Genomic DNA, 72,089 nt, shown 5'->3' with positions numbered 1-72,089 from the left:
GGCATCCCGCTGGACATCAAAATCAGAATTCAAAAGAATTTGTCCAGGAAAAAGTTAGGGAAACAAAAAACATCCTCAACGAAAGGGGAAAATTCGCGTGTCTATAAATTCAAGATCGTGTTATCAGACACCAAGAATAAAAGGTAAGTGACTGCCATGTCCAAACACCTCATCAATTCCTCAATCGTACGTGTTAAACTGCTCTTGAAGGATGAACGCTCGCATCAATTTAACTGAACTTAGGTTGGAGAACATCACGAAGGGGGTGGGCACGAATAAATTTTGAGCCTAAAAATCCTTTCTTCTAAAAAAAGCGTGAACCTGGCCACATTACAACCTTTAAAAGTCCTAATTGAGGCGGGGTTGATTCAAAAGCATACTGTAACGAGAATACGGTAAACTGACTCCTAGGATTTTTGCTATGACACTTGAGTTGGTATCACATCACCTTTCACAAAAATCGGTGTTTTGACATCCTTTCAAAAATTTCCTCTTTAAAATTTCAAGATAAACATGAACCTTGCATTAAACTTATACTTCTCATACTAAACATTCTTTACATATGAACAAGTACTTGACACCAGGAAAGGTTCCATCATGAGCTGCAGATGAAAAGTCTAATACTCTCAAGGGACAAGTTGCCTTCAGAACTCCGTTGAGTTCGAGCGAAAATATCTCAAATACTGATCACCCTCAGGGGCACAAAAATAGTTGAATACCCTTTTGAGCAAGAATTCATATATCTGGGGCAATTAGGTCAAGACTCGAAGACTCTCTCAGAAGTATTGATCAGTCAGGGGCATCGTTCCTAAACTCGTGATACTGGGGCAGGTTGCTTGTGATAGCACGAAACTCAGAAAGTCCTCCAGACAGACAGAGTCGCTTCAAAAGCACGTCAAAAGCATAAATGTTTCCTACGAATGACTCATTTGGTTAAAACGCCAATATTTACAAGGGGCATGACATGTTATTGTCCAATTCATCTAGGGCAGTCAAGTCGAGATTCAAATAATCTCTCAAAGGCGCTGAACAGTCAGGGATTTATTTTCCCCGCCAAACACTGCTACAATTTGTTGTCTTCATTAACAACATTTTGCATTCATACATCATACACCTCATGGCATATGCATAACACTTTCATTCATTTAAAAAAAATATGCAATACATACATCATGACATTGCATAAAACCAACTTTGTCTTTCAGGTCGACCAATCGGTCAGGAAAATATCATCAACAAATCAATCACTATCAAATATACAGTCTGGAAGCTTGAACCCCAGATTCCTAAAAAATCCACTCCGGAAGCTTGAACCCCGGATGTTCTGAAATCTACGCCAGATATATTCCGGAAGCCTGAACCCCGGATGATCTGATTTCTACACGAGAAACATTCCGGAAGCCTGAACCCCAGATGTTTTTAATCTACGCCAAATATATTCCGGAAGCCTGAACCCCGAATGATCTGAATTCTACGCTAGAAACATTTCAGAAGCCTGAATCTCGGATGTTCTAAATTCTACGCCAGAAACATTCTGGAAGCTTGAACCCCGGATGTTCTGAAATCTACGCCAGATATGTTCCGGAAGCCTGAACCCCGGATGTTCTAAATTCTACGCCAGCAACATTCTGGAAACCTGAACCCCGGATGTTCTGAAAGCTACGTCGGATATGTTTCGAAAGCCTGAACCCCGGATGATCTGAATTCTACGCTAGAAACGTTCCAGAAAGCCTGAACCCGGATGTTCTAAATTCGTTGTCAGATACGTTCCGGAAGCCTGAACCCCAGATGGTCTAATAATCTCAATCATATGCACACCCTGGGAAGCATGACCCCCGGACTTCTGACAAGCATTCCTCTCAGATATAATCAAGCCAAAAATTCATTCGGACGAGTCTTTACCTTCCAAATCTCATTAAACAACTAATCAACTCTACAAGCAAGCATTATCTATCGGATATGGTCTATTGTATAGCTCGTTCTGGTATTCTCCGTCAAATATGGTCTAGTGGGCTGTCGCTACCGCGAAAATTAACAGAGTCGCCACTAACATATTTATCCTGAAAAGGAAGGGAATGCCAGCAAACCACAAAACAAAACAACGGTCTCACGACCAGAGAAAAAGGGTAAGGGAGTCGGTTACGCGAGGGGAAGGTGCTAGCACCCCTCGCGCCCATCGTACTCTATGGTATCCACGCCTGTGTCTAAATCTATGGGTGTAACAAATCTACGCTAATCTGGACTAAAATGAATGCAGAATGTAGGGAAAATAAAGGATTGTGCTCGCACGGGCCCTACCCCGCTGCCTACGTATCTGTTTTGCAGAATCAGAGCTACCGTAGCTCAGCTAACTAGTTTCTGTTTGTTTTGTGTTTTTTAGGTGAACGAGTTACATTCGCACTCCGCTGCTCGACCTTTGGAGACTTATGCTTGGGAATGGAGCGGAAATAACAAGCTCTTAAGAAAAGAAAATCAAAGAGTGTGGTTTGTGTTTTAAAAGATGCATGAGGAAAACCTAAGCTAAGGGGGGGAAAGCTTGCTACCTAATGTTATCATACAAAGGGTACAAGTCTAAGCTAAGTTATTAACCTACGAGGGAAAAAGGGAAGCACACAAGAATATCACACAAACGAGCGTCCGCTCGTAAAGCAAACAAAACCAACGGTACTGACCGAGTGGTAGAAAAGCGGTCCCGCCATAGCCAAGGGGAGCAACTCAACCCAAGTCAACCAAGCATTAGACCTCGTGAAAATGATCGGGCCATAGACAAGAGGAGCTGATCCCTCTCAGCAACCAAGCCGTCACGGATCGGAAAGGAAAACGGTGCGTGCGTACACCGAGCATCAACGTCGAGCAACGCGAGCTATAGGAAATGCGGGGGTCCGGCTGCATGAACCCTTTTCCTGACATACTCGATAACAAGATCTTGTGCAGGTTTAGAAGCGAGCAACGCGTAGCGTGCGCATGCGGAACAGACTTGATGAGACTAGGCGGGGGTTGATTGCTAACCCTTTCCGCGTGCCTTCCAAGAGGACTTAACGGAGTGCCATATAGGACTTATTACACCGTGACTCCCTGCCGCAAAGCACAAATGTAAACACACCAACAAAAACAGAGCCTCTTTCGAGGGCTTAGCCAGATGCATGTCTAAATCCTACTTCTCATGTTATAGGATGATGCAGAAAGCGGTAAAAGGGACAAGGGGACGATACCGAACGGATAGCAAATCCGCAATGAGCTAGCAAGCGTAAGCAGAGAAGTCCGGAATACTTCGTGTAAGCCAACATCAAGCAAAGTCGGAATGAATCATCGTGAAAATCAATCACAAGCGACATGTGGTACGCGTCGAGCATAACCACGCAAGCAACCTGCAAGAGAAACACAAGCCAGATAATACAGGAATATACATCTCAATGAATGAGAGATCAGATGAATCGATCGGAAATACATTCGTGTCCCACAAATAAAGTGGAACACGATGCAAATCAAGTCGCATCAGAAGCGAATTCGTGTCTCACAAATAAAGTGGAACACGAAGCAATCAAATCACAATCGAACCCTCTCAAAGTACCTCGCACATCTCAACAAACAAATCAGTAATAACAAGGAGACACGCACCCGCCGTAGAAAATAATAGAAATTAAATTCTAAGTAAATCCTAACAAAAGTCTAACAAGATTAAATTATTTTTTATGGCATTTTTCTCAAAGAATTTAGAACTACACTATGAAACAAAACACTTAAGTTCTAACAAGAAAATAATACATGTTTTTTATTATCTCTTTTTTTTAATAAAAAAAACTAACAAAAGTATTATTCTATGTCATTTTTATCATACCCAAAATAAGAACAAAAAACTAATTCTAAACATGCAAAATGGTGAATCAAGGGGGTTTATTGCTGGAATCAGTGGTGTAAAGAGTGATTCAGGCGCACAGGCCCGGTCAGAATGAGGCCCAAGGTTTTTTTTGTTCAGAATTTTGTGGCCAGAAACGTGTGATGCTGGGCTTATAGGGGTGTGTGAAGTAATCCGTGTGAACAAGGCCCAAGGTATTGTCTTTGATCCAGATTTCAAGGTTCTCATTTCAAAATCAATTAACCAAACCTTATGCCGTTTTAATTAATCAAATCAAACTATATCCCTTAATCCCACTTACATCCAATTAATCAGATTTAACTCACACTTAAACCTCAATTATCCATCAGATATCAATTAACACTTAATCAAAGTAGAAATTAAACACAAAGAGGATTAGGTTTTACGTGCATTTGGAACAGATGAGATCTCCTCTTCAATCTCAATGCGGAGGTCAAAGTTCCACCTCCCCGTGGTCGGCAACGGCGCGGTGCTAGAACTTTCTCCGGCGAACCTCCGTCTTATTTCTCATCTTTGACTCAAACTCTCGGTGCATCATCGCGACGGTGCTCTCTCCTGTTTCAAAAGGACCTCGCGGAGGCGCTCTCAACAAACTCTCTTCTCCGGTCTCGATTTCTCAAAATCTCTCTGATTCGCTTCTCTCGTTCAATACGCAAATCATTAAAACTGTGGCGTGATGAATGATGATGATGTCATGAGCGAAGTTGCAGATGCGTTCCGCGGTGAAGAGAAGCTTTGGTCTGTGTTGATGATCCGATGTGATTTTGTGGAAGCATAATGAAGGTGATTGATGAATATTATGGAGTGTTCTCAGATTCAAGGTTGATGAACAGAGAAAGATGAAGATGATGAAGAGCAATGAAGATCCGATTACGTTTTTGGTTCTGATTTTCTCTTCTCTTTTCTGCGAGTTCTCCCTGATTTTTTTTGTGATGATTCGATTCTTGCTGATTTTCTGTTACAGGTCTTGGTTATGGGAGAAGGATGAAAGTTCATGAAGGTTAGAATTGTGTGAAGTTTTTTTTTGCTGAGTTTTTGTGAATTAAAGGAAGAAGATCAAGATAGAAAGATGAAGATTAAGAGTTTATGAAGAGGTTGAAGGTGAGATGAAGGTTCAGAGGAAATTTGAAGAAGTTTTGTTATGGTTTTTGTTGAATTTCTGTTATGTGAATCTTGAACTGTTATCAATCTTTTTTGTTGTCGATTTTCTCTCATCTTTTCTGTTACATTTTCTGCAGAATCAAGATTGAATGATTTTGAGGAGAGTTGAAGAAGATGAAGATAGTGTGATTTTGTGACGAATGGAGAGAATCCTGATGATTGAAGGATGAAGGTTTGAAGAAGAGTTTGTTTTCTGAATTTTGGTGGTGATTGAAGATTTTCGGTTCTCATGAAGCTTCTTGGACCGGTTTTGGATTGGAACTGGTTTTTCTTATGTGCCGCCCCTTTGTATGCAGGTCGGTGCCTTTGTTTATGGGCAAGGTACAGCTCCATTTTGAAGTGGCTTGGTTGCAAGTTGATGGGCATGGACATGAAATTTGAAGATGAAGTTTAGGCATGGGCTTAGGATATGATTTTTTTGTGTAACTTTTTCTTGTAATAGGCTGGATTCTTGTAATGAATGGATTTTTGGACTATTTTGTAATGAAACTTTGGTAAAATTATGTCTTTGAAATTTAAATGAATGATATATGTCTTTTATGCTTGTAACTTGAATTCTAAGAAATCGTTCATATGCGCCGAATCTTGCCATCATGAACAAAGGTACGCACTTGAACAATTTGAACTCATAGCATCGAGTAATTACCAATAAATCCACATCTTCACCTTAATGAAAATATGTCTTCAATTTAAACCAAAAGTGACTTGAACTTCAATCAATCGATCAATTCGAAAGAACAATGATGTCTCAACTGTAATGAATCTTCAGGTCATATATCATGCCTTGACAAAATGTTTTCCTCAATAAAGGACTTTAACATAACCATAAGGCTTTGAGAACTCCTTTGATGAAGATAAGAATTGAAGCACATAAGAACAACTCATAATGAAATCCAATGAATCTCAATTGAATTAACGATCGCACACATCATGCATAAGAAACTCTTTATAATTGTCTTCGGTTTTCGAACGACGAAATAAACGTCTTCCATAACTTATAGCACAGAGAAAGAGGGCGAATTTTGGGGTGCAACATGGACGACTCGTTTTGACATGCTCCTTCAGATATAGTCTAATGTATGACTCGTTCTGACACTCTCCATCGGATATGGTATAATGTATGGCTCGTTCTGGTATTCTTCGTCAGATATGGTCTAGTGGACGACTCGTTCTGACATGCTCCTTCTGATATAGTCTAATGTATGACTCGTTCTGACACACTCCATCAGAAATGGTCTAACGTATGACACGTTCTGACACCTTCCTTCAGATATGATCGAGTGAATGACTCGTTCTGACATTCTATCTTCAGATATGGTCTAATGTACGACTTGTTCTGACACACTCCTTCAAACACGGTCAACATTCAGATCTAATTCAGCCACCTCGGACGGTGTGAAGACGATCAACCTCCAGACGTAATCCAACCACCTCAGACGGTGCAAATACGATCGACTCTCATATCTAATTCAGCCACCTCGGACGATGCGAAGACGATCAACCTCCAGACGTAATCAATCCACCTCGGACGGTGCGGATACAATCGACTCTCATATCTAATTCAGTTCAGCCACCTCGGACGGTGCAAAGACAATTAACCTCCAGACGTAATCCAGCCACCTCGGACGGTGCGGATACGGTCAACATTCAGGTCTAATCCAGCCACCTCGGACGGTGCGGAGATGATCAACCTCCAGACGTAATCCAGCCACCTCGGACGGTGCAGATACGGTCGACTTTCAGATCTAATCCAGCCACCTCAGACGGTGCGGAGACGATCAACTTCCAAACGTAATCCAACCACCTTAGACGGTGCAGATATAGTCAAAAAACAAGGCATGTAATAATTTCCTATATTCGTTTGGTTAAGTAATCCCCCATCCCGAAGCCATGTAATAGCGTAGGACCTTTACATTCGGCACTTTAATTTTCTGTACATATTTAACTCCTAGTTTAATAGGATTGTATGACAAGATAATGACCGAACGCTAGCTCACTAACTCAAGATAACATATTCGAATCCAACTCACTTGCACGCATTCACCTCTAGGGTACGCCCCTCTTGGTTGCCTTCGATTATAAGGTTGTGTCCCTCTAAATGTAGATGTACCCATTAGCAAAGGTCCCTCAGTACAAAATCGTCACTAAGTCCCTCGATGACCGGCGACTGTTGCCACGAAAAAGTGACGATCGTCCCTTCGAAATTGCTAAGGGTACCTCGACTTGTTGCCTTCAACGACCATACGATGACCCTTCGATGACCCGCACGTCCAATATAAACAAGGACTACCTACTTCTATATAGTATGGATAGTGCTAGAAACTTTAAAAAGCATAGAAAAAGACCAACTATTAGGGTAGTACTCTTAGAATGCTTGCTCAAATACAAAACTATTTTCACACTCCTTTCAAAAAACAAAGGCTACGCTTTTAAGCTAAAGTCCTTTTATTCAAAAAACTCTTTTCAAACAAACGAAAACAAACATGAGCTAAGCAAACTAAGAGCCCGTAGACAACTACGGATGAAAATGGTGCTTACACCTTCCATTTTCATAACTTATCCCCCGAGCCCGTTTTCTTTTTAAAGGTCTTTTTCTGTACTTTTTATCTTTCCTAAAATTGGACAAAATAAAAGTCGTTGGCGGCTCTTGCTCACCGCAACATTGGTTGCTTACAAAAATAAAAGTCAGTTCTCCCACCGAGTTACAACATCATTTGACGAGGGTGAAGATCTCTCTTCCTTTATCTTTTCTTATTTTTAGTTTTCTATATTTTTTTCTTCCACATTTGATTCTGAGATAGGTTTAAAAATATATATATTTGGTGAAATGAACAAAGGATTCTTTTTTTTTCTTTTTTTTCTGGATTTATGTTTAGATGATCTCCTTGATGAATTTTGAAATTAAACAAAGTGGCATTACATTTTTTATTTGTTGTTGGATTCATGTGAGTAACTGAGTTTATTATGTTCTTATTCAAGATTAATCTTATTTTTTCTTTAATGATCAATGTTGTACAATAAAACATGTGTTCTTTTGCTTTTGACTATTGAGTTCATATGAATCCAATGAATAGGCTTGAGGCTGTTGAAGTTAAAAGCCATTTTGGGATAACTAAAAATGTTCAAACTATATTACCTTTGACTGGTGCTTTGGTGATGGTTTTGTATAAAGGACATGCCATAGAAAGCTTAAAGAGTGCTCCATTTCATATTGGAAGGAAAATGGCTCATAATAATTGGATTAAAATATCAATTATAAATGTTTGACCTTATGGACAAATAGAGATGCACTCAAATTTTGGTGCTAATGCTTTTTCTAATAGACACACTCCAGGTGAATTCTTTAATCAACTTCAAATTCCATTTAGTGAGCCTCTTCTTTTTATAATCATTAATTATTATTTAAGCTGAGATATTGTTTTGATTGTGAAATTATTTTTATGTTTTATTTGTGTGCAGTCAATTGAGGAAGCTACCCCTTGTAAGATTGACTTGATTTATTCTTATATTTTAACTTTATGAATAACAAATAGGTAGGCCAAAACATGCTATGAACTTTATTTCATCGATGTACCAACATACCCAACACTATTTGTATGATGGTTTACTTTTATCTCACATTTTTTAAGAAACTCATATTTTATCAACTGTTTTGTCCTAGGCAAAGGTCGGGCAAGGACTTTTCAACAACTCATACTTCACCAAGTTTTGTAAAAAATGCTTTCATCCTAAATGTTTTCATATTATGCTATATTCACTAAACTTGAATATGCTTGCTTATTTTAAAAATTAAAAACTTTTCTGCTATAAACTTTTCTGCTACCTTTCAATGTGCATGTTAGCATAAGTCTTTTTTATTATACAATACTAAAACTAAGATTTTAGATGATCTTGACATATTAAAGATGTAAAGTAGCACTAATTTTCTAAAAGAAATTTTTTTCATGATAGGGTTTTGTACCACTACTCTAAGATATGGAAACTTTTTTTTTTTAAATGGGAATAAACAATGGATGAGATGGTGATGGTGATGGTTCTTCCTCTAAAAAAGATTTCAACACAAACAACCTACAACATGGTATAGTTTAGGGTGAAGGTGGTGACAGGGGAGGTGGGATCAAAACATAAATTGAAAATGATTTGAAAGTGGAAAACGAAGAGCAATTTTTCAGAGTTCAAATGTGATATGAATAGGGTGTTTTTGGCTCTCAAAGCTTGTGAAATGAAGTTGGGATCATCCTTTATTTATAGGGAAGTAAATGGAATGCTCAAACGTGTGTGAATGAAGCAAAATGATCCAATTCGTGTGAGCTTGCAATCTGAGAAAGTGTGACCTCAAGTCCACCAAAACTCCACTAATTCTTGCGTTTTATGAGTCATTTAACTTCAGGACATGTCACTAAGTTTAGATGGAAAACACGCTTCAATTTGATCAATTAAAAAAGTTTAGTGAATCTCAAAATTCTAACCAAAAGGAGAAATCAGCTTCTAAGGAAAAAACAGTGATCAATTGAAATTGGCACAAAAAACTGTCTTAAGACTTAGAAAAAATTTACAAATGCCTTAAAATTACATGTAATGTCTCCAAACTTTTCATGGGCTTCCAAGCATTTTTAGCCTTTAACCCTTAAAGAAAACTTGTAAAGGACATAAAATAGAGTTTATAGAAAAAATAACCACATGAAAATGTTGAAAATTGAATGAGTTGTGATCTTTTAAAGTTGAACAAAAGTCACTTGAATCCACAAAATGACTTATAATGTTTACACATCTTTGATGATTTTCCAAACATAATTAGCTCTTGAAATGTAAAGAGAAGTTGTAGAGGATGTCAAGGAGAGTAGTTTTCTTCCAGAGAAGTATTCAAAAATGTTGAAAGATGAAAGAGTTACACCCTTTTGACCATATACTTGAAATATTGGCTTTTTAGGTCAAAGTATAATCAACTTGCAATCTTTTGATGTTTTCTTGCAATTAAAGCCAAGTTGATGAACATATGAGCTTCAAATGATTAAATATTTATTGTGCTTTAAGGAACCATGCAAAGAATTGAGATAACGTATTGAACAGGTAATGGAAATAATCATGTCAACCTTAGAAGTTTCTTGAGAAACAAGCCACCAAACTTTGAAAGATCTTTGATCAAAATGATATTGAATTATGCTTGAGAACTTCTGCTTTGATATTAGAGGCCATGCTTTGATGAAGTAGCCCTTGAGACTCAATGATCAACCATAATTTTTAGTTGAGGGGCCAAAACCCTAGTTGAGGCATAATGATTGATGGTCTTGATTCAAACTCGTCCTTGTAAAGGAAACAAAAGAAACACAAACATATTTTTGGTATTTTGATTAGAGGTTAATGAAATATAAAATCTATAAGCATAAAATCAAAAGATAAACAAAGAGGTGTTTGGTGATCCTTGTATAGGTGAGCTCAAATATGAGAGAGCCAAGAGAGGACCAAGCATGTGATCTTGATCCTAGTGCAAATATGTAAATGAGGTTGGATATTAGGGGTAAACGTAAGGGTATGATAGATGCCCCTATTTAAGTTTATTCTATTCAAAGATATGAAGATTGAAATCTTTGTATCGACAAGATTGAAGAGATTTAAATATAGAATACTATTTTTGTCCCTAAGATACCGCAAAATGCATATGACATGAATGCAAATGATTAGACTTCACATGGAAAATAGATATGGGATATAAACTGCTGCTGGAGAAAAGAAACTCAATAGGGGGAAAATAAGGAAAGATTCGGCTAGGTATGTAACATTCCACACTTGTTGGAGACAAATAGTAAAGATGAAATTCACCAAAAAAATCATTGGAGAATCAACATCCTGCCGGGGATAAAAGGTGATAAGCTTCCCAAAACGGGTCTCGGCTTCTTCTTTAACCAAGTATTTCACTCAGAAAGGGAATACCAAACAAACTCCTTAAAAGGTTGCTACTTGTTGGAAGATATGATTAATAACTATGTCGTGGATACTCAACAGATATACGTACAAGTTAGTCTGTGCAACAGGCTTCTCAAATACATAGACAACCACCTATTGGGGACAAAAGATTTCTCAACAAATTTCTCTAACGGGAACATACCAGAGAGATGCCATTTGAAGGAAGAGGGGTTTCATAGTAAACTTCTCTGACAGAGACATATTAGAGAGATGCCATTTTTTACAAAATTAACCCGGGTTGAATTAATAATAAGCTTCCACTTAGGGTTAAGCTTCTTCTTTAATCAAGTCTTTCACTTGAAAAATAATACCATAAAAGCTTCTTAAAAGGTTGCTACATGCTAGGGATAACAATTTTCTCAACAAACTTCTCTAACGGGAGCATACCAAAGATATGCCATTTAAAAGAAAACTTGATGGAGTCGCAACACATTTCTCAAACACATAGAACATCTTGTTCAAATAACAAGTTTTGGGTTTCACTTGATTGCTTAAGAATCAAGGAGTTCACAAAAAGCTTCTCTATTGAAGATAAACTTGGAGAGATGGCGACTTGATGACAAAATAAAACTTGGGGATATTCAAGCTTCTCAAATAAATAAAGTTCCACTTAACGTTACATAAAAATGTTGAAATAACAGACAAACTTCGCAAATAAAGAGATAGCCATTTGTCATCAAAGTCTTCCAAGGGAATGTTGGAATAACAATGTATGGGAAAAAACTTCTTCATCTTTTGATGGGGAAATCAATAACATATTTCTGCTAAGGGAAACATCATTCTCAAAAAGTTCAGGGACCAAAAATCAATCCATAAATGAAATGGACAGAAACAGTCAAACAAGACTTGACTCATGGAGGGATAAACTCGGTTGAGGATTAATTCCATCCAAATAATATGTTGGGAATAAAAACTGAAGTAAATTTCTCCCATGAGGAATAAACTGAAATAGAAAGGACACACGCTTTCTGTTTAAGGTAGACAACCTACTGGAAAGAGGATACACATCATGTGGGGATTAACCATGATAAATAGTGGATCATAAACTTTGGAATATGCAAATGAGCATGAATTTATTCCGCTAAGCATGGTATATGAATGATATGTGCAAGTATATGAATTCATGTATACTCACTGTCATACCCCAAAATTTGCCCATGCTATTTTTCATACACAAAACCAAATCAAAAGACAAAGCTCCAAAACACAGTCTCCCACACAGAAGTTCTAAACTAGGGTTTGAATAATTCAGAGGAAAATCATTGAATCAATGGCTCAAGGTGGTTCCATAGGGTCACTAACATCCCAAAGTATCTCCATATAAAGTTTCAAGTCAAACAGAGCAAATTTAGTCCCTCAAATCCTGATTAGGTCAACAGTCGACTCCCAAGGGCAAAACAGTCATTATACGGTCAAAACTCAAGATATTTGGTCAACAACATTCTCATAGCCCTAAAATCATCATTTGATCAAGGGTTGATCATGATGATGCAAGGAAAGAACAGAGAAGTCAAAAGTCAAAAGTTACTATTTTAGGCATGAACTGAAAAAATCAACCAAACTTTGAAAATTCACCAAATATTCATACTTCATCAGAAAAATTCCCACCAAAGCTCATTTTGAAGGGAATTCATTCCTCTATCCAATGGTCCAAGAATCAAAGCTCATAGGTCAATAATCTAAGAGATATGGCTTCATACATTATAGGTCCTTCTCAAAAGTCAACAAAAAGACACTTTTTTCAAAAGAACATAAAATGAACATGGAAAATGATTTTGATATGAGACCAAAGACACTGGTTAGAGGACTCTCTGAGGTTTCTAAAAAGTCCTAGAACACCTCCATACCTCAAAAATTGAGGGAGATACATCTTGTCAAAGTTGGACTATTTTGGAGGGAAAAGTGTGGAGGAATTTTGAATTTCTTGCTAATGGGCCTATATTGTTAAGATCCAAACTTGTTCCTCATGACATTGAGAGTCCATAAACCTATGGCCACGAAATTGTGTGATCTATTTGATTTATTATTAATTTTTATTCATTTAAAAAATGATTAAAATTAAGTAATTCAATAGAAAATCAAAGATTTGGTTTATAGAATCAATTTGGGTCAATTCAATTGTCAATAATATCCCAAAACCAATATAATTTCGTGCATATTAAAATTGGGAAGAGATTGATTCAATTAAGGCAAAATTAGAAAGATTTCATGGCATATTTCCAATCCAATTTTCTCCACATTCAATCAAAGATTCAATAAGGATTTGATCATATTTTGTTAACCTAATCCTCCTCTATATATTCTGAACAAGGCCATAGCACAAGGGTTCACGAATTGGCAGCCATAAAACCTCAAACCCGAGTCAAGAGAATTGGAGAAAATTCAAACTTCAATTCTTTGTTACAAAGAGATTCAGGGAATTTGATTGATCCCAATTCATTCTCTGAACATCCCTGAACGTTTCCCAATTGCTTTCGAGTCCTAAGGCACCAAGAATCTTCTCCAATCGCTCAAGGTTTGTCTAACTTTAATCTGAACCGATTCCATAAATTCAAGCATCAATACTCAAAATTAATAGCATATTCATGTTTATAATGTTATAATTGTTGTTTCTGGAAAGTTTGGTGTGTGGTGATGCGTTTACAAACAGATCACCATTGTTAGGGTTTCGGCCTCGAATTAGGGTTCTCCGTTCTAGGTAAAATTAGGTTACGAGGTGGTCATGGTTGAGTTCGCATGAACCAGACGATCGTGTTGGTGGGGGTGCGCCATATTTTTGTTGTGTTTTGGTCGTGTTCGCTGTTTTGTGCAGGTGTTAAAAACGGAACTTTTTATAGCGCATGGGCAATATGCGCTGTAAAAGGCGCATTGCAGAAATTCTTTGAAGAAGACGATGAGGTGGCGGGGAGTCATTGGCCCATTCGAATCTGAAAAGTGCGCGCCCTTGGGAAGAGATCTATGGATCCAGCGCATTATGAAACACGCGATGCTGTGGTCCCTCACGTTTCCAGCCATCCGATCATCATCATCCTCAATCCAACGCACAGGAGGATGCTGGCATACCATAGTCTTCATGCGCGCGGCCACACCCAATCGTACCAGCTAAGTTTTTTTTCCTATTTTTAATTTTAATTTTTTTCTTCTTTTATTTACCCAAATTCTTTTTATTTATATATATAGTTTTTACTTTCTTTTACAAATTTCTATTAATAAAACTTTTTCTTTACATAATAATATTTATATCATTTATAATATTTATTTTATTTAGCTTATTTAATTTATTTATCTATTTATACATATTTATATTTATGGTGTGTTTTATTATATTTATTTATATCAATTTTATTTTCTTAATTATATATTATATTTATATATTTATTTCAATTATATCTATACACTTATTTCAATTATATTTTTATAATTATATTTATTTTCTTTTTATTCAACTATTTATTTAATTACGTTTTATTTATCATAATCCATAAAAAATTCATAAAAATTATTTTTGCGCCCAATTTTAATTCTCAACTCGATTTAATTAATTAGGTCGCGAGACCAATAATTAATTAAATCGTTTACATTATCTTATTCAATTTACGCCCCTTGATTAGGGTTTGTGTCGAACATTCTAATACACTAAAATATTTTCTTTCTTTTGTGCCTTGCCTTTTCAGGGTTATCAACATGGTTCACTCCGATAACACGCCCGATCAAAATACAAAAGCTAAGTATTTTATTTATTCGATGTCTATTCTGTTTCCTTTTTAATTTTAGGGTTTGTCCTTATATTTCTGAACTGTGCATACATTCACTCCCTCTCTTTCTGCCTTGTCTTTTCAGGGTTACCCCCGAGGTTCCCTCCGACTCTAACCAACCATATCAGATCAAACCCAAATCGAAGCTAAGTATCATTTATCATTCATTATTAATTTATTTATCTTTTATTTTATTAAGGTTAACCCCGTTTGCCTCCGAACCGATAATGCACTCACCCCTCTGTTTATTCTGTCTTTTCCAATTTTCAGGGTTTGTCAACTGCCAAAGCTACGAGTATTGGTAACCCTAAACCCTATTTACAAATTATTACTTGTGTTAAACCTTTTGCCTTTTATTTTGATATCCCGCTGGTTTCAATTCCCCTCTCCTCCGCTGGTTACAATTTCCCTTCCCCATTATTATTGTTATATTATTGTGTGGTTAGTAATTATAGGGAGTGCAACTTATTAATTGAATTAGCATCACGTAATTTTATAAGATAACATAACTGAACATAATCACATGATTGTTGCACACACGCACCCTTTTGGGGTAACCTCTCTGTTGCCTTGTTGCCTGTTGCCTTGTGTTTTTTGCAGAATAAGCCATGTCCCTCGAATACGAGGATACCTCAGCCATGCTGCCTCGGTAAATAAAGGTCATACGACCCTAATGATGCTGCCTTCGATACACTATATGACCTCGACCCTCGGAAGTTGCCTACGGAAAAAGGCTGAGGTATCTTCTGGCTGCCTACGAAATGGCTTATTCTGATCCTTGCCTTAGACTACCTGCCCTTCTATGGCATGGGACAGTCTTATGGCAAAGGATGCTTCGATGACCCTTCAACCTCCAAACGAAAGGCTTCCTGCCCTCTTATGGCAAGGATAGACCCTTTCATTCTGAAAGGCAAAAAGAGACCTATCATCTGAGTTTAAGGTAATTGCCCCTAATTGCCTTGCAATGCTCAAACCTTTTTATTATATTCTTTCTCATAATTTTTCAAAAGGGCAACGCTTATTCACAAGCTAAAGTCCCTATCTCTTTCATCTACATTTTCTAAACAAACGAGCAAGCAAAGCAATTAAGAGCCCATGGAAAACCATGGATGCAAAGGGTGCCTTACACCTTCCCTTTGCATAAATTACCCCCCGAACTTAGATTTCTTAAAAGGTTTTTTTCTGTTTCTTTTTGCCTTTCCGAATCTGTTTGGATAAAATAAAAGTCGGTGGCGACTCATGCTTAACCGCAATATTTTTCGATTATAAAAAGTCAGTTCACCGTATTACAGAACTGGCGACTCTGCTGGGGATTAATTTTCGATAAAAGAGGGGTTACCTTAAAAGTTTAGGATTCATTTAAATGTTTTCTATTGTTTGCTTTGTTTGATTTAATTTTGCAGGGCTGTTTTGGGTATTCTGTTGTGTGAAAGATCCTAACCCGGATCTGAGTACCTTAGGTATATGGCATGAGATCAAGGAGACTGCACAGCGTATACTGATGTGGTTGATCTGATGGTCATCGTTAGTGTGACACATTTGTTTGTCCTGGTGTTCCTTGGGATCCGACTTGAGGAAACACTTGGCTGCTGCGTGGTGTCGTTAAGCACTAATTTGCCCTAGAACCCTAGTTGAACTTGGCCTTGGCCTATTAGAAAGTAGCGAGGTGGCCGGCTTTGGTTCCGACTGAAGTTGGTTGATACTCGATGCTACACTCATATGGACTGGACTTTCAGGACCTTCTCGGTTGGTGATTCGATTGCCGAACTGAGATAAGCGCCTTCGAGAAAGGTCAATGATATGAGCTCCCTAGAACCCGATCTTTATATAGGACAGGATGAACCAACTCAACTTCAGTGGGGAGGGTACTTACCTACAAACTTCATGCATGCCTTTAAACCTAAGGACACTTGTGTGACTTGTTTGTGTTTGCTACTAACCTTTGTTTCCTTGCAGGTTTTGTTGAAGGACTTGTTTGCCCTTACTATCTTACGCTTTGCCTGATGCATTGCATTCGCATCATAAGCATAACATGATTTAACTAACCCTTTCAAGGATCTTAGGAATTTAGGGCGCACAATTTCAGGTGCTCTTATCAAGGACTGAACTCTTATCAAGGGGCAAGAGGATTTATTTTCCTCTGGCCACATACCTTCCAATTCAAAGACACAGTACCAATCGAGGGGCAAGAGGATTTATTTTCCTCTAGCCATGCATTTTCAAATTCAAAAAGTATCCCGAATCAGAGGCGATGACCCACCCGATATGGTGAGCTTGATTCTCAAAGAAGGACGTTCGAAGACAAAATTTAGAATCCTTCAAACAAAGACGTGACCAACTCATTTTCTAATGCTGCTAACTAGATTCCTAAAGATCCTTGAAAACATTTCATTTGCATTCATAACATCGCATAACAGGTTTCCTATGATGGATTTCTCATCCTTCCTCGCTGTTTATTTCAGCATCATGAATCTCGAACAATCAGTTAAGGATCTCCAAGCTCAAAACACTGAGTTCCAAGCCTTGATTTTGAATTTGTCCAAGGGGCAAGATGAGCTGAAATCCCTTCTGACTAAGAAGGAAAAGAAGACCAAGAAACCTAAAGGTGTTCTCAATATGGGAAGAAGGTTCAAAGGCCCTCTCAAAAAGGTTGAAGAAGCTGAAGCTCCCAAAGAGGGTAAGAAGACTCGAGGGAAAAAGCTTAGACCAATCTTGCAACTCAGGGATGCTGAAACCTCTGAAGACAGTGATGAGGATGAGCAAGATGATGCTAGTATCAAAACCGATGCAAAAAGTAACCACGACTCTGCCGAACTCTCTGAAGAAGAAGAAGACTATGACCATGAAGGCGAACACCCCGATGACAAATACAAGATGTTAGAAGAGCGTCTGAGAAGTGTGGAAATTCAGAAGGTACCTGGGCTGGATTTTGAAGAGCTTGGACTTGTGCCTGGGGTCGTTATTCCTCCAAAATTCAAAACTCCCGCCTTTGCTAAGTATGATGGAGTCTCTTGTCCTAAACTACACTTGAGGTCTTATGTAAGGAAGATTCAACCTCACACTGCTGATAAGAGGCTCTGGATCCATTTCTTTCAAGAAAGCTTATCTGGAACTCAACTCGAATGGTACTATCAATTGGAGGGTACCAACATCCGTACTTGGGAAGATTTGGTTGTTGCTTTCTATAAGCAATATCAATACAATTCTGATCTTGCGCCAACTCGCATGCAACTACAAAGCATGTCTATGGGACCCGAGGAAAGTTTCAAGGAGTATGCTCAAAAATGGAGAGATCTAGCTGGAAGAGTCAAACCCTCCTTAGCTGACAGAGAATTGGTCGATATGTTTATGAGTACACTGACTGGTCCTTTCTATAGTCATTTGCTGGGTAGTTCATCATCTGGATTCACTGAACTCATACTGATTGGGGAACGTGTCGAGAGTGGCATTCGAAGTGGTAAGATTCAAGTGGCTACATCCTCAAGTACTACAAAGAAACATTTCAATGGGAGGTCAGATTCCAATGCTGTGTATGGGCAGAAAAGGATAAACCACGATCAATCTATTGGGGCAATTCTGAGCTCCACACCGGCACCTCAACAAGGCCGTCAAAACAAACAAGACACACCAAGACGTCAATTCACCAAGATCAATATGTCGTTAGCTCAAGCTTTACAACATCTGCTAAAGGCAAATTTGGTTACCCTGAGGGATCCTCCTAAGAATCCTAACACCTCTGCTTCCAGCTATAAGCCCAATGCGAGGTGCGCATACCACTCTAATAGTCCTGGACATGACACAGAGAATTGTTGGCCGTTGAAGAACAAGATCCAAGATATGATCGACGCTGGCGAAATTGAGTTCGACACCCCTGCAACTCCTAATGTGATCACTGCTCCCATGCCTAATCACAACAAGATTGTTAATGCTATGGATGGCTAGAAGGATGAACTTTTTAGATCATTAGATTTACTTTCATTTGCAATTTCTATTCTGTTTGTTTAAACATTCGAATTATGATAGACATTATCTGTTTTAATAATTATCATCAGTGCATTGCATATGATTGTCTTGAGTACATTATTTCGTTATCACTCATTTTGAATTGCGTATGTTTTATGTTTACTCAACTCCTGCTAAAGTTGTATACCTTTTGAGGGAGGATGACGAAAATGATACCGCAACCCCATACAGTATGCTTTTGAGCGGACTATGCTGATGATGTACAGGCATTGTTTCAATTCCTAAACAGTGGAGATATAAGGAGGATAATCCCTCGTCAACCCCTTTGAGCCTAAGAAGTAGAAGTTTCTTTCTTGTACTAATTAAAACCCTTGATCATAACCTGGGGCAGGGTAGTTCTCAGTTAATTTGGCTGTGCATTCTATTTTAAGAGAATCATTCAGTACACCTTTCAACAAAGGTTTCAATCACAAGCGTTCGTCCGCACACATCAAAGAAGTGTTGGAGATGTCAGTCAAAAGCCAATGACAGTTCATCAATCACCAAACAAGGCAGTCAATATCTTTCAAAAAAGAAAAAAATGAAAAAACATATATACAAAGAAAAGCCTGCTAAGTCAAAAATCAAAAGATGACTTAGGCAAAAAATCAAGGCGTCCCGCTGACTGTAAGCTCAAAAGAGACAGTTCAGGCAAAAGTTAGGGATATCAAAAAGATGAAAAAGAGAAGTCAATAAATTCCTGAACAACTCAAAGTTATGACTACCAAAAGGAAGAAGTGACTGCCATCTCAAAAGTTCTCTCTGCTTGTGAACCATCATCATTATCAAAGGTGCAAATCCAAAAGTCTCTTGGAACCTGAGTGCGTAAGTTGAATTAACCGAGCTTAGGACTGAAGATCATCACGAAGAGGGGTGGGGATAAATAAACTTTGAGCCTTTATCCTTTGTTTCTTAAACCGTGAACCAAGCCACGTTACAACCCTTGAAAGTCCTAATTGAAGCATGGTTAGTTCGAAAGCATACTGTCACCAAAAAAAAAAAGGTATCCTGACTCCTTAAGGTTTACCAAAAACGAGGAGTCGGTATTTCATTCTTACAAACATTATTACAAATATCTTTTTTTTTACAAGTGTCGTGTTTTTGCATCTCATGTTTTAAAGGTTTTTCAAAAATTCAAGACAAACGTATGCATTGCATCTCATGAATTCATTATTAAACATATTCTGCTACATAATTTCAAATGTTAGCATCAGAAAGAACTTGCACAGGGTACAACTAATAACTGAAAGTTATCCCGACAGACAAGATTACTCCAAGAAGCAACGTCTCCTACGTATACAAGGGGCATGGCACGTTTGCTCAATCAATCAGGGGCAATCAAGTCAAGATTCCAAGAATCTCTCAAATGCCAAACAATCAAAAGCATGTATCCCAAGTGGATTTCAAACTATTTCCCGATCAATCTGGGGCAATCAAGTCAAGATTCCGAGAATCTCTCAAGGATGCCAAAATAATCAGGGGCATGCATCCAAGTAAATCTGAACCTATTTCCAATCAACATGGGGCATTGTCATGGGCCTATGATTACGAGGGGCATGACGCCCATAGTTCATATCTCGTAAAGTCCTCGCGAGGCGAGTCTTTCCACAGTTCCTACTAACTGGGGCAAATCTATGCAAGTCCAGTTTGACCTCTTGATCAACATTCAGTGGCATGTCCTAATTAAAATCCAGGAATGGTAGGTACTATAATACTGGGGGCAACATTCAAGACATCTGCGTCTTCCCACAAAGCTGATTTTGCAAGATCATATCCCCACAGAGTAATCACTAAGAAGATACCTTCAAATACTCTCGTCCCGACAAAGACATGGCTCCCCAACAGAGCTCACATCTTCAACACTACCGGTCATCCAACATGTTGCTCTTCTCCAACATGGTTTATTAATATCTCTAAATCAGGGTCCATCTAATTACTGATCATCCCCAAGCAGAAATCATAAATCCCCAGTTGAGCATCTTCAAGACGAAACCAGATATCAAAACTACAACGAAATAGAGACTTAGTTTCCCATTCAAGACTACATCATAAAGCATAGATCATATTCACATTCATACCTTGCATACATTACCTCATAAAAATCCATACATAACATACGAAGCTTCTCATTTATTTTGAGAGATTCATTATGTAATCCATGCATCATGACATTGCATAAATTTAATCTTACCTTTTTCAGAATACAGGTACCGACAAATGAACGAAATCTCCAACTTTCCAAGATCTAATTCAGCTACTACGAATGGTACTGACACGATCAACGCTCGAAGATCTAATTCATTTACCACGAACGGTAATGACACGATCACTTTCAAAGTCTAATTCAGCTACTACGAACAGTACTGACACGACAAAAGATCTAATTCGGTTACTACGAACGGTACTGACACGGTCAACTCTCAGAGATCTAATTCTATCATCACGAACGGTGTAGACACGGTCACTGACCTTCTCAGTCTAATTCAGCTACTACGAACGGTACTGACACGACAGAAGATCTAATTCAGATACTACGAACGGTACTGACACGATCAAATTTCAGAGGTCTAAGTCTATCATCACGAACGGTGTGGACACGATCACTGGCCTTCCCAGTCTAATTCAGTCACTACGAACGGTGCTGACACGACAAGAGAATCTAATTCTATCATCACGAACGATGAAGACACGATTATCTCCTCAGATCTAATTCTATCATCACGAACGATGAAGACACGATCATCTTTCCAAGATCTAATTCAAGTATCACGAACGATACTGACACGATCAATTCCCAAGGATCTAATTCATCTACCACGAACGGTAATGACACGGTCAACGCGCAAACAACATCTTCTCAAAATTCAACTACCAGATGGCATCCACAAGCCCATCTCCGACAAAAGTCCCTACTTCAAATAGGGCAAATTTCTTGGTATTCTTATGTTCAATCATCTTCCACCTTCAGATACCGACTGGCGCGCAAACCACTCTACATCTTCAGGTTTAAGATAATTGAACAGGGGCAGCTGTCATACCCCAAAATTTGCCCATGCTATTTTTCATACACAAAACCAAATCAAAAGACAAAGCTCCAAAACACAGTCTCCCACACAGAAGTTCTAAACTAGGGTTTGAATAATTCAGAGGAAAATCATTGAATCAATGGCTCAAGGTGGTTCCATAGGGTCACTAACATCCCAAAGTATCTCCATATAAAGTTTCAAGTCAAACAGAGCAAATTTAGTCCCTCAAATCCTGATTAGGTCAACAGTCGACTCCCAAGGGCAAAACAGTCATTATACGGTCAAAACTCAAGATATTTGGTCAACAACATTCTCATAGCCCTAAAATCATCATTTGATCAAGGGTTGATCATGATGATGCAAGGAAAGAACAGAGAAGTCAAAAGTCAAAAGTTACTATTTTAGGCATGAACTGAAAAAATCAACCAAACTTTGAAAATTCACCAAATATTCATACTTCATCAGAAAAATTCCCACCAAAGCTCATTTTGAAGGGAATTCATTCCTCTATCCAATGGTCCAAGAATCAAAGCTCATAGGTCAATAATCTAAGAGATATGGCTTCATACATTATAGGTCCTTCTCAAAAGTCAACAAAAAGACACTTTTTTCAAAAGAACATAAAATGAACATGGAAAATGATTTTGATATGAGACCAAAGACACTGGTTAGAGGACTCTCTGAGGTTTCTAAAAAGTCCTAGAACACCTCCATACCTCAAAAATTGAGGGAGATACATCTTGTCAAAGTTGGACTATTTTGGAGGGAAAAGTGTGGAGGAATTTTGAATTTCTTGCTAATGGGCCTATATTGTTAAGATCCAAACTTGTTCCTCATGACATTGAGAGTCCATAAACCTATGGCCACGAAATTGTGTGATCTATTTGATTTATTATTAATTTTTATTCATTTAAAAAATGATTAAAATTAAGTAATTCAATAGAAAATCAAAGATTTGGTTTATAGAATCAATTTGGGTCAATTCAATTGTCAATAATATCCCAAAACCAATATAATTTCGTGCATATTAAAATTGGGAAGAGATTGATTCAATTAAGGCAAAATTAGAAAGATTTCATGGCATATTTCCAATCCAATTTTCTCCACATTCAATCAAAGATTCAATAAGGATTTGATCATATTTTGTTAACCTAATCCTCCTCTATATATTCTGAACAAGGCCATAGCACAAGGGTTCACGAATTGGCAGCCATAAAACCTCAAACCCGAGTCAAGAGAATTGGAGAAAATTCAAACTTCAATTCTTTGTTACAAAGAGATTCAGGGAATTTGATTGATCCCAATTCATTCTCTGAACATCCCTGAACGTTTCCCAATTGCTTTCGAGTCCTAAGGCACCAAGAATCTTCTCCAATCGCTCAAGGTTTGTCTAACTTTAATCTGAACCGATTCCATAAATTCAAGCATCAATACTCAAAATTAATAGCATATTCATGTTTATAATGTTATAATTGTTGTTTCTGGAAAGTTTGGTGTGTGGTGATGCGTTTACAAACAGATCACCATTGTTAGGGTTTCGGCCTCGAATTAGGGTTCTCCGTTCTAGGTAAAATTAGGTTACGAGGTGGTCATGGTTGAGTTCGCATGAACCAGACGATCGTGTTGGTGGGGGTGCGCCATATTTTTGTTGTGTTTTGGTCGTGTTCGCTGTTTTGTGCAGGTGTTAAAAACGGAACTTTTTATAGCGCATGGGCAATATGCGCTGTAAAAGGCGCATTGCAGAAATTCTTTGAAGAAGACGATGAGGTGGCGGGGAGTCATTGGCCCATTCGAATCTGAAAAGTGCGCGCCCTTGGGAAGAGATCTATGGATCCAGCGCATTATGAAACACGCGATGCTGTGGTCCCTCACGTTTCCAGCCATCCGATCATCATCATCCTCAATCCAACGCACAGGAGGATGCTGGCATACCATAGTCTTCATGCGCGCGGCCACACCCAATCGTACCAGCTAAGTTTTTTTTCCTATTTTTAATTTTAATTTTTTTCTTCTTTTATTTACCCAAATTCTTTTTATTTATATATATAGTTTTTACTTTCTTTTACAAATTTCTATTAATAAAACTTTTTCTTTACATAATAATATTTATATCATTTATAATATTTATTTTATTTAGCTTATTTAATTTATTTATCTATTTATACATATTTATATTTATGGTGTGTTTTATTATATTTATTTATATCAATTTTATTTTCTTAATTATATATTATATTTATATATTTATTTCAATTATATCTATACACTTATTTCAATTATATTTTTATAATTATATTTATTTTCTTTTTATTCAACTATTTATTTAATTACGTTTTATTTATCATAATCCATAAAAAATTCATAAAAATTATTTTTGCGCCCAATTTTAATTCTCAACTTGATTTAATTAATTAGGTCGCGAGACCAATAATTAATTAAATCGTTTACATTATCTTATTCAATTTACGCCCCTTGATTAGGGTTTGTGTCGAACATTCTAATACACTAAAATATTTTCTTTCTTTTGTGCCTTGCCTTTTCAGGGTTATCAACATGGTTCACTCCGATAACACGCCCGATCAAAATACAAAAGCTAAGTATTTTATTTATTCGATGTCTATTCTGTTTCCTTTTTAATTTTAGGGTTTGTCCTTATATTTCTGAACTGTGCATACATTCACTCCCTCTCTTTCTGCCTTGTCTTTTCAGGGTTACCCCCGAGGTTCCCTCCGACTCTAACCAACCATATCAGATCAAACCCAAATCGAAGCTAAGTATCATTTATCATTCATTATTAATTTATTTATCTTTTATTTTATTAAGGTTAACCTCGTTTGCCTCCGAACCGATAATGCACTCACCCCTCTGTTTATTCTGTCTTTTCCAATTTTCAGGGTTTGTCAACTGCCAAAGCTACGAGTATTGGTAACCCTAAACCCTATTTACAAATTATTACTTGTGTTAAACCTTTTGCCTTTTATTTTGATATCCCGCTGGTTTCAATTCCCCTCTCCTCCGCTGGTTACAATTTCCCTTCCCCATTATTATTGTTATATTATTGTGTGGTTAGTAATTATAGGGAGTGCAACTTATTAATTGAATTAGCATCACGTAATTTTATAAGATAACATAACTGAACATAATCACATGATTGTTGCACACACGCACCCTTTTGGGGTAACCTCTCTGTTGCCTTGTTGCCTGTTGCCTTGTGTTTTTTGCAGAATAAGCCATGTCCCTCGAATACGAGGATACCTCAGCCATGCTGCCTCGGTAAATAAAGGTCATACGACCCTAATGATGCTGCCTTCGATACACTATATGACCTCGACCCTCGGAAGTTGCCTACGGAAAAAGGCTGAGGTATCTTCTGGCTGCCTACGAAATGGCTTATTCTGATCCTTGCCTTAGACTACCTGCCCTTCTATGGCATGGGACAGTCTTATGGCAAAGGATGCTTCGATGACCCTTCAACCTCCAAACGAAAGGCTTCCTGCCCTCTTATGGCAAGGATAGACCCTTTCATTCTGAAAGGCAAAAAGAGACCTATCATCTGAGTTTAAGGTAATTGCCCCTAATTGCCTTGCAATGCTCAAACCTTTTTATTATATTCTTTCTCATAATTTTTCAAAAGGGCAACGCTTATTCACAAGCTAAAGTCCCTATCTCTTTCATCTACATTTTCTAAACAAACGAGCAAGCAAAGCAATTAAGAGCCCATGGAAAACCATGGATGCAAAGGGTGCCTTACACCTTCCCTTTGCATAAATTATCCCCCGAACTTAGATTTCTTAAAAGGTTTTTTTCTGTTTCTTTTTGCCTTTCCGAATCTGTTTGGATAAAATAAAAGTCGGTGGCGACTCATGCTTAACCGCAATATTTTTCGATTATAAAAAGTCAGTTCACCGTATTACACTCACACAAAAAACACACAAACTAACTTTAGATGACTTCACTGGGGATACCACGGATCATCAGTACAAAAGGATACTCGGCCAATTCTCAACAATATGGAAAACCTGCTGTAGATAAATAGAGGTCTTTGGAAAAACAAAGTTCTTAGCAAGATTCAAATCTCTGAGGAGTGAAGAAGATAGTGTATGAGAGATAATCAGAGATGAACCTTCTAAACAAATCCACTAAAGGGATAACATGAACTCCGCTTTGGGAAAAGAGGAAAGATCTATTGGGAAAGCACCATAGAATTTTCAAACTTTTTTGGGGAGAAAGAATCACATAAGCTCTCCTATGGAAAATCTTACTCCTATGGGATATGAGGATTTACTTTGGGGAAAAAAAGGAGATATGCTAGGGATACACAAAGTAGACTCTTTGGGGAAATATCAACCTCTATGAGGGGAAATGCTTATATCAACTATGTTTGGGGGACGGAGAGATATGGATCTTGAGTCCGTTGTGGCATTGAGAGATAAATCTGCTGAGGATCGACATCTGGTCTCGTAGAGATAAGTGTAATATCGTGTTTTCCCTCTTACTATTTTCATCTGAAGTATAGAAAAAGACCGTAGAAAAAATCAGTCATTTTAATATTTTTCATTTTTAATTCATTATTTCATTCTCTATCCCAGAAGAATTATATATATATATATATATATATATATATATATATATATATATATATATATACAGACACACACACATAGCATTATTTGTCCAGTGACATTTGCATTCATTCAGAAAAATTATAAAAAAATATAATAGCATGTTATTTAGCCATTTACATTTGCATTCTATTTTAAATTTAAATAAAAATTATGTAGAAGTTCACTTTGCGTATTTTGTTCGATTTTACGATGTAATAGTGTTCGGTCGGGTTATAGGTTGTGGAGAAGGGAGCTTTCTAGACCGGAGACCGGCGGTGTAATTATTATTTGGAGTAGTCTCTGGAATGTTAAGGCACCACCAAGGACTAAACATTTGCTTTGGAGAATTTGTCAAGATTGTCTACCAACGAGAGTGAGGTTGCGTCAACATCATGCTTCCTGTCTGATTACTTTCCCATTTTGTGAGCATAATTTGGAAGATTCGTGGCATGTTTTCTTTGGTTGTACGGTTAGAAATTGGTGTTGGCATGCCTCAGGTGTGTCCCATATTATTGACCCCTGTATTTCAAACTTTTCATGATGTTACATCTTTTCTTCTTGACATTTGTAGTAGGGGGATAGGATGACCGTGGGAAGAGTTGTGGTTATGATTGAAATTATGTGGAAAAATCGTAATAATTTGATTTGAAATTATGAGAGTGAAGTGTACTCTAAACTGGTTTTGAATGATTTTTGTAGTTGGAATAAGTGGTTCACGACGCAAAGAAGCGATGCTCAATTGAATAATTTCCCGCCGAATCTGACGTGACATCTGCCGGTGGAAGGAAGGGTAAAATGTAATATTGATGTAGGTTTTAATACTACTAGGGGTACTACCAACCGGGGATGGTGTATGAGAGATTACACGGGGAGTTTTATATGTTTGCTGGTGCAGCTTGGGATTTTTGTCACTATACAAATCTTGAGGCGGAAGCTTTGGCTCTTAAAGAGGCTATTCGGAAAGCCATAGATTTACAATTGGAGAGTGTCATTTTGAGAGTGATTCCTAAAGAATGATTCAAGCTATTCTTACTGATTAGAAGGGTTGCTCGGAATTTAGTTTTATCATTTCTTCTATTCATAATTTGTTGCTTAATTTTCCCAACTTCGGAGTGCCGCATATTTTATTTCATCAAGCCATGAGATGAGAAAGTGAATGGGACCACATTCATGCTATTTCACACGTATAGCAAAAACAACATTCCAATTTCATCCAAATTTCAAACAAAAACCAAATTCAAATTCATCACAAATTCAATTCAAAACCTTCATTGATCATCATCAGCAACTTCAAGCCACGTCAACATCATCATCGAGTTTAACACTATCTCTGCACCTTCGGCTAATCAAAAAATGCATTACGCCAATTTATGATCTGCGACCTGCAACAAACTCAGAAAAATGCAACAAGCCGAATTTGCAACTTACGGCCGATCCATCCGCAACTCATTCGATTCGACTCTGCAAAACAACGTTCCTCTTCACCAAATACAACACAACAACTTCATCAGCGAACCATCAACTTAGCAACTTAGATCTGTACCAACACAACAGTCACACACATAGTAGAATTCTGAATCCAGAAAAGTAGAGGTTGACCGGTTTCGATTTGTTAATAGTATCATTTCTCCTTGCAGTTTTGTCGATTATTCATACCATTTTATTCACTATTTTCATTTACCTTTTGTTATGTTGTTGCGAATCGCTCAAAGTAGTCATCTTTTATTCCTCTTGTTTGGTTAGATTGCGGTTTCGTTTTGGATTTAAGAGTGAGTTGAGTTTCGATATTGAGGGAGAATGAGAATTGGCTATTGTGTTTGAGTAGGTAGGTAGAAGTAAGATAACTGAGAGAAGAACTTGAATAACAAAGTAAGATGGAAGGAAATCGTGGAAGAAGGGGCTGAGAGGGAGAGTTGAAAAATCATGGAACAAAGGAAGCGTGGATAGTGAAGAAAGGTGAATGGGACAGACCCTTTCTTTCTTAGGGTTTTTGAAAAATTTTTATCCACCCCATACCTTCTTAGTAACCGCAGCGAAATTCCAAAAACGCCTCTATATTTCGGAAGTGCATCTCCAAAATCATATTTTTCTGTAGAAAAAAAAGGTGATTTTGGATGTGCACTTCTGAAAATATCTTATTTAACAAAAAAAGTGTCTTCGAAAATGCATTTCCGAAAACACTATTTTGGATATGTACTTTTGAAATATTTGGAGGATCAAGATGAAGCCTTCTCCTTGTAGGAAGCAAAGGCTTAGCCACAGATGAAACCATGGTTGAAGATTGAGGAATATATCTATCAATAGAATGAACTCTCAGACTCTGGTGATGATCATTATGCTTGTAAGATGTAGATGAAGTTCTAAACTTTTCCATCAGATCCTGGCTTTTCACTCTCCACCTCCATTTCTCGCCCGAATCTCACCAGAGAAAGAATCTTCTAGCAAATGGGTCACTGAATTGGGTGAAAAGTTTTTCAGAGATGCAGTTCTGAAAACACCCAAAAATGGGTGTTTTCGAAAATGCATCTCCGAATTCTGAGAAAATATGAAGAAAAAAAGGTGATTTCGTAGATGCATCTCCGGAGTCAGAAGTATTATGGGTTTTCAGCAGAGATTTTCACCCTATGGGGGTCTATGAAGCTCAGTCTATTTACGCTACACCCTACTGCAGCAATATACTCCCCAAAACCTATGAGGCAAGCAAATGTTTAACGCCTTAAACCTATGAGGCACCCCCCCTTTTCTATTTTTATAATTAATCCCATTTTATTGTTTTTGTTTCTAGCCTAATATTTGTTTTATTTTTAAATGATAAAAAGCCTAAAAAATATATATATAGACTATTTTTTTAAAATAGTTTCATTTTAATGTTTTTTTTAACTTTAGGGTTTTATGTTGATTTTTGATCAATACTTGTTCATAACTTTGTACCATCTCTCATACATAATTTTATTCATCATTACTAACATTTTGTGTTGATTTTGAGGTACCACCTTGAGGCTTTGGATTCTAATGGATACTAGCAAGTTATACCTAATCTTGTAAATTTATAGTTTTATCTCCGCTTTAAAATTCCCTTTGAATTTTGCAATATTGTAGTAAGTGTTTCATTCTCATTCGCCAAAAATGTATTCCACTCCCCATTATGATGTAATAATTTTACTACTTTATTTTATTATTTCTCCTTTATTTTGTTGTTAAGCATTGCATGCATTAAACCTTTTTGAAGAACTAATACTCAGTTGCAAGCTATTTTTCTACCATAAGTCGATCGCTCCTAAGCATCACAATCAATCTCACTTGCACACACATAGCTTGATCCTGGAATTTCTTACAGTGAGACCTACTCGATTAATTGTTCCAATTGATCGTTTAGAAGAATAGTTATTTTGCTAGTATACTTACACTTTTAATTCAATCCTTTCATGTTTAATTTTTTATGCTTGTTTGTATGCTTATTTGTATGGACTTTTATGGATTTATATCACTTTCATCCCCATTTAAAAAGTTGTTTGCCACATTCACGAAGCCTTGTAATAATTTTACCGCTTTCTTTATCTTTAGCTTTCTTATTTGCTTGTTTGTATGAATAAATTGTGAACCTCTGCATTCCTGGTCCATATACCAATCCCTAGACCACTCTTTATAAGTTGATTATCTTGTGCATCGCCATCGAACATGCCAATGCATTCTTGGTCAATGAAAGAGTTGGAACTTATTGGACAATCTAGAAACTTAAGGTTGTATGTGACCTAATGTCGTAGAATGGACGGTTGAAGATATCAAAGGTGAACAATAATTGTCTGGTAGATGTTAAAGAGAGTCAGAAGCTAGATGTTAAACTTGTAGATCTGATGGTTGATGGAAATCAAAGTGAAGGCAATGACTTTAAGGAAGAATCTCATATTAGAGTGGTGCAACTGAAGCTTGATATAGCGTAGTTTGTTATGCGGGTATGACTTATGAGAGTCAAGGATTAAACCTTAGAAGCTGAAGGATAACACAAACTATTTGACATTCCATAAGGGAAGTGATAGGTGAAAGGTTTACATTTTATTCCCTTTACTACCATACCAATATATGTATTGAATTACATGTTCGATTGGTGAATCGTAGCATTGTGGTACTAATGTTGTGTGTCCATGTTGTAGGTATTATGGTTATGTTGATGTTATGACAATGGTGTTATTGGGTGATGAAATGATAGAGACAATGTTCATGTCGTGGAACTCTGAGTTCTTAGACTATGTGGACGCCTTATTTCCTATAGGTGGGGTTCGAGCACGAGTAGCTCATTCCTATGAAGGGAAGTTAGAGAAGTGTTAATTGTGGTGATGGTAACTATCTCGTTGTGTTTCGGTTCAAAAGCGAACGAGATCCTAAGGTGATAGATCATGTATCTTAGAGTGGTGGGACGAGGAGAGGAATGAACTTGTGCGTTCATAACTCGGTAGCATTGTACCTTGTTGGATTACATTGGTTAAAAATGTGGACTGTTGATTAGTGGTATTCGGGATGTTCTCAAAACATGACGTGAGAGTTGGAAAGAAGGATGTGAGAGGCGTATTTGGAATTGTCGTATCAGGTGAATTTTCGAGGACGAAAATATTCAAAATAGGGGAGAATTGTAACACCCCATTTTCAATTTAAGTTATTTTGAATTAAAATTATGCGATGCGGTGTTTTTGGTGTATTTTGTAAACATAAGGATGTATCGTTGTGCCTTAGCGAGAGGTGAGTACCTTAGAATCTTATAATAGTTAAGGTTAAGGGTGTATGGCTAATTTCCTAGTAGAAAGGTGCATTGAGAGTATATTATATTATTATTATTATAAATAATTATTATTATGATGGTAATTAAATTTATAATTAAATTATAATTTAATTAGAAAGGACAAAGTTAGAATATGTATTTAGGGTTCCAAGGGGTTATGTGATCATAAGAGGAAAATTAGAAGGGGCGACGTGACATTCTGTAAACGAAAGAAGAGAAGCAAAGAACGAGAAAGGGAGAAAAGGAAGTGATCGTATTCGGAGCAAGAACATAATTCGTGGTAGAGGTTTAGAATCTTCAACCTAAGGTAAGGATGGGGTTCCAACTCTCTAATATGTGGTATAATGATGGGTATGTTAAGGATTAGGATTGCAATGCTTATATGTTCATTGTTTCATAATGTCATACCCCAAAATCTGCCCATACTATCTCTCCAACCCAAGTTCAAATCAAGATACAAAGCTCCAAGACACACCCTCCTAAACAAGGCTCAGCAATTAGGGTTTTGTTGTTCTGAAGGAAAATCAATGAACCAATGGCTCCAAGGCATCCCATATGGCCTATGATACTCCACACTATCTCCATAACAAAATTCAGGGCTCAATACAAAAGATTGGTCACTCAATTGCTCAGAAAGTCAACAGTCGACTAGTTTGACCTAAAAGTCAACTGTGGTCAAAGTACAGTCAAAACTCCTGATTTTTTGTCAACATCCTCATATTGAAGTACCATTCACAATTTGATCAAGAATTGATCATGGTTCACCAAGGAAAGATCAGAAATCAACAATTCCAAAAGTTTCTAAATTAGGGTTTTCATAGGAGAAAGTCAACTGAACTTTGACCAGCCATAACTCCTACATGGAACATCAGAAATTTTTCATCCAAATCTCATTTAGAAGGAAATTGAATTCTCTACAATTTTATCTCTCACATTCCAAGTCTAAAAATGCTTCATTTGAGAGATATGGACCAAAACATTATAGGTCCTTTTCAAAAGTCAACCAAAAGTCATTTTTTTCAAAAGAACACACAAGGAGCATGGAAAATCATTTTGACATGAGACCAAAAACACTGGTTAGAGGACTCTTCAAGGTTTCTAAAAAGTCCTAGAACTACTCCATACCTCAAAAATTGAAGGAGATATGCCATGTTAAATTTGGACAAATTTGAGAGGGAAAATGTGAAATAAAAGGCCTCAAATTGATTTCTTTTACAAAGGAGCCCAAGTTTTTATGGCCCAATCTTGCTACACAAGTCATCTAGAAGCTTCAATCTCAAAGCCACGAAAATATTATGAATATTTGATTTTATTTGAATTTTTTATTCATTTAAATCATATATTTAATCAATATTTGAAGAAAATTGAAAAGATTGGATTTCTTTTTAATTTCAATCATAATCAATCATCAATAATATCTCATAATCCATATAATTTCGTGCATAAGAAGATTGGCAAGAGATTGGATCAATTTGACTATATTTAGAAACTTTCAAAATCATATTTCAATTAAATTTCCATTGATTGATTTAGCAAGATTTTTTCTGTTTCTATCAACCCTAATCCATCCAATATAAGTACCAAACACATTCAGATGCAAGGGTTCACGTTTTTGCAGTGGAAGAACCCCTAATCCGAGCATTCAAGAATCAAAAAAATTTCAAAGGTCAATTTGAAGTTTGAGGTGAATTCAAAGCTTTGTGAGCCTCTCAAACGATTCCCAGGGGTGTAGTGAAGCTTTCTCTACCGTCACTCTCAAGCCAAACGTTCAGAATCGGTTCCAATTTGCTCACGGTTTGCCTTTCTTTCTTTTTATCAATTTGCATCATACAAGCATTATTAACAAGATTCGATTGCATATTTGTGTTTGTCTTGATGTTATGATTGATTCTGGAGACTTAATTGTATTTTTGTGCCGTCATGAGTAAGATACCACGTTAGGGTTTCATGCTTTAAAATTGGGGTTTCATGTTTAAGACAAAATTAGGAGAAACCAATGTTGTTTTTGAGCTTATGGCGCTTGGACGATCGTGTCCATAAGGTCGCGAAAGATTTTCGTGTTGTTTTGTGGCTTTTGTGTTTTCACAGGTGTAATAGAGGCGAGCTTTTACAGCTAACATGGAAAAAGCGCTGTAAAAGCGCTTTCTGAAATTTTCCAAGGAAGAAGACGATGACGCGTCCTCCCCTGATTGGCCAGCGTGCGCGCGTTTTGGATTTTAAAATCCAGCCGGATCTGTTGCTTCTCACGCGTGTACATATCATGCTCCTTCGCTCTCTTAGCCCTCAGATGCGCTCCAGATCTAATCCAAGGCTTCTGAACACGCTGGCGTACCATGCTCCCTCACGCGCGAGCCACACTGGATCAGAGCTAAGTTTTTCCAAATTTTTTTATTTATAATTATGCAATTCTTTTGTTTTGTTTATTTATTTTATATATATGTATTATACAAAATTTCTTTTTTCTTCTAAAAAACTTTAAATAAATTTTTTATCAAAATAATTATTTTGTTTTAAAGTCTCAATTGTTTCGATTTTATTTTAATTACTTAAAAAAAATAGTTAAAAATTGTTTAAATTGTTTTTTTAATGAATTTTGACATTTAAAATTTTTTATTTTTTAATCAATTTAATTAATTAGGTCAGAGACCAATAATTAATTAAATCCGATTTTTATTCAATTTTCACTCGATTTAATATTTGCAAGAATTAACTGTACACTAAAAATATTTCTGTGTATTTTCTTTTTAGGGTTATTATCAGATATTTCCCGATCACGTGCCACGCCTTTTACGAAGCTAAGTCCTGACTTTTATTTTCTTTCATTTTATCATTTAAATCTTTATTTGCATTATAAAATGATTATTAGGGTAAAAACCTCGAAAGTCAATGGACTCTTTTGCACTCACGTCTTTATTTATTTTTGCCCATTTTTCAGGGTTAACCTCGAGGCTACCTCCGACTACCAACCATATCAGATCAAAGCTAAGTCTTTTTCATATTTATTTAATTTCTTTTTGCCATTTTTTTAAATTAGGGTTAACGTTATTTGGCAAATGAACTGTCCATACACTCACCCCTTTATTTTTGTTTTCTCTTTTCCCGATGATTCAGGGTTAGCCAACCGCCAAAGCTCAATAGTCGGTAACCCTAAATCTTAACCTTGTTTATTTATTCTGCTTTAGTTATTACTTGAGTCAGATCCACTGGTTTCTTTTTCCCTCCCCCATATTATTTGTAACTGCTCCGAGGTTGTATTGCTTGGCCTTAAAGGCACTTAATCTGCATATTATATTATTGTGTGGTTAGTAATCTTAGGGAGTGCAAGCCTTGAACTGAATTAGCATCACTAATTATAAAATTAAATTTCTGAATTAATAACATGATTGTTGCACCCACGCACACTTTTTTGGTAACCTCTCTTGTTGTCTGTTGCCTGTTGCCTGTTGCCTTGTTGCCTTATGTTTTTTGCAGAATAGTCATGTCCCTTGAATACAAGGATACCTCAGCCATGTTGTCTCGACTAATGCAAAGATCATAAGCCCCTAATGATGCTGCCTTCGATACACTAATTATGATCTCGTCTCTCGGAAGTTGCCTACGAAGGGCTGAGGTATCCTCTGGTTGCCTAAACGAAAGGCTATTCTTATCCTTCCCTTAGACTACCTGCCTCTCTATGGCATGGGACAGTCTTATAGAGAACGATAATGTGACGACCCTTCAACCTCCAAATCAAAGGACTTCCTTGCCCTCCCATGGCAGGGATTGCCCTGAAAGGCTAAAAGAACTTTCCTACAAATATTAAGGTAATTGCCCCTAATTGCCTTGCTCTGGCTAAAATCTTTTTCTACATTTTTTTCATAAACCTTCAATATGGCTACGCTCATTTGCGAGCTAAAGTCCGTATTCTCTTCTTCTACATTTCTTTCAAAAGAGCAAAGCAATTAAGAGCCCATGGAAAACCATGGATGCAAAGGGTGCCTTACACCTTCCCTTTGCATAAATTACCCCCCGAACTCAGTTTTATTTAAAAGGTTTTTCCTATTCTTTTAGCCTTTCTAATAATTTGGATAAAATAAAAGTCGGTGGCGACTCTTGCTCTCCGCACATTTCGATATAAAGTCAGTTCACCGTATTACACATAATCTTTGATTGTAGTGTGAATGGATGAAATTGATGAATTATTGTTATGTTGGTGGATAATTTGATGAATCGAGGACATGAGATGATTTGGAATATTGTGTAATGTGTATGAATTATTTGGGAAATTGAAAGTATTGATTTTGGTTGCAAATTGGTGAAATTGATGTTATAGGATGGTTGAATATGTTGTCTAATGTGTGGGAATTATTTTTGAAAAGTGAGAACTTGTTTGTATACAATTTTTAGGAGTTTTGGGGTTGAGAATGATTGGGTTCGTAACTTGAAAATAGCATAAAAATTGCTTTTGGGGAGTGGAAATCGATTACCCCTTTTTGGGAAATCAATTTCCAATGCGAAAACTGCGAAAACTGACCTCTGGAATTGAGGAAATCGATTTCCAGTATTGGGTAATCGATTTCCTGAAGCTAGCAGTTTTTTTTATAAAGTAAAATTTATAACTTTTTACTCGAGTGTCTGTCGACGCACTGTTTGAATCTGTGGAAAGTTAACACATTGTAATTTCTTGTAAAAATAGTTTCAAGTTTTTGGAATCCAAATTAGTTGGGATGTAATGAGGTTTTGTGGTGTCAGTCTATGATGTCAGCGTCGGTGTTTGACGAAAAACTTTTAAAATTCATAACTTTTGATGGCAGTAAATGATTATTTTGGTCGGAGGCTTAAGCCTTGTTTGTTAGTGTTGTATGAAGTATGATGTATATTGATGTGATTAAATATGATGGTGTTGTACGAAATATGTATGAATGAATTGCATAATGTATTGCATGATAATAATGTTGTTGTTTGCCTGGAATGGCGTAACGTTGAGGGCTTATGCCATGCAGTTGCATGACTATGTTGTTGCATGTTTGTGTTGCATGTATTCATTTTTTAGGGTTATGCCCTGTTGTTGGACTGGATTGGCGTTATGTTGAGGGCTTATACCCTGTTGTTGTCCTATTTGGCATTATGGAAAGGGTTTATACCTTGTTGGTACCACATGCGTTGAGTCGGTATTAGTCTCATTGCATAACATTGAATAATTGATATGATTATTGAGTTGTATAATTAATAAGTGTCAAATTGTAGTTATTTTTGTTTATAGTTTTGCGGAACTTATCGTCTCTTTTTTCTCAACTTATGCGTGAATCCGTATGTTTTCGTTATATTTATACATATTACATATTCTTTGCATTTTTTATTCATTTACGTACCGTTTGATAGTATTATATTCATTTTTTAGGTATTGGTGCTTATTTGGAGCATAAACAATAAAGTGTCGAAGACACCGCTTCAAACGTGCAATTTTGAACAATTCATCGGTGGATAAGGCTCAAAACAAATATGAGAAAAATCATCAATTTCATTGATATTTATTCATTTTTAGATAGAGCACTGAATAAGTTTTCCAACATTTCGAACCGGACGCAAATCGGAATTACTCTCAAGTTATGCCTAAAATAAGATTTAATTTTTTGTTATGTGGCCTAAGTGCGTATTTTGGCGCTAAGCGCGGTCTAGGCGGTTTAGAAAGTGTTAAATATGAAAAAATCAAATTTCTTTTAGGTTTATGTTTTGGGGTATTTGTTCCCAACTCATCAACTTTCATTTTTTTGTCTAGAGAGCTTTAGAAAAAACCATTTGTGGCTTGTAATCGCTTGTATCAGACATTGCGAGAGATTTGGTTTTCCCTTCTTTTCTTCTCTTTACTTTCCATTTATGTTGGGGTTTTTTTGTAAGTATACTTTGTTTTCTCTCAACTACCATACTTTGTAAGTATACTTTTCTCCTCTAGCCATATTTAATATATGCTGGTGTTTTCTCTCAACTACCACGTTTATTTGGGGAGTTTTCATACATGATTTTTTATGTTGAATGCGTCTAGAGAGAAAGAAAGATTGCAAGGTTAGAAATTCATAACCATTATCAGATCTAAAGCACTTGAGGGTGGTGTTAAATTGGTTTTCTAATGAGGCAACAAAGTGAATTATGCTTTGTTTAGTTTCCAATTTTGTTTTAAGGAATATCACCAATGTAAACCTAGAGTAATCATTTACAAGGGTAGGAAAATATTTGTGCCCCATAATAGATTCAGTGGCAAAAGGCCCCCAGAAGTCAGCATGTAAAAGATCAAAAGGGGAATGAATGCATGTATTGTGATTTTAAAAAGGTTGTTTCTTTTGTTTTGCATAATGACAAGAATTACACGGGTTCATGTTGTTTTTACAAGGAATGAGAGGAAATCTTTTAGCAATTATTTATAAACTAGAATGAGAAGCATGTCCTAGTCTTAGGTACCAAGTTTCAAAAGAATTAGAAACAACATAATTACAAGTAGAAATTACAGCATGAATGTCAAGGATGTTGAGACCCCTTTGCAAGCTAGTTGTACCAATCAGTTTTCTTCGAATGGTTCTGCAAAATATGACACGTGTTTGAGGAAAAAATAAGATGAAAATCATTGCTAATAGTCAACTTAAGGACAGAGATAAGATTGACATGGAAAGTGGAAATGTGTAGAACATTTAACAAGGTTAAAATGAGGAAATATCAACATTTCCATCTATATAGACATTCATAAGAGAGTCATCAGTTAAAGTAAGTGAAACAGGGCTAATGGTTTGGTAAGAAGTGAAAGAATCAAGACAGAAAGTAATGTGCTCAGTAGCACTTGTGTCTAATATCCATAGATTTGAGTTCTTACTAATATGTGAGGAAGAATGGGAGTTTAAGGCCAAGGGAGAGGTGAATATGGAGTTGGCAGTAGGGCTGGATTTTGATTATTGGAGTAAGGCACAAATACTTTGAAGCTCTTCTCGAGTGAAGCCAAAAGAGGAACAAGGTGAATCTTCCACAGAAGGAACAGCTGAAGCATTGTTGACTTGTGATTGTGAAGCACCATTGGCAGCCGGTGAACTTCACCCTCTCTACTTGAAACCGGGTGGATAACCATGCTTCAAGAAGTATGTTTCCACAATGTGGTTGATCCTTCCACAATGAGTACAAACGCGAGTATCTCCTTTAGAATGTTGAGTCCATTTCCCTTTCTGAGACAGATAACCTTTGCCATTAGAAGGACCTTGAACATGTAATGTAGAGACTGCAGATTCAGTAGGAGAAGCAAGGTTCAATTCTCGTTCTTGTTGAATAACCAGTGAAAACACCTTATTAATGTTAGGTAGAGGATTCATCATCATTATCTGAGATTTGGAGTGGCGAACCACTCATTTAGGCCTTTCAGGAACCTAATCACATAGTCATGTTCATGGTATATCCTGGAAGAATCGACAGCACCACAACAGGGAATGGGACAATAATTTTCCAGTTCATCCCAAAGCATTTTCAGTTATGTAAAGTATTCAGAGACATCAAGAGTACATTGGCGAAAGCGATACAGTTCTTCTTAAATGTCTAAAATGTAGAAAACATCGCTCTGCAAAAATCTAATTTTAAGATTCTTCTGAACGCTAGCTGATGTGTCGATCTAGAGAATTGATGTTGCAATTGAATCAAAGATTGCACATTGAATCCCATATAAAACCATCATCTTGCGGTGAATGCATTGAGCGAATAACAGATCAGAAATAAAAGGTTTGGGAAAAGAGCCATCTACGAACTTCTTTTTTTTTTTTGAAAATCAACGCAAGATGCATAGATCGTGACCAGGTATGGTAATTCTTGTTGTCCAAGAGTGAAGCAACAAGAATCAATGTGGGACTTTCATTTGGATGGAGATAGTAAGGATTTGTAGAATTTGTTGCAAAATCTGAGTAGCTATGGTGATCCATGGGAAGAGTAGAGAGAACACTGAGAAAGAGGATTCAAGATCTAAACGAAGAAGAAGAAAAGAGCACAAGGAAGAAGGTTTCAAAATCTTGAATCAAGGAAGAGAGGCTTGGTCACCAGAGCTATACCATGATAATATCGCAACAATTAGGGATATTGAAGTAAATGCTTTTCATCATTAATCAGTAAAGCGTCTACTTGCAGAGTCTTACACATATTGATACTTAGAGAGGAATTGGAGTTGATACCTTAAACAAATTCCCAAGTTAGGTCTTGTGGAGAAAACTTAATTGGGAGGGGGAGACTCCTCTAAAGTGATCAGCTAAGTTCCACAATAGATATTAGAAATCGACATTGCACCTATAAGATGGTTAAAAAAAATTATTTTTCTTTCAATTTTTTTATGATTCTTTTCCGTATTTATGCAACTTGTTTCATAGACAAACAGAAATATCAGTACAAGAAGATGAAAAAAAACCCACGTTATAGCACATTATAACCTAATTGTTATCTGGAGTACTATTTTTACTATTTAGGAACAAAAATGTAACATCTTTGGGTGTCATGTGATATAGAGCCTTACAATAGGCATCTAAGCAATGATGACAGTGGAAACCAAGCAACCGCCACATCTCGATTATTTTGGGAAATGTGACATCACAAAAAGATCATTGAATAAACAACTCCCAATCACTTGAGATCCATCTCTCTGGCCAAATCATTCGCAGTATTCTCTTCATCTTTCACACTATCTTCATCAGTTGGCTGAGAACAAATATCTAACGCCTGCAAGAACCAGATTCAACAAGTAGAAGTTTTATAGCAACCACAGTATATATATATATATATATATATATATATATATATATATATATATATATATATATAAATGCAGTGATACTTATATCTGCATACATTTAATGGATATGCATCTGTACACTTATGTTATGAAATTCACCTTCACGCTTGGTTCAACTACTGCAGTATCGGAGGCCCTCAACTGCTCTCTAGTTCTTTTCAGGTCCTCCTGGCATGGTAAGCCGGTAATAAGAATTGTATAATTTTCCATATCATGAATTTATTTGTAAATTAATACAATAATTTTCAACAGAGGCATAGAGTATATTAGCAATTTGAGGATTCACAAAACAATGCAATTCATAGAGGAATTACTCATCAGTTGCTGCCAGAGCCTCTATAATTGTGTCTCCGGACTCTAAATGCTGAAACACTCCTCAAATTATTAGTATACACGGGAATCTCAGCCCTTAGTTGAAATTTTCACCCATCTTCGTGACCGTTCCTTGATAGGCAGCAACCCACTAAATACAATTTTATCAATGTAATTGAAATAATCACTAACTCTACATGTGAAACTTATAATGTCAACCGATGATCAAAGATTTATATATTAGAGCATTTGGAGACAGACTAAAAAGTGACTTAAATGTATTAATTCCATAGATGTTGGAACACCCAGTCCCTATCACTACTACTCTCCTAGTCTCTACAGTTACCAGGTGTAAGTTTACGTTACCTTATTTGAGCATGTCCCATTTTTCCACTTCCAACCCAAACTCTATCTCAACCCCTTTACAACTTCCGCCTGTTCGGACCGAGTCCCTTACTACGTGTTCAATATCATTCCATTTCTTTTCATCTTTTGCAAGTCGATCACCATTGAGTGTTTTTGCCAACACTGGAGCCTACTTACTCCTCCTCCTGCCAATGAGGTTATTGTGGACTCTTCTCCACTTGTGTTGGCTCGACCTTATTCTAACTTTCCCATACATAAAGGTATATGTGCCTACTTGTAATCATTCAGCTCACTATGTTATTTCGAGTCATTATCGCATTTTCTTTTTCATTAGTGTTAATTGTGCACAGTACATGTCCAAAATAATTCAAATTGTGGTCATCCCAACAGTCCGTAATAGTGCAATTCCAATTTTGGGTTCCGCTGCTCCACAATCTGGGACTGACAAACAGATATTAACCTCTTGGTATCAAGAGCCGGTATGGGTGACGCTGATTTAATATCGGCTTTAAAGGCCTTCATGGAGCAAATAACAGCCAGACATATTTCATTAGAGAAGATAATGATTGACCTTTCCTTAGCGGTTTGAGAAGACTAAGGGATCAGTAGGAGAGAATATGGAAAAATAGCAAAGAGTGAGTCTATGCTGAAATTACAGGATCAGTAGGAGAGAATACAAGAAAATAGCAGAGTGAGTACTATGCTGAAACTACCTACAATGTGCTTTGGAGCTGCCTTTCATTGATAAAAAGGCCATTTGCTATAGTTTGCATGTGCAAATATCCAATATCCGTGTTTCCCACATTTGAGCTAGGTCTTGATACGCTTTTTGAACCCATGAAATGTCAGGAGGATAATGATTGACCTTTCCTTAGCGGTTCGAGAAGATTAAAGGATCAGTAGGAGAGAATATGGAAAAATAGCAAAGAGTGAGTCTATGCTGAAATTTCAGGATCCTTAAGAGAGAATACAAGAAAATAGCAAAGAGTGAGTACTATGCTGAAACTTCCTGTTATGTGATGGTTTGGTGGAGCTGCCTTTCATTGATAAAATGGCCATTTGCTATAGTTTACCTGTGCAAATATCCAATATCAGTGTTTCCCATATTTGAGCTAGGTCTTGATACGCTTTTTGAACCCATGAAATCTCAGGAGGTTTCTGATGGCAGATGTGGATCAGAAGGTTGTCTGACACTGATCAAGAATGATGATTTCTAAGAAGCTTATCCAAAGTTGGATCATGATGACGAGCTCCAGCTCGAAGAGGGGGCTGGTGATATGGATAAGGATTTGGACTATTTTATCTTTGTAAAATTAGAAGCCTTAAATGTTGCAAAACACAATTCTTATCGATGGTAGACTTTGATTAGGATTCTTTTTAGCGTCTGTAACAATGACAGACTGCTATTGGAATAAATAAGCAAGAAATCAATTTAAGAAAACTTAAGGTTATGTCAAGCAGAACTCTGCTTCTTACTTGCACCATAAACTCGATCCCACACGAAGGCATATAACGAATGCCCAGACTACTTAATTGTTAGACAACCTATTCTGCCCAATTTTTATAAAGTTTCACTCAAATTAATAGTTAATGCATATTTGCTAAGGGATAAAGTGTAGAAGTATTTTCTTCTCTCTAGTGACAAGGTTTTCCCCTTTCCTTTCTCTCTAACGGTAAGTTGAACAAGAAATAGGACAGCTTAAAAAATTAACAAAATTATGTGGAATTGTGCACTGTAAAAAAAGGTAGGATAGTGAATTTAAGTTATACACATTAGAATGAAAATTCAGAGAGAAAATAATAGGAAAAATTCTGTATTTAATATCATGAAACTTGATCAAAGAGGCAGTTACAAAATCAATTTAAGCCGATGAGGCAGCTTCTCTAACTAACTCTTGTGTCTTGAGAGACACGCTGCCCAGCAGCAGCCATTCTAACTAACTCTTATGCCTGGCAAAGCACAGTTCAGCAGTAATAAAGCCATATACTCAAACAGAACATCTCACTGACAAACGAAGATATTATTGATATGTTCATATGTATGTAATATTGAAGTTATTGATATGTTCATATGTATGTAATATCAAAAATTAACAAAATTATGTGGAATTGTGCACTGTAAAAAAAGGTAGGATAGTGAATTTAAGTTATACACATTAGAATGAAAATTCAGAGAGAAAATAATAGGAAAAATTCTGTATTTAATATCATGAAACTTGATCAAAGAGGCAGTTACAAAATCAATTTAAGCCGATGAGGCAGCTTCTCTAACTAACTCTTGTGTCTTGAGAGACACGCTGCCCAGCAGCAGCCATTCTAACTAACTCTTATGCCTGGCAAAGCACAGTTCAGCAGTAATAAAGCCATATACTCAAACAGAACATCTCACTGACAAACGAAGATATTATTGATATGTTCATATGTATGTAATATTGAAGTATCAAAGATTGTATCAAATACAATTCTAGATATGGTCTGAAATTGTTGTAAGGGCAGGTTGGTTTATATACTACTCCTAACAACACACATCATATGTTCTACAAATATTAGACTCTCAACAAGCAAATAATAAGTTTTAATCAAATACTTCAAAAGATAAATGCACATACCATATCATTGAGCTGAGGTTCAACAATTTCTCTTTTTACTTTGCTTTGGAGAATATGGCTGATAAATGAGGCAAAAGATACACTGATCATATGATGCTCAATGATAAGTAAATTTAGCATATAGTTATAAAGTAAAATACCGTTCAACATCAATGTCCATGTCAGAATCCGGATCCCAACGCTCATCTCTATCATCATGATCTTCAACTTCCTGGAATATTGTGAATAGGGAATGAGTTCAAAGGATGATGAAAGTAAAAATATAGTTAGAATAAGTTGGGAAATTCTCAGTACAAATACCATTCAATTCTTCTATTTAATTTTGGTTCCTATCATATATTCTAGAATGAAGGTGGGGCCAGAGAGTTAGTGATGTGTCCATTAGTGTAGCAGAAAAAGTGGGGTATTCTATTAAGGAGGGTGCTTTAGGAGTCAGCCGCGTTGGACCTGAGTATAGTATTTGACAAAATTATTCTTTGAATGGGGTTGTTGGCTCTGGTTTAGAGATAGTTTTCCTGCAAAGTATTTGAGTAATTCCTTTTGCATCGGATTATACAGTTAAATTAATGTTCTTTTTGGAATCCCTGTATATGGTTAGCTTCAGCATAAGGGCATTCTAAAAGAAATTCTTAGGGCCAGTTTGCTTTGCAAGAACATACTATGTTTCTATTTCTTAATTTCAGTTTTAAGTAAAAAAAAAAAATGCTATTTGGTCTTACTTGTCTCCTTGTATTTAAATATCTGCATAAGAATCCGTGAAAACAGATGTTATTTTAAAATAGAAAACGGAGCAAATAAAAACAGAAAATGTTTGCCCGAAATAGGCTCTTAATCTTATGCTGCATGTGTGAAATAAAGATAACAGGGGGAATTTTGGTTAAATAGTTACCTCTCCAAGATCAGAATCAGGAGGCCTTTCCTGAAATTGAACACTGGGAGCATGCTGCAGCTTTGAGAGATTCTCAAGTAGCTTAGATCGGATACTATCAAGTAAAAGTCGAGTATTTTTGTTTTCCATGTTACTTGGGGCAACATGGAGAGTATAGTCTGGGCCGAAATATTCATAATACTCATGCTCTGGCATTTTGTCATCAACTTCTATTCCAAGAGCAACTCCTGTCTTTCTTAACAAATAACACATAAAATTTTATGTGCTTGGATGAAAGTTTATACATAAGAATGACTAAAATTCTAAATAAATAGTAACATGACAAGTCACAATGCATATTGAGAGACTTTACAATATCCCAATTGATGCTTAGACTTCTTGACCATCGTTACTTTTACTGTTTTATATAGAGTTACTTCATGTTTAGCACTTTTTACAATTAACATGAAAGAAGTTGGACCTGTTCGAGGTGGGTGTGAGTTTTTTTTATTTTTGGTTTTAAAAATCAATCGGGAAACCAAAACTTGTTCAGCAAAAATGGAGTTGAGTTGGTCTTTTACTTAATTTTAAAACTGTTTTGCACTATAACTCAATCAAAAAAATAGTTTTACAGTTTATGTTTTTGTTTTAAAACTAAGACATCACCACCAATAATAGCCTACCACTACTCCAACCATAATTCTGACCACCACCACCACTATGACCTCCGTAAACCACCACTCCATCCACCTCTGACCACCACCAGTCACCGCTCCCACCACCCACGACTATAACTCTGACCACTACCTACTACTACTTCTCTGACCACTACTCTAACCACCGGAAAGCACCATACTGATCACCACCATTCTAACCACCACTACCAACTACCTATCTTACCATCGCCGGCCACTCTGACAAGTATTTTTGCTGAAACTACCACTTTTTGCCACTATTATAAAAATGATTATTAAATAAATACATTATATATTAGTATTATATTAATTTAATTATTTTGCAAGTCTAATGATATGAATTTTTGGATTAAGATACATTTATAATAAATATTAAATTTTATGTTTGAAACTGATTTTGGTTTATGAAAATCTCATAACTCAAAACTGAAACTGATTTTGGGTTTTGAATTTTGTACAATTCAAAACAAAAACTAGTTTTGGTTTTTGAAATTTTTAAAACAGAAAACCAGCCAAATGGGGGCCGTGGAAAATATTGAAATTTCAATTTTATAATTCCACTAGATGTTTTAGCACCCTGACCCAAGGTCTCTGGTAGCCCTATAGATAGACCATGCTACCTTTTATTAGTGATCTCATATTAAATAAATGACAAACAATGTATTACCTCATAGCACCAGCAGCGAGCAACATTCCGGATGGTGTAGCCACCACCACCTAGTAGCAAGAGGGGAACATTGAACGATCTCATGTATTTGACACACTCTGCATGACCTCTAATTGAAAGATTAAAACATCCCAACCTGTCTCCTGATAAAGAGTCTGCACCACACTGGAGAACTACTGCACCAGGCTTAAAGAGTTCCATTACTTTGCCGATTAAAGGTTTAAACAACAAATGATAACTCTCATCATCAATACCATCATCAAGTGGAACATTAAGAGAGTAGTATTTCCCCTTTCCATATCCAATATCACGCAAGTCCCCGGTACCAGGAAAATAATCACCAAACTTATGGAAAGACACAGTCATGACTCTATCGGTAGTGTAGAAAGCTTCCTCCACACCATCTCCATGGTGGATATCAATGTCCACGTATAGAACACGCTACAATAAATGAAACATTAGCATTTTAAAATATGAACTGAAACAACAGTATGCCAACACACTTAAGAAGTTCTAAACATTAAAACGACCGCCTCCCAAAACAACTTTCTACCGTTTATGCCCTTGTAGTGTTACTGAATATTCCATAGCGTGCAAATCTAAGCTACAATTCCTAATTATTAACTTGTGTACTTAACGAAAAACAATCCCAAAAAATATTGAAGTATAAAAATACAGGTGATTCCACAAAATGAATATACCTCTAAAGTATGAAGAAAAAATGAAACCAAAAAGAATCCCAACGTTAGACAAACCTGGTGGTTTTTAAGAAGTTCTAAGATTGCAAGGACTATATCATTAACATAGCAAAATCCAGAAGCCTCGCACTTCTTGGCATGATGCAGGCCACCAGCCCAGTTGACAGCAATATCACATTGAGCATGGTTCAACTTGACAGCCCCACCAACTGAACCTCCAGCATAAGTTTGACAGAAAGAGTATAGGCCATCAAAGACAGGACAATCTTCACCAACATTAAAGCGTTTGAGTTGTCTCATATGATCCTGCTGTGTTTCAGGGGTTATGCTTCGAAGAAATGAAACATAATCATCCGCATGAAAACGGCAAAGGTCCCTGTCTCTAGCAGGAAAAGGCTTGTGGACCTGCATGTGCTGAAGCAATCCATAGTGGGCAAGAAGGGCATGTGTCATTCGGATACGATGTGGCTTCATGGGATGACCCTGGCCATAATAATAATTGCCAACCTCTGGATCATAGAAATAGCATACTCTTCTCTTTACCCCGTCAGGTGCGGACGGAAGAGAATTGCCACTGAGATCCATGTGTGAAGCTACTCTGTAATGTTGGTTCTGCTTGTCAATTTTCAATCATCCTGAAAAAGAACAATTTAGAAAGAGTGAAATAGAGCAGAAGTATTAATGAAATGACTGTCATTAATTACTCATTTACTAAATAAAAGATAAAAGATGTGTTTCCAGACTAGGTTGACGCCAAGGAGTCCCTATAACCGGCACCATACCTATGAATTCACGATGAATACAAACCCTAAGAAAACAAGAACCAACGGGAATTATTTAAAGAGTGAAATGGCCTGGAAGTATGGATGAAATGAGTGTCATTAATTTTCTAAATAAAAGATAGAAGACGTGTTTCTAAATAATTTTCTATACAAACCCTAACAACGTGTATACAAAGGGTATAGAAAAACTACATCAATGTAGTGGCATAACAACAAACCTATGAGAATACAAACCCTAACAAAGTGTATACAGCAGCCATAAATAAAAACAAGAGAAAATGTCGATTGGTAAACAAACTAGTGAGCTGATGAAGTGAGAGAAGAATACAGATTTCGCAAAAGTTTCCTGCGCACGAAACAAACATTGCAGAGCGAGAGATGCAGTTGCTTCTTGGTTATCTTTTAACACAATAATGACCTATTCTCTCTCATTTTCTTTAACCATTTTCACTCTCAATTTTAACCCAACAAAAATAAAAACTAATTTTAGTCTTAAAAATATTTGTCTAATGGCTTAAATACTACTCACATCATTATGGTTTAGGATCAAATCAGTCCTACTTTACTTTTTAGGGTTAAATAGGTTATTAATTAATCAGAAATGCTAGCAACACTCTCTTTTGAACACTCTCTCAAACACTCATTTTTTTATTGGTTGAAACATGTGTGGGTCCTACTACATTATGTGGGACCTATTTTCAAAATGAGGGGCCCACACATGTTTCAACCAATAAGAAAATGAGTGCTTGAGAGAGTGTTCAAAAGAGAGTGTTGCTAGCACTCCTCTTAATTAATTCCTATAAATATAGTCATTTTTACTTTTGATTATTATAAAAAAAATTCAAAGATTAGTCCCTATAAAATTTTTCATCTACAAAATTAGTCTCCCACGTTAACTCTCACTAACATATTGATAACGTGTTGTCAGGTAGAATTAATAATAATTTTGGCCTATAATTTTGGCATATAATTTGGACTAGAATTTGGTTCATAATTTTGGCCTTTAATTTGATGATAGTTGACAGTAAAACCAGCCAATCAAATTCACGATAGTTTTGGCCTATAATTATGAACTATAAGTTTGGCCTATAATTTGATGATAGTTTTGGCATAACTATTGAAATATACCCTATAATTATGGCACATCACAGTTGAAGCATAACCTATAATCATGACAGTTGACAATGAAACCATAATTTGATACACCATAAGTTCAAACACCGTAATTTGATACGCCATAATAACATAATTTCATACACCAAAATAACATAATTTGATACACCAAAAAACTTGAAATGCAATAAATTCAAAGTAGTACATTTCCAAAATAGTACAAAATATGAATCAAAATATCATCCCATGAAACTTGAAACTTGAAAATCATTGACTCAAGCCCTTCTCAATGGCATCCCATGATTTAGTTCCATTTCCTCTAGAGTTGGAGACATTCTTTGCAAAACTAGCATCAACACTTATTGGTTCAATGTTCATAGCATCATCATCATTTAACAAAGTTGCCAATGTGTTAAGGTCTATACCACAATACTTTGCCATTGCCTCATCTGAACTCATAGCAGGTTGTTATGAACTTGGAACACTCTATGAAGCTTTAGCTGATTGAGCAGGTTGTTGTGAACTTGGAACATTCTGAGAAGGATTGGCCGACTGAGCGGGTTGTTGTGAACGTTGCAGGAGTTAACATGGGCATCCACTCTAATCATATGTGTCACTGGCCTGGGTAGTGGGCCTTTTACCTCAAAATATCCTTCCCACCAAATAGAAAAGTCCAGCACAATAGATATATCAATAGCATATTTATTTCAGTTTTGTTAAAATACAGTATGTTCATGTTGATGCAGTACAAGTGCTAAACTAAGAAAATCATTGCCTTAATAATAGTTTCAACAAGCCAACAAATCATAAGTTTTCTCAATCTATGATAAGAAACTTCTTTTGACTATCTAGGAAAAGAAGTTAATAAACCCTAATATCTTTCTCTAAAAATCTAAACAAACAGAGTAAGTTTGTGTTTACAACTTGTATCTTCCTTATAACTGCAAGAGTTACGTAAATATATATTTTCTTTGGTTTCGTTGAAACACAAATTAAGTAATAAAAGTGATTCAAGCATATTGTATAATTTTTTCCAAATCCAAGATAGAGATGTTTAAATGAAAAACATGGGTGTGTGTCTGAATTATGATGATGAGCACAATATTCCGAAGAAAGAAAACTATCTTTTTCTGTCATAATAATTGTCTTACTCCAGAAATTGTTGTAGTATGCAATCTTTAAGTTGTGGGTAGGGGTGAAAATAGGTTGGGCCGAGTTAGGCGTTGTTAAGCCTGCTAAAAAATCAAAGCTTAAGTCTAACATGTAGCCTATCAAAGGCTTGTATTTCAACCTAAGTCTGGTCTCTTAGAAGGTCTACTTAGCTTATTAGCCTACTTAAAAGTCTATATCAGTTAAACATATGTAAATAAGAAATTCAACTAATACTTCAATAGACTAGAGAATTAAAAGTACAATGAATTTACATTGGAGCATAAGTATTATGAGATTATTTCTTTTGGATAACTTATGAATTATTCAAAAGGTTTTTTTTCAACTTATTTTCACAAGTTCTTTAAGATCACTGAACTTTATTTTTGTATTTTAATATAAAGTACAAAATATAATATAAAAATAATAAATTTATTCATATTTATTAAAATAGTTTGGCCTGATAAATTTAAAAAGTTTTTTTATAGCATGTGACCTATTATATTTAGCTAAATAAGCTTATAAAAATGCCAGACCTTTTCTACTTCAAATAAAAGTTTGGCATGTACCGTAGGTTGAGTTGTCAAAATGGGCTAGCCCATATGGGTCGGGCCGCTAGGCCCGAAAAATCATAAGGTTTGGGCCTTAAAACTAGAGCCCAAATTTTTTAAGACATTTTTAGCCCAGCCCTGAAAAACCCGCTACCCATTAGGGCTAGCCCATATGGGTCGTGGGTAGTCCATCAGGCCCGCATAATTATAAATTTTAAAAATATATATTAATATTTATATTATCTTATTCGAAAATAGCATATTGGTTTTTCTCACTTCACTAAATTTTATCTCTATTTTATTCAATCTTTCTTTTTTAAATATTATACATTAATATAATCAATATTTTTTCATCATATTTTATTAGTTTTTCTCTTATAATAAATATTCAAGTATTATTTATACAATTTAGATATATATTGTATTTAGAAACACATTATAGTATTTATAAGTGATAATATAGTACTTAAAAATATATTATATTTAAAATAACATAATTTTTATTTTTATTTATAATAAATATTATGGAGTTTTTATTTTAATTTTTTAATTAAAAAAAATCTGTTTAGGACCAGGTAGCCCGAAGTTCATCTAGGACCGGGCTCGAGTAGTAAATCTCGAACTCATATTATACAGGACCTTATTGGCCCAGCCTTAAAAAGCCATACCCGCTAGGGCCGGCCCGTTTAGAACCGGGTAGTCCATATTGACAACTCTAATTGTAGACCCATGTTAATTGATTTGACATATTGTCACCCCTTAACTGTGGTGATGAAATTGAAGAGTATGATTCATATGCTGAATCATCAAATTTTTCCTCATTTTTAAACTGTTTCTAAGTTCACACTTCTATCAGAAGCAAATGGAGAAAGTATTTTTTATCACTCTATCAGTCATGTCTCTAAAATATAAAAAGAAGGGTTAAATATGTTTTTGGTCCCTATAAATATCTCAATTTTGACTTTTAGTCCCTATAAAAAATATATTAACTTTTAGTCCCTAGAAAATTACTTTTACACTCACTTTTAGTCCCTCTACAAAGACTAAAACTGAGTGCAAAAGTAATTTTGTAGAAACTAAAAATCAATATTTTTTTTTATAGAGACTCTAACTTTACTTCTAGACTTGAACTCTAACTTTACTTCTAGACTTGCGTGCATTTGCTTAACACATTATCCAGCTTTGGGATGCAAGTGAACCATACCATCCATCATGGTCACTTTCTCATTCTTTCATAATTAAACAACATTGAATAAAAATCTTTTCTGTAACAATAAATATGGAATCTATATATAATACATTTGTTTGATCCATCGATATGCTCTTCAAATCCAATGCTACTCTATGATCTCACACAATCAAAATTTATGGTGCACGTAATTGTATTCCACCACATTCTCGCCCGTACCTTTTAAGCATTGGATTCATCAACGAGAAATATACCTACTGAATGTCATTTTAAGCTTACTCAGCAACACTTCCATTGACATCTGAAAACGACACCTCCCTTGCGCTGTAAGTATATTTGTCACCCATCGTTAAGAATCTAAATATTCAATCTCAAGTAGCTTCAAGGATTCTGGACCAATAAGAAACACACGCCTAGTGGTTTGATATCTGAAAACAACCACTCCTTTATAAGCTGTCCTAGGCACACCATCCTGGAAGTCAACAAATGCAATGGAAAAAGAGGACAATTAGATCTACCCACAAGATGGATCAAGCAATTTTATAATATTCTATCATAAATCATGTCTAATGATAAATTTTTAAATGTCTTAATCTCCCCTACAGGCCACACAATTTATAAGTGTCCTCAAATATAAGCTCAGGCATGTCGCTGCATTTTTTAAGCACCATCCTAACTATGGGCTAAACATCAATGCTAAGAGATGATCTCCTCATGAAGATAAGCTTAACCATCATAACATGCCTGATTTCTGACGTTCAGGGATTCTTGTAGCCTCTCAACACATTTAACCTAGCTTTTTGTTTCAAATTTCGTTCAAGGCTCAGAACATGACTGCATCTAAAACTCATCCAATCAGACTTTACATTGAGTAGCATGGCCTTTTAGAAGTTTAGAACAAAAATAGTAGAAATACCTTCCACTCTTGAAATACACCGAATTGCTGAGCAATGTTTTCAAAGTCCCACTGATCATTATACTTAATACGCACATCACCTGCTATGTTGTGTGCCTTTTGAACAATGTCTGCTCCAGAGACAGGTTTAGCTTTTTTAATGTAGTTGGCGAAGTGTATATTATATTTGTCCTGAAAATGCAAAACAAAATTCACATACCACAGAAGCATTTCACTATAAACATAACAAAATTACAATGCACCATCTCACCTCTAACAAATAGCTCAAGTCCATTGATTTCCAGTTGACCTTCAAACAATCAGCGGTAATATAACATCATTCTAATATAAGAAACATATTTAACTGCATATTTTATAAAAGCAAGATAGCTACCTGGACCTCATTCAGCCTGATTGGCTCAAGATATTGCTTAAAAAACTGTCCCAGACTAGAACCCTGTAAAAATTTAAGTACTTTCAGAAGGCCATTAAAAATACTCATACACTGGGAATTGAGAGTTGAAATGAGATCTACTTGATGCTGCTTTAGAAAGCCTTTATACACATGTGCAAGTAAATATGAAGCATATCACCCAGCACAAAAGTATTTAAGCTTTTAATGGACTAAAAAATATTCTTAAAATTTGAGTTTTGTAGGGTACGTGCCTGCAAAGTTCCTACCCACATAACCATGTAATACAAAAGATCAGACTTAAAAGTACAATAAAAGACTTACATGTTCTCCAAAATTATATGTTCTGCATACTTCAGGTCTGATAAATTGTCGTCCTTTGTGATTCTCTTTTAATCTCAACCAATCATCCCAGTAGGTGAAGTTTTGTCAAAGAAAAATTCAAATAGATAGATAATATTACTGCAACAAAACAAAGTAGAATTCTGCATACAGAAATCATTTTAAGAACCGTATTGGCTTAAATTTAAAACTCTGAATGGTTAGTACTCCTTCTTGGGGTATATTAGTACCAGCAGTTCCTAAATTGGAATTCTTCCTCGTAAAGAAATGTCTCAGACACAAACAAGAATGGTTACAAAAGAGTAAAAAATAAGGATATGCCTTTGGCCATTTTGGTGACAGTTCATCCCATGTAGATCTAGCCAGCATCCATCCTAGTCCAGGAAAGAAGTCCGAGCGATAAAGTTCATCTGCAGAATAGATCATTCAAAATTTATAATCGTGGGCTGTTAGAACAAAACTGTGTAGGGAATTTGAAAATTGTAAGACTGTAGGAAGTATATTTATGAGATAGACAACAATAAGGAAAGCAATGATCCCAGTAGGAAGTCTACCTATGAGATAGACAGCAGTAAGGAAAGCAGTGGTCCCAGTAGGTTACGGTTAAGGGAAGGGAAGCAAAGCTTACCAAGCTCAATCCTAACTCAGCAATGTGTCTATGTTTAAGTTCCACCACTTTATTTGGGTGATGAGTGTGAGTAGTGAGAACCATGTATGATACCTAAATCAGTAAGGTACTAGATGAAAGGCCTAAATTGACCATATGTTGCGAATCCTAAATAGCATCGCATAGCACCAACCCCTTAAAATGCAATAGCGGATAGCGGGAATAGCCATTTGCAAAGACAAAATCAGTGTACATAAATGCTCAAATATAAAAAATACACAAATGGGAACATAACAGAACTAAAAATAGGAAGAACAAAATGATTGTTTATAAGCAAGAACTTAACAGAATGAAGAATAGAACACTACCCTTAAAAGGATTTGAATTCACATTGATACCCTTTAAAAAAAGGATTAAAAATAAGAATTGAGAATAATAGGGGACATAATAGTGGTTTGGGGCGGCAACTAGTGGCCACAACAACCGCTATTGCTGACAACTGCTCACATGTCAAAGGCACTGAGTAGAATCCTACAAGTGCTATGCTATTCCGTTATAATGCACTATAGGGGTGCTATTAACAACATAGAATTCACCTCCCCAATCAGCTTGGAGAGATTTTGAAGGGTAGCCAAATAGTAATTCATCCTTCGCTTTAAATTGTTTAAAAATAATAAAGGGATCAGATATGGATTCCAAAAGATAAGTCCAGGTAAAACGAGACTACGCATCATCAAATGTAAGGTCACTGAAAACTAATTCAAGTTGATAGCAATAAGTGGTGGGTGATGATGATGGTGAGTGAAGTTTGAGCTTTAGCCAGGCAACAAGCAGTACAAAAGCAGAGACATCTTTATTGCAAATGGGAATCTTACAATGATTTCATACAAGTTTTATGTAATGATTATTAGGGTGACCCAACAGAAAATGCCAAATGTATTGGGAATCACAATGTAAGGGAGGGGGAATAGTAGGTTACATAATTGACAATAAAAATAGAAAAGCTAGCAGTAGGCAGGGTAGAAGCTAGTCTCTTGGCTGAGATGCTAGGAAATTCAGAGGCCAACAAAACCGACTTGTTTGGTAGTTCCATGAGATTTAACATCACACAGGTTAGCATGAAATTCAAAATAAATTGAGTTATCCCTAGCAAATTGACTAATACTGATAAGATTTTTGATAATGATGGAAATATGAAAGAGAATATGAAGAACGGTAGATAGTTGCGGATTGTGATGGGAAAGAGAAGAGCTCGAACCAAAGGAATGAATTTGCAAACCTTGGCCATCTCCTATGAAGTCTGATTTGGACCTTTTCAAAGGGAGTTAACTGATTGAAACTCACCACTTTACTAAAGTTAAAAAGAAAAAGAAAAAAAAGCACCAACACCAACACAAAAAATACAACCACGAGCCCCCCTCAATTTTCTATTGTAAGAGTTCCACATTAGATGAGATATAGCGTGGACATATATTTATAAGTGAACGTAGTGTTAAGAGTCCCACATCGAACAAGATATGGTCTAAACATGTGCTTATAAGTAGGGGCAATCCCCACCTTACAAGCTGGTTTTGTAAAGTTGAGTTAGGCTCAACTCACACATTCTAAGATGGTATCAGAGCCCCGTTTAAGATCCGTTGGGCCACCCACCATTTAGTTCCACGCTCCAGACGTTCAATCCTGGACGTGAGAGGAGTTGTTAAGAGTCTCACATCGGACAATATATGGCCTGAATATGTGCTTATAAGTGGGGGTAATCCTCACTTTACAAGCCGGTTTTGTAGGGTTGAGTTAGGCCCAACTCACACATTCTAAGATGTAGTACTTACGTTACCAAGGCCTTTTTATAAGGTTGAGTTAGAACTCACACATTCTAAGATGTAGTCCTTACGTTACAAGGCATTTTTATAAGGTTGAGTTATGCCCAATCCAAAATCTAACATAGTATCAGAAGCTCTTGAGAGGCAACTTTGTTGGTAGGGTAGTAGGAGCGCACTCTACCCATATCAACCTGGAGTTAGCAGGATCTAGATTGAAGTAGTTGATTAGAGCTACATAGCAAGATTGTCATGCATCATCATATGTTTGATGATTGATTATTATGTCTGGTGATGGTGTATATAAGTTACAGTCCCACTCATTTTATCTTATAAGTATGATGACTCATTTTATCTTTACGGGTAAATGATGAAGTTACTAAAGCACATGCTGAGGAATGATCAGCATGCCACAATAGGTAAAGTTAACTATCTCATGCCGATGTTATGTAGCTGACTTGGATTAATTAATTGAGATTATACGATTGACTTTGATATTATGTGACATCAACATTAGATTTTATTATGCTTAGTTATTAGTAATTTCTACAATTTGTTTTGTGACTTCTTTATGTTAAAAGTTATGAATTTGACTGCATTTTACCAGGTTTTATTTTAACCTAACTGTTTTAAAAGTTTTTTGGGGTAAAGGGTGTCACAAGAAGTATCTTATTTAGTGATAGATAATCCATATAACTATATAAGAGTTGTATCTGTGTTCAGATTTGTTTATGATTTTATTTGCATATCTGTCGATTACTTGAATTCCTTATTTATGTAGCTGTTCATCTACAATTGATTTTAGCTGAAGTTATCCCAAACCAATTTAGCAAACAATTTGGCGATCACAAGTCATACAGAAACAACTGATTGAACTTACATGGATCATGTACAAACTGCTTCTGTCCATTGTCATTCCATGATGAAACAGCCATAATGGACCTAGAACGGATAATGCTAAATTATAAACAGAGATCTCAAAATCTTAAAAAACATGTTGAGTGAATCAGAAAGAAAGAAAGAAAAAACAGCATTCCTCTTCTTGAACACATACTTATCCTTGTCAAGGAGAGTTGCCATAGCTTCAAAGTAATCAAAGAAATCAGGCGCTATTTCCATGTCATCTGAGATTGGATAAAGATGTTCTATCAGATTTCATATATTTCCAGCAGGGAGAGGAGGATAAAAATGCATAATGTTAAATAGCCCATTTCACCTTCAAGAATGATAACTCGGCTGAAGTTATGCTTGTAGAACAGTTGACCTAGAGCCCACTTGTAATGACCTGAAAAGGTATCAATTGACCCATCTTGAGGAATATTCTTTTCAAATAGAGAACACAAAACATCAAGTGATGAAAATACCTACGTGCAATCTTGTAGTACGCAATTAACTCTCCTGGCCTTTCAGTTTGAACCGATTCAAAATCTAAGTGCTGCAACAATAATTATCAGTTCAAAGAGACTGCTTTCTCATTGTCAAACAAAGCTATGTACCTTTGTTGGAGGAACCATATAATTTCCCCAATTATTTATTTTCGACATTTAGTCTTTTTTAATTATAATAATATTCTCCTAGAATATTTCTCTTCAATACGAAGTTGTAATCTCCCTATTTATACCAGCTATGGCCGAAGAATAAAATATAACAGTATTTCCCTATTTACTGATAACCTTAGTAACCATTAGTAAAAAATTATTGATAACAAAATGATTTTATCGAAATCTAAATATAGGCTTTAACAACTCTGATCACAGTGATAAGTACCCGAGAACTTGAGAAAATCTCTTAAAAGTTAGTTATCAGATGGAATCTTAGAAATTGAGTTGGGGCAAAGCTAACTGAACTTTATAAATTTGAGTTGTAAGGTGAGGTCTTCCCAAGTTTTATAAACACTACACAATTCATATCTCAGGACCAATGTGGGACTAAATTCATCCCTTTACACTCAACACAGTGACGGTGTTGGAAGCTACAACGAAAGCAGCTAAAATGCCGTAATTATGCGGCTAGGGGAGGACCGCAATGAAGGCGGAATTTGCAACACACACCCTCACAATTCTGAATATTCAATGCAGAAACATTTTGAGAAATGTCAACTATCTCTTTCTCTCAAATCTAAATGGAATCAGAGCCACCCATCATTTATGTATATGCACCAAGCCTAATAGTGTTAGGTGTGAGGGGGTGTATTGGAAAAAAAAATAATCAAATAGAATAGAGATAATTCCTAAAGTGAGTTAAGAAAAGAGTGACACCCATCACCTTACAAGTCAGTTTTGTAAGAATGAATTAGGCCCAATACAAAACAAAATATGGTATCAGAGCAAGTACATTTTTCAATTTCTCTCCAAGACAAATATGTTTGATTCTAATGATATTAACTCAGCAAGTCCATTCAAGATATAGTCTCCTGATTTACCCTTCAAAGAATATTTGTAACCGTTAGCTAAACTATGGTATTCAGTTAGTGTTTGTGCCACCTGTTAGGATAGCTTGTGAGGGAAGCTTCAGCTTGTAATAGTCCCTTGCATGACAAGCTACAGTTTGTAAAAGTTTGTAAGCAGTACCCAACTCAGACGCTGGTGTAGTTAAATCTTAGTGTGTGCAGGTTAGGATCAGCAATATGTAGCTGACAAACCTCCTAGTAACTAACTCAAGATTCAGAATATTCAATACAGAAACATTTTTGAGAAATGCCAACTATCTCTTTCCCTCAAATTTAATAGTGGGCACTGAACAGTTGTGCACTGACTTCAAGAAAATCATCAAAAGATGAGAACATGAAATGGAGAATCAAATGGCATAAACTAACTTGAATTTTGAAACAATAGCATACCAAGGTGACAGCATGATATGAGAAAAGAGCACTTCATAAATAAATAATGAAAAGAAACAAGAAGCAAAGGAATCGTGAATCTTGGAAAAGGAAAGCCATAAAATCAGTAAGACCAAAAAGAAGAAAAAATCTAATGGTGAGGAGAAATATATGATTGGGAAACGAGAAAACACAACCCCTTGACTTTGTGGATCAATATTCAGAAATCAAAAGCATAATGAAGTTGCAAAGATGGAGAATACAAACTATAGTAGTGTAAAAGAAAAACAAGGGGAATCAAAAATTGAGTAAAAAAAGAATAGGGACCCATCAATGGCGATGAAAATTGCGACAAGAAGAAAAGAAAGCTGAGAATAGGAGTAATTAATTCTAGAGGGAAACGAGGAAAGAAACCCTTGTTTTGGGTTGCACAAAAATAGAAGTGAAAGGCAAATGATGACCGTGGAGGTTAAGGTTTTATCCAACAATGCAGCAAGGGGATTCAGCAAAAGCCAATATAATAGTTCAAGGCATTATCCAACAATGCAATGATCAAATCACATCATATACAGCAGGTTTTGTGAGATCGAGTCATGCCCAACTACAATTCTAAGATGGTTCTAAGATGGTATCAGAGCCTCGTTCAAAATCCGTTGGATAACCTACTATCAAGTTTCCACTATCGGGTCACCCACCATTTTATTTCCACGCACTAAGGCCAATGTATTAGCTGTGAGGGGTGTATTAGGAATCTCAAATCAAACAATATATGGCCTGAATTTATGTTTATATTTGAGGGAAATCCTTACCTCACAAGACGGTTTATTAGGTGAGGATTGCCGCCACTTATATACATATATTCAGGCTATATATTTCAAACTGTGTTCTCTGAATATGAATTCAAAATTACTGATAGTTATTTTCAACTACTGATAGTTGTGTTTTCTGAATATGAATTCAAAATTACTGATACTTATTGAGGCTGCTGCATATCAAATATATCTTCAACTACTGATAGTTGTGTTGTCTGAATTCTATTGAGAACAAAATTAGGTGTTAAGTGATACTAAAAGAATACACGAGCTGCATTGCTCAAATAGTCAAATTCAATAACATGTACAGAAAAAAATATACTATAACAATGGTGTCCCTTCTGTTTTCATATTTTCAATTACAGGACAAAAAAATAAGAGAAATTGCGCATCTTGCTATCTCATATTTTTATTTATTTATAGCATAATTTCAATCAATGAAGGAGCTAATTGGCAATCATATTAATTTACAGTTTAGTGCAATCATCATGATTACAGCTGAGTATAAATTTACACATTTCGGAGTAAACACAAAAGACAAGTAACAGCCTTTGAAAGTATGTGAATACAAATAATCTGAGCTGATTCTCAAAGTACAGCACATTTATATAAATGTATATACCTGCATATAAGATAGCTCATCATAGCTCAAAGCCTTACTTTTGACGTCTGAATTTGATCCATCCTGAATAATAAAAAGTGATTACCGTCAGCTGTTTGTGTCGTATTTGCATTAGCAAAATAATGACAATGTCTCAGTCATTTGAGAGAGACACCAGAAACTCCTAAAAGTGAAGACAAAAAATACCTGAGATACAAATAAAGGAAATCTTGACGAAATGCCCCTTTGGTATCTAAAAAGTACATAGATCATGTATGAAATGGACAAATAAACTGTTGTATAATCAATTATAAAATACAAGTAACCAAAATAGGTTGTGATGAAGCATACTTCAACACAGAATTGATAGTCCTCTCCAGGTAATCAGCACGATTACATGCCATGATTACAACAGCTGCCACTGGAACCTAAAAAGTTCAGCATGGAGAATCACACAAAGCCTAGATGAGAAATAGAAGATTCAGTAAACAGACAACTCTCAGGCTAACCTGCACTTTATCGATCAGTCTTCTTACTTCTTTTCCTGAAATGTTTATTTATAAAATGGTAAATTTCAGGATACCCTTTAGACCAAAAATTCAATTTGAGATTGTTCACAACATACTTTTGATATGATGAACCACAATAAGTTAATATGGAACTAACAATACAAAGTGCACATTATGTACGATGCATGGTTTGGACCACGTGTTTCATTCATGTTCCTAGTGTTTTTGCCCCTACTCCGGCTCCACTTGTATCTATTGATTTGCCTATTTCCATGCGCAAAGGTAAGCACACAGCTACTAACCATGATCCTATTTATAATTTCTTGTCATACTAATGTTTATCTCCCACCTATTGTGCTTTTTTTGCACTTTCATTTATGTCTATTTCTAAGACTATTCATGAAGCAACATTCCATCCAGTGTGGAATTAGGCCATAACTGATGATATGTCAGCTTTAGAAGTTAACTTTTAGAAGCTAACTGTACTTGGGAACTTGTTACACTTCCTTTTGGAAAATTTGTTGTTGGTTGTAGGTGGGTATTTAATGTTAAGGTTGGCCCTAATGGAAAGGTAGATCAAAAGAAAGTTCGTCTAGTAGAAAAGGGGAATGCAAGTCTATGGTCAAGATTATAGTGATATGTTTTCTCGAGTTGCGAAAATGGCATATGTTCGCCTCTTTGCAATGGCTGCCACGAAACACGCACTTACTTCAGTTAATATCAAGAATGCCTACTTCAGTTAATATCAAGAATGCCTTTTTGCTTGGCGACATGGAGCAGGTGATTTATACGGAGCAACCTCCTGAATTAGTTGCTCAGGTGTAGTGTAAATGTAAATTTCATAAGTCTATGTATGGCTTGAAACAATCACCTCGGACAGTTTGGAAGATTTAGTAAAGTCCTGAAAGTGAGTTATGATGATCATGAGGATATCAAGACTTTAAAACAACATCTATTTAGAAATTTCAGACTAAGGATTTGGGTTCTCTTCATTATTTTCTTGGAAATGAAGTAGCTTAATCAAAGTGAGATATTGTTATCTCTGAAAGGAAGAATGCTCTTGATATCTTGGAAGAGAGAGATCTTACAGGTTGAAAACCAATGGATACTCCTATACCTTAATATAATATAAACTTCCTCCTCATCGGGGGGAGCCATATTCCAGACCCTGATAGATACTGAAGACTTGTGCAATGTCATACTTTTGATTATTGAATCAACTGGTTACAACTAACTGCAACTGTTACCTTATACAGTAACTAGTTGACCTGCTGTAGAAGGTTTTGATTACACTCAAGCTGACAGTTGTCAGTCAGTCTTGAGACTAGAACAAGTTCCAAATTATCCTTTGCTAACTCTCCCTCTAAAATGCAAAAATTGATTTTCTCAACATGGCTAGAGCCAACATATCTTTACAGCAAGTGTAGTAAGTCAGTTCCTTAACTCTCCTTGTAACAGTCATTGAAATGCATTTATTCGAAATCTTAAGTACATCTAAGTATCACCTGGAAAGGAGTTTGTTTTTACTTATAGAGAACACTAATATCATTACATATTCAGATGTTGAGTGAGCAGGAGTTACATGTTATAAATGGTTCATCTGGGCGATTGTGTTTTCATTTGAGGAAATTTGATTACATGGAAGAGCAAAAAGCAAATTGTTGTTGCCCGTTCAAGTACAAATGAGTACCGAACTAGGGTTTAGGGTTTGATTACATGTGAGCTTTAGTGGTTGGACCATTTACGGCAAGAACTTTTTTTGTGAAATTAGCTCAATGAAACTTGTGTGCGATAAGCAATTAGCCTTGCACCTTTCCTCCAACCCAATTTTTCACGAGAGGACAAAATATATAGAAGTTGATTGTTGCTTTCTTAGAGAAAAAATTCACACCAAAGTCATCAGAACTTCTTTTTTCAATTACAAGGATCAACTTGCTAATATATTTACTAAATCTCTATGAAGTCCTCGAATAACGTACATATGTGACAAGATGGATGCATATGATGTAAATGCACCACCTTGAGGGGGAGCGTTGAGATACTAAAAATATAATAAGTATCGGTTATGATATTGTGTTATTATGTGTTGATTATATCTTTCTTTTCTTAGTTGATTCTTTCCCTAATTATTAGGATTGACTGGGATACTTGTGTGAGTGTACATATGTACATTCCTCCCACATAATAGAATCAGATTTTCGGTCTCAAGTTACATCATATTCTACCTTTTCTAATCTCACCCTAACTATTCCAGCTAATCAACTAATTGGGCAAAAGATTCATCATAGTTAGGGTTCTAACATAATCATGTCAACAAGACCACAACCACCTCTAGTTTGTGTAGTGTATTCACATGTTTAAAGCATTTCAAGTCCATGTTCTATCGGTAAACAAATTTTATTTCCATACTGCACAGATGCACTGCTTGTCTAATACATATGTGATATACCATCGCACTGAAATATCCTATCCTGTAAATTTTAAATTTAAAATGTCAAAAAGGAGGGAGGAAAACTCTTAGAAATGTTTAAGGATTCAACCTAAACTGACAGTTTAAGGAATAAGCATCAATACTTGCCTTCTTTATTCATGCAATGGCATTTATTTAGAGGAAAAAACCTGACTATTTACATCAATGAAATATGAGATATAAAAAACAAATATTAGAATTCAGTACTTACAATTTGTTTGTAATTGACCTTTCCTTTTTTGGTGTAGTAAAAATTAGAGATTTAAATATTCCACAATAGAAGTGCCATTGTTAGATTGCCATGGAACAACAAAATGCTCCAACTCACTCTGATATCACTTTTATACAAAGTAATGTTGTATAGCAACTCAATATGCAAATATATCATGCTACAAGAATATATTTCATCATTGTTTTGAGTAAGCCAAGGGTCTAAGTCATCATCGCATCACTTACTCAAAACTAACTGAAATGCCGATGACCAATTAATTACCAATTTAATTGCAACCTCGACACCCAATGTAAAACCTATTCACATCTCTATGACATGGATCAAAGTGCAAGCTACATAGAAGAAGTGAAGAAACCAATACCCCTTCACCCAGAACAAAAGAGAGAGACCTTATTAATGATTATAACATACTTTCAAGATCTTGAACAAGAGACTTCATTTGCCCACATTCTTGGTCTCGACGCTTCCTTTCTTCTGAAAGAATCCAAGACAAAACACACTTTAAGCAACAAAATGTTACAAGCAAAGAAGGCAAAAGATTAAATAAATCAAAATGGCACTTGCTAAAGAGCATGGGCCCACATACTCGACTATTTACCCTATTTAAACAATAACAATATTTTTTATGAAAAGGGCACAAGTGCCCTCTAAAAATTTGGGTTGACTCTGACTCTACCTAGAAAAAAAAATGACTTGTAAGGGGAGGAGTGCCTATCACTTATGACCACTATTTAAACCTATTACAATATTAGATGTGAGATATGTAACTCTAGTATCTTCTAGTAGCTTCCTCTCCTTTTTGTTGCCTTGTCAGCATAACTAACCAAAAGCTAGTAATGATCAAGTGTAGGTTATGCAACTCAAGGTGTAGGAATAGGCTAGATATATAAGCTCAAAGGAATGAAACAAATTTCTCTCACTTTACATGGTATCATATAGCCTTTAGATCTATGGAAAACGAATCTCCCCCAACTACACCACCACCTTCAGCATTGTGTGTTACTCCGTTGTAATCAATGGCGTTCTCCACCGCCTCAGGCGTTCTCCACCACCACCACGACCACGACCATGTCAAACTCCACTATAGCCAGAGAAAGTGGGCTTTGAGGCATGGTGGTCACGGGGGACGTGGCAGTGGCAGGTTGAGCAATATGCAATGTCATGTTTGCTTCAAGTTTGGTCATAATGTTGCCATGAGATACCATCCCTTCAACCAACATTATCAAGCATATTTCCCTCTGACTTGCAAAGTTAAATGAGTCTTTAGCCTCCTTATGCAAACTCATATGCACCTAATGGTCTTTCATATGGATTTCCCAACACATGACCTCGACTCCAACCTCCCCCTCGACCTCACCATGCCTGAATTTTAGCCTACACCTAGTGCTATGATCACCAATACTCCTTCCATCCCCAATCCGTTTTTGGTTCCCTGACTCTGGTGCAACATATCATGTTATCATAAGCTCCCAAAACATATCCCTTTAGTTTTGCACAACTTATTTAATGTTCCTTCCATTACCAAAAATAATACCATTGTTAGCAAACTTGCCGAAGATTTTGTTTTTATTCTAATCCTTGTGTTGTTATTTCTTAGAGGCCACTGATGGTATCTTGTAAGCAGGTTCAAGAGGACCAGATGGCCTCTATGAGTTTCCAAGTCTTCCATTGCAATCTTCAACAAGTCTTGCCTCTTGTTTAGTTTCACACAAGACCAATAAGTCTCTTGTTTCTAACTTTGATAGTAATTAAAAATAAAGATTTAGGCAAACCTTGTAGGGCGACAATGCGTCCTTGCTGCGAGCTAACCTGATCGATGAGCGATTGCATTTGAGTTGTACAGTGATTTTCAGCTTCAATCTGTGAAATAAAAAAATAAAATAATATAAGAAAAATGGAATATAATAAATAGAAAAATAAGATTGAAAGTGGTGGTGTTGAGTTACAGAAGCAGCAAGGCGATCAGCATATTGTGATTGTGTTGTGAAAAGTCTCATCTGAAAAAGTTAGAAGGAGATGGATGATGTTACTTACAATAATCTGAATGAATTAGGGTTAAGAGGAGAAAAGGAGACGATACCTTACCTGGATGTAGATGAAGATGACCGCAGCAACTAAGAGAAGTAACCGAAAATCACACCAAAATTTCGCCATTTGATTTCCAACTCTCCAACAATGGATCTGTCAGGATGGATCGTCTACAGTTGACTATCCTCAACTATTCCCAGCCGTTGGATTAATTTAAATACTGTCACTGCAATTTTCTTCAATCAAAAAGGCTTGAGGGGGTGGAATGTATGTAAATATCAAAATTGATTTCAACAACTTACACGGCTTTTAACACAGTTAAACAAATCAATCTGCCTCTGCGTACTTTATATGCACCATTAAATTGACAAAAATGTCCTCGAACACTTTCGTAAATGCACTTTTAGAAGCATATTATTTTTTGAAAATTTTAGTTTTTTTTTTTATTCATCTATAAAAGCGTTAAAACATAGTAAAATATAATTTTGGGTTAATAGGCATTTATACCCCTGTAATATTAGCGAATTTTGCTTTTCCCCCCTTCGTTGTCAAAAGTTTACTAAACATTCTGATTTTGACAATTAATTGAGAAAATCTCAAATTTTACTATGTTTTAATGCTTCCGTAGAAACATCTATGAAAAAGACTAAATTTTTTAAAAAAAATAGGATACTTCCAGAAATACATCTACAGAAGCTAAGAATAAAAATAAAATTTTACGCGATGTATAAAAAGTCTATGGAGTGCATTGAAAAATTGTCTCATTTAATCCAACTCCTTCTCAACCAAAATCAATATTATAATTACCATTTTATTCAAACAAATAAATTAATTAATTTTATAAAATTGTAATAATTTATATCACTTTTAATTTTATAAGATTTTTATCATTAAAATTTGGTAATTTTTATTTGTTTTGAGAAAATGAGATGAGAAATGAAATTGTGAAACAACTTTACCCTTTGAGCCTCGGCAAAAAAAACATGTATATATTTTAAGACTATTGATATGATACGGTAAACGGATAGTTTTTATTAGATAAAATTTCAATGCACTCCATAAATCTCTTATACACCGTATAAAATTTTAATTTTATTCTCAGTTTCGTAGATGCACTTCCAATAGTACCTTGGTTTTGGAAAAAAAATGTGTTTCCTTTTGTACATGCATCTACGGAAGGTGGTCAGAGTGTTCCGTAGGTGCATATACGAAACAGTCTGCTAAATTTTCAAATCATATTCATTTCACTCCAAAACTCAATTTTGATTACAATAATATTTTAAAATACAAATGTAAAACTAAAGAAACGCATTTTAAATACAATAGTAGATAAATAAAAAAAATACATCGTATAAATAATGTCGGTCATGATGTCGAATACATCATCAAAATAACATAAGTAACATACTTCCATCATCAAAGAAAATAAACAAAAATATATACCACATGCATCACTACTGTGTGTGTCGAACATCATCCTGCTGCTCTCCACCACGGCCTCCGCCTCCGCGTCCACCACGACCGCTCCTAGCTCTGCCTCTAGCGTCCAGTGCCCTACCAGTCCTGGCACGATTTCTACGGTATAGAAATACCTCTTGTGCCAACTTAATCATAGTATCCACCACACGCCTCTCCGCAGACCCCTCAGAGAATAAACCATCTGCAATGACTCATAGTCCCGTGTCACCTATCTCACGACACCGAGGAAGGAGATCGTGAGTGCGGTCCAACTCAGCCTGATGAGCCTGCAGAATCTCCTCGTGGGCTAGTCTGAGCGGATCTCCAAGTGTAGCGGACAACATGTACGAGTGTGACACCTTGAAGTACCAGGTGATCTACCCCTCGACGCAGCTTCAGTCGCACTCTGCTCCCGTCGCTCGAGCCTCCTCAGGAATCATGTGATACTCCCAGTCTGTAAAGACCTCATCTAACTGCCGACGGGTCATGGTGATAGGAGCGGAGACTGTAGGGTCGCGAGGTATCGTCTTTGCGTAGCCAAACTGACGCGTGACACGCTCCAGAAGTTGTCGTACAATGATGGTCAAGGTGGTGTCCAACCATCCAGAATACAGCGTTATCTCATCGAAGGAAACCGTCTCCCGGTGCTCAACATAGCAGTCAGAACGTATGTCCTCGGCAGCAATGCGACCAAGTTCGCGCCTGTAAGGTAACGGCTCCCGGTTCCCTCTGCGGGGGTTGAATCTACTGGCACGCGGCATGAGCTCAATGTAGGTCGGTACCTCTCCCCAACCAATAATGTCTGGAAAGTGTTGTAGTATCCAAGCCTGAAAAAACACTATTATTTTAATTTACTATCACAAGTATATAATAAGTAGAAGGGGATAAGATTGTTACCACTACAAGGGTACATCTGCCTGCCATCGTCATTGCCTTCCACAAGCATCCCTCTCCCAGTCTATAGTAACCGTACGCCAGTACAGTCGCTCCCCAGTTGTACTCATGGATATGTGTTGTATCCGATAAGTACATCAGGTAGACGACGTCTGTGTACGACGAACTCATGTCCATAAAGAGTTGAGTGTCTATCAAATATAGGAAGTAACATCTCAGCGCCCGCTCTTTGTGTATATCCGCCTCCACCTCGTCGCCAACAGCCTGATGTGCCGCAAGAAGCTCAGCGTCATATAACCTCAGCCAGGTGTGAAACCTCACTTGCGCCCCGCGGGTCCTCTCCGCCTCCTCAAGTGCGTCATCTGGTTTGCACCCCAGTTCAGCAATCGGCATCTCCATCGCTTCCTCATTCGTTAGCCTACCGTGACCAATGAGGGTACCCCTGATAGGTAGATGCAGGAGGCATGCCACATCATCTAGGGTGATGGTAATCTCGCCGTGAGGAAGATGAAATGAGGAAGTCTCCAGACGCCATCTCTCTGCAATTGCCATCAACATCCCATTATGTATCTTCGTGTAGCCCACCTGACAGAGGTCTCTCAGGCCAGAAGCTGCTAGTACATCCTGGAACCACGGCTCGTCAGGCTGTGCAAGACCTGCAATTTTCCGGTCGTAGTTGTAGAACCTCTTTGGATCCCTATCCTGAAATTTTTTTAAAAAATAAACACGATTATTAATAAGCAAATTCAAAAACTGAAGAAAAAAAGTAATTAACAAAGAAAATTTACCTCTCCATTCCATATATGCCTAACTGCATGATCGTCATACCTGTCAAAAGGGATGCGTCTACAAGACCCCCAAGATACCTGATAGGCTCTAGCACCGGCTCATCCTCGTGTCCCGCCAGAAGTGGTATATCAGATCCTGTATCGCCCGTCACTAGCACAGGCATAAGAGTAGAAGTAGAAGAAGTGTCACGACAACGTCTGCGCGGGGTGGCATCTGTGAGGAACCCTCAACATCATCTCGGGCCTCCGTGAAGTAGTAGTAGACGGCGAAGGCCCTTCAACTGGGATAGATGGAGAAGGCCCAGCTGAAGCAGGTGTATCAACTAGAACAGGCATAGAGAGCCCCTCAACTAGGACAAATGTAGGAGGCCCGGCTGGAGGGGGTGTATCCGGTGGGACAACAACTCCATCAGTCACCTGAGATACTACACACTCCCGTTCACGCCGCACGGATACGTGTTGTGCAGTCCTCCCATGTATATCTTTATCGGGACCGTGAGTCATAATGTCTGCATTGTGATAACATCTACTTAACTGATATGTATCTATACATAAACAATGATTTATAAATAAACAAGAAATTAAAAAAATACTCTTTCTGTAGGCACATCTACGGAAGCTCCTTAGTTTCAAAATATATGGTGTTTTCGTAGATGCACCTACGAAAGCACATTAGTTTCAAAATGTATGGTGCTTCCGTAGATACACCTCCTGAATGCCCTAACGTGCATCTCTTTTGTAAGTGCATCTACGGAAGCCCTTGAAGCTCATAAACGCAACAATGGCGTAACTGTATTGTTCAGTCACCCAAAAACCCCATTTTTTTGCTGATCGTCCAAAATAAACCACAAATAACATCTACATTGTCTCTAAACAATATCTCTAATCCTATCCAATCATTTCTACGCCTAAATATCATATTCTAATTCGATTTCAAAATACTCTAAAATAAGTCAAAATATCGAAAACTTACCGATTAAATAATGATTTGAACTTCATGAAATGTCTCGATACTTGATGTTAACAATGTAGGTCGAGTGCTTGAGAGTTTGAGAGTGTTTGGGGTTTAGAGAGTTTGAGAGATAAAAGTTTGAAATGAAGAGAATGAGGGAGGGGAAAGGTCTGGCGCAAGTTATAACGTCAGACATTTCCGTAGATGCATCTACGAAAGAGTTCCGTAAGTGCATCTACGAAATAAAACAACGTTACACAAAAAAATGGTGCTTCCGGAAGTGCATCTACGGAAACACGAGGGCATTTTGGTCAATTCGGTGGTGTGTAAGAAGGTCATGGGGTGGGATAAGAAATTGTCTTTTATTAGATGAGTCACTTTATATTCATTAAACTCATTTATTCTATTATAAAGAAAATAAATTAAGTGGAATATGTTTTTTGGAAGTTCATCCTATAAAACGTTCATATTTAAGAATTGTCTGATGAGTCTTAGGTTTGGTTAAAGATTAGTCTATGTTAAATTTTTTATAGATTATTGATTAACTCAGTTTAAACCAGGTTAGGTTGAAGCTCTGCCTGGTATTAAAAGATTCATAAATTCGAGATTAGTCTGTGTTAAAATTTTCATAGATTATTGGTTAACTCGGTTAAAACCAGGTTAGGCTGAAGTTCTGCCTGGTATTAAAAGATCCATAGGTTCGAGATTAGCCCGGTTAAAATCTCACAGGTTTTTTGTTAGCCTTACTAAAACCAAGGTATTGAGCTTAGATTTTTTGAACTTCAAGACTAACCACTACGAGGTCCGTGTTCGTGGATAGAAGACTAACCACTTTAATGCGTTGTTGGGAAGGAAGATTGATCGTTTCACTTTCAACAATATATTGAATAAAAGACGCAAACGCCTACATTCATCGTCTTATATTATTTAGTTGAAGATCAACCACCATTTCCTTGTATAAGGGGGTTCGCGAGTCTTTCCTACTAAAAGCTCTCAACTATTATTAGAAACTCTCAAGATCAATTGGGGAGAGTAGTATGTCCTTTTTTATTTGACCAAATCTCTATAATTCTCGGTATTCTTCTTCTTCCCTTAACTCTTTAAATTCTGCTATTTATTTTTTTCTATTTACTTTCCACTACCTAAGTTTTTCAAACTCTGCTTTTAATGCACCCTATACATTACTAAGGCACCACATGAAAATATAATTATTCCCCCAGGTTCTAGAGATACATCTTCGAACGCATTTAATTTCAACACACTTCTAAATCAATAAAAAGAATTAACCGAAGAAATATCTATGTATACCTTACGTAGATGCATCTCCGAACGCACCAAAATTCAGTACAAATCTAAATCAGGGCCAAAACACCACGTGCAAATATTCTAGAGATATATCTTCGTAAAGCGTACGTAGATGCATTTCCGTACGCTCGTCGTTCAAATATGCACCAGAAGCCTTTCACCTTTCTCGCTTACTTAAACTCTCTCAAAAACCTATTTTATCAAACTCTCTCAATCACCATTTTCTCAAACTATGTCAAACCACATCCAAGCAACATCAAACAACATCAGTCAACTTCAAACATCAAACTTCAAGCAACTTTAAAACACTATTTGTGATTTTTTTTCCCATTTTTGAGTTTATGTATAAATGTGTAGAAGCTGATGTTTAGGCTATGAAATAGTAAGATTTTACATGTTTGATATCTTATACCTGATTAGAAACGATTAGATAGGTATTTTTTTACAATTAATGCATTGTTTTTGATGATTTTCGGGGATGCATTCCGCCATTGACGGAGGCTTTAGTTATAGGAAATTTTGGAGATCCATATCTGGAACTTTGCAACGTTTACCCATAAACTGGATATGCATCTTTGTAATTAGTCTGTCTGAAATGTTTTGCCTTTTTTGTACAAAATTCATTGTGTAACACTTGTCTTGTTTGTTCACAATAATTATGGTTGATAGGGAATCATGATTGAGACACGACAAGAATGCACAACATGCATCCGTTCGGAAGGAAAAGAGTCAACCATTGCAGGCTTCTGTTACCTCTAGACCGGTTGATGCGGAGGCGTCAGGTTTTAGGGCTCGTGTATCTCTTCCTTATTATTCCTCTTCCCATAACAGGAGAGGGTTCCCTCTGATGCATCCTTGCCTCCATCTTCCCGTAGACAACTAAGTTCACCTATACAAGCACCCGAGGAAACAGAGTCACCCGAGGTACCTCAAATATCTGAAGCATCCTAGGTGTATGAGACATAGGCGACAATTGAGGCATCACAGGCCCATGGGGAAGCAGGGGCGGCACCTGAGGCATCCCACCCAGGCCTAGGAGACAGAGGTAGCACATGAGGTATCCCATGCCCAAAGGGCAGTAGAGGCACTTTAGGGTTTTGGAGGAGGCCCGTCGGACTTATCACTGTTTTCTCTTTACCAGGACCATGTTGTTAGACATATATGGGATGAAAAGGTAATATTTTGTTGGAATTATTCATTTGAAGTTATGTTTGTTTTATTATTAATTTTTTTTGTTTAAATCATTCCTATTAAACCATGTATGCAAAAATGAGATCTGCTAAAATTCATCAACCATATGCAGAAGATCACTTGTCTGGGTCCGCCTAATGAGTTGTGGTTTTAGGAATTTTTGCAGCTATTAGGGATGCGAGACTTGTGCAAGACTATTTATGTTACATTTAACCATGGTATTCTTAATGCATTAGTAGAGAGATGACACATGGAGACGTCGTTATTTCATTTACCACATGGTGAGATGTCTATCACACTAGACGATGTCTCGTGTTTGTTGCATCTTTTGGTTAGGGGGAACTTTTAGATCATTGGAAGATTACCTAAGACGAGGCATTGGTGTTGATGGTAGACTATCTAGGAGTTGACCCAGAGGCTGCCATGAAGGAGTTTGATTTCACCTGTGGGGCTCATACTAGGTTTAGATTTTTGCATAAGGTGTTTACAGATGAGATATTGAGATCACAACAAGCTATTGATGATAACGAGAAGGTACGACAACATAAAGGGTATGCTATGAGAGCATACTTATTGTATTTGATTGACACTAACATTTTTATGGACAAGAGTGCCACTTATATGGATGTCATCTACCTGTGGTACTTCGAGGACTTTAATTAAATCCATGAGTACAACAAGGAGCGTCTTGTTTGGTCTACTTCTACTCTAAGTTATCTGAAGGTTGTATGTGGAAGATGAAGCAAGTGACAAGATGTATCACACTTTTGACGGTAATATTTTTTGATCTTTTAGTGCTTGTGTATCATTTTCATTAAATTATTGCAACGACGTTACTAACTAATAATTCGTGTGTTCCAACACTTTCCTGGCTTGGATCCTCCAGCACTTTCCATGCATCTCCGTCTGGTCATGTCTACCAGAGGACATGTCCCTTACCCCTGCATTCACCCTGCTCAGAGGGAACTAGGCAACATAGTTGTTCATAGTGTATATTGAGTGCTTGGTAGCAGA

At 36.5% G+C, this 72,089-nt stretch overlaps 3 protein-coding genes across 8 annotated transcripts; all 3 read right to left on the bottom strand.

The window, feature by feature from the left end:
* Window positions 1-39,454: 39,454 nt before the first annotated feature.
* Window positions 39,455-47,426, bottom strand: LOC131660518 (histone deacetylase 19-like). 5 transcript variants are annotated; one of them, XM_058929767.1, is made up of 8 exons: window positions 47,271-47,426; window positions 46,218-46,795; window positions 45,463-45,903; window positions 44,122-44,352; window positions 43,373-43,443; window positions 43,233-43,290; window positions 40,002-40,113; window positions 39,455-39,872 (listed from the first exon to the last, which is right to left on the bottom strand). In XM_058929767.1, the coding sequence occupies exons 2-7, from the start codon at window positions 46,743-46,745 to the stop codon at window positions 40,027-40,029; spliced, it is 1,416 nt and encodes a 471-aa protein (XP_058785750.1). In that variant the 5' UTR covers window positions 46,746-46,795; window positions 47,271-47,426; the 3' UTR covers window positions 39,455-39,872; window positions 40,002-40,026. The 5 variants fall into 5 exon arrangements, 4 of the variants coding, with proteins under 4 accessions (XP_058785750.1, XP_058785747.1, XP_058785749.1 ...); XM_058929764.1 differs by having other exon boundaries at window positions 40,045-40,113; XM_058929766.1 differs by having other exon boundaries at window positions 40,045-40,113; window positions 47,177-47,313.
* Window positions 47,427-50,914: 3,488 nt separating this feature from the next.
* On the bottom strand, window positions 50,915-64,806 carry LOC131660517 (alpha-1,3-mannosyl-glycoprotein 2-beta-N-acetylglucosaminyltransferase). 2 transcript variants are annotated; one of them, XM_058929762.1, is made up of 18 exons: window positions 64,545-64,804; window positions 64,406-64,456; window positions 64,232-64,319; window positions 62,871-62,933; window positions 59,758-59,792; window positions 59,600-59,676; window positions 59,456-59,501; window positions 59,270-59,332; window positions 56,386-56,452; window positions 56,234-56,302; window positions 56,072-56,141; window positions 55,898-55,959; window positions 52,914-53,003; window positions 52,576-52,670; window positions 52,234-52,296; window positions 52,111-52,149; window positions 51,861-52,031; window positions 50,915-51,416 (listed from the first exon to the last, which is right to left on the bottom strand). In XM_058929762.1, the coding sequence occupies exons 1-18, from the start codon at window positions 64,611-64,613 to the stop codon at window positions 51,294-51,296; spliced, it is 1,341 nt and encodes a 446-aa protein (XP_058785745.1). In that variant the 5' UTR covers window positions 64,614-64,804; the 3' UTR covers window positions 50,915-51,293. The 2 variants fall into 2 exon arrangements, with proteins under 2 accessions (XP_058785745.1, XP_058785746.1); XM_058929763.1 differs by lacking the exon at window positions 64,406-64,456 and having other exon boundaries at window positions 64,545-64,806.
* A 1,135-nt stretch (window positions 64,807-65,941) lies between these two features.
* LOC131657662 (uncharacterized) lies at window positions 65,942-67,791 on the bottom strand. The gene is made up of 4 exons (XM_058927033.1): window positions 67,628-67,791; window positions 66,879-67,536; window positions 66,493-66,772; window positions 65,942-66,147 (listed from the first exon to the last, which is right to left on the bottom strand). Exons 1-4 carry the CDS (start codon window positions 67,789-67,791, stop codon window positions 65,942-65,944), a joined length of 1,308 nt encoding a protein of 435 aa, XP_058783016.1.
* Between the last annotated feature and the right edge of the window lie 4,298 nt (window positions 67,792-72,089).

Source organism: Vicia villosa, linkage group LG3, assembly GCF_029867415.1.
Source record: "Vicia villosa cultivar HV-30 ecotype Madison, WI linkage group LG3, Vvil1.0, whole genome shotgun sequence".
Lineage (NCBI taxonomy): Eukaryota > Viridiplantae > Streptophyta > Magnoliopsida > Fabales > Fabaceae > Vicia > Vicia villosa.
Note: the sequence above shows the minus strand (reverse complement) of the source record. Positions and strands in the feature narration are given on the sequence as shown.

Bases quoted from the DNA above. Each gene is read 5' to 3' on its own strand.
- LOC131660518 (XM_058929764.1), bottom strand. From the start codon at position 46,745: ATGGATCTCAGTGGCAATTCTCTTCCGTCCGCACCTGACGGGGTAAAG. The intron at 44,353-45,462 runs GTAATACATTGT...TTGTTAAGAAAG, and splicing joins CTCGCTGCTGGTGCTATGAG to ACAGGAGTTGCTCTTGGAAT. The intron at 43,444-44,121 runs GTAACTATTTAA...ACAATATTCCAG, and splicing joins CTGATTCTGATCTTGGAGAG to GAAGTTGAAGATCATGATGA.
- LOC131660517 (XM_058929762.1), bottom strand. From the start codon at position 64,613: ATGGCGAAATTTTGGTGTGATTTTCGGTTACTTCTCTTAGTTGCTGCG. The intron at 59,333-59,455 runs GTATTTTTTGTC...TTTATTATTCAG, and splicing joins TTCCTTTATTTGTATCTCAG to GATGGATCAAATTCAGACGT. The intron at 51,417-51,860 runs GTATTTCTACTA...GTTGACTTCCAG, and splicing joins GTGTATTTCAAGAGTGGAAG to GATGGTGTGCCTAGGACAGC.
- LOC131657662 (XM_058927033.1), bottom strand. From the start codon at position 67,791: ATGCCTGTGCTAGTGACGGGCGATACAGGATCTGATATACCACTTCTG. The intron at 66,773-66,878 runs GCAATGACGATG...GTGTTTTTTCAG, and splicing joins GAGAGGGATGCTTGTGGAAG to GCTTGGATACTACAACACTT. The intron at 66,148-66,492 runs GTCAGTTTGGCT...GAGTCATTGCAG, and splicing joins ACTTCTGGAGCGTGTCACGC to ATGGTTTATTCTCTGAGGGG.